This window comes from Gallinula chloropus (genome assembly GCF_964237585.1).
Source record: "Gallinula chloropus genome assembly, chromosome: 12".
NCBI classification, from domain to species: Eukaryota; Metazoa; Chordata; class Aves; order Gruiformes; family Rallidae; genus Gallinula; species Gallinula chloropus.
In genome coordinates this window covers 4,343,559-4,415,647 of record NC_140097.1, presented here as the reverse complement: position 1 = coordinate 4,415,647, position 72,089 = coordinate 4,343,559, and the positions used below count along the sequence as shown (strand labels likewise).

Below are 72,089 nucleotides of genomic sequence, written 5' to 3'. Positions count from 1 at the left end.
CACAGCACTGCAGTACACCACAGTACTTCACTGCCTCTCTCTGCTCTCCCAGCTGTAGAATTTAAGCAGAGGACTTGTCCATCTAGAGCCCTCCTGGCAAAGGAGGTGCCACACGACATCTCCCAACCCTGGAGACTGTGGCATCAGTCTCATTCTTGGTAGGCACTCCACGCAGTAGCCTCTGCTCTCTCCCAAACCACAGGTGCAGGTTTTAAAAGCAAGATCTGGCCTTGTGAGCACCACCTGCATGAGCAGGCAGAGCCAGGCAGGAGTGATGGAAGAAGCCCTGTGCACCTCAGCCGTGGCGCTGCCAGGGCTGCAGCAGCTGCTGGAGCTGCACAGGGGCCTCTGGGGACTGCCCCTGAGAATGAAGGCAATAATAGGACTCATTTATCTTCGGGATGTCACCCTGAGAGCACGCTGCTGGCGCGGCACCGGCACGCGCTGGGTAGCTGCTCTGCTCGCTGACTGCTGGTACCCGATGGGAAAGAGCAGCCAGCACAGGGTCCCTCTGCACGTTTCCCTGTGGATCAGGTGGCTTTTGAAGAGTTATAACTTCACTCAGTTCCAAAACATTGGGACCTTCCCATTAGTTTGTTTTTCATGCCCCCGAGGGGAGAAACAGGCTCCACGCAGCCCTGTTAAGGGGTATGGGCTGCCCCCAGCTCAGCCAGGCATTTCTTCTCACTCAATTTACCTCAGACACGAGGAGTTCACCATTTCCCATGGCATTCAGGATTGCTCTCCCATCACCCACTCAGCTTTCCCTCCCACATCTCCTGACAGTTGTCCCAAATTGTCTGCCCACCTCCACGCTCCCGCAGCCCAACAGAAGCCTCTCCCAGGAACCTGCCGTCCCACAGGTCTCCAGGCCACCAAAAAGTCCATGGCTTTGTCAGGTGTTTGCCCAAACTCTGTCTTTGCTCACAGGAGCTCCCAGCCCACTGCAGCCATGCCTGGGACAAACCTTCTCTGCTCACTCATGATGCTCCTCTCAAGGTTTTGCAGCTGTTAATCAGCTTCACTTTCTCTGCTGGGCCTTGAGGAGCAGTTTGCTTTTGCAGTCTGCCATGTCTCAATTAGCTCTGTACCTCTGGCACAGGAGCATGTCACATGAGGCCATGGGGTCTCACAGCTTGTAGCTTTGGCAGGGGAAGATAAATACCTCCGCAGCACTCAGGGGTGCTTACAGCCACCCCTTCCCTGCAAGGGACCAGCTGAAGGCTCAGGACACAGAGTGGTGGGTGCCACAGAGACCCCCAAGATGAAGGCAGAGACCTCTCCTCATCCCAGCTACCAAAACAGAAAGCAAATGCAGCAGGGACAATGCTCAGATAAGACCTTCCCAGACCACATCTAACAGCAGCTCTTAATTGCAGCCCTGTTAATGAGATGCTGAAGACAGGCGGGTCTAAACCTCACTCTGCCACATATTTTAGTGCTTTCTGCAGAGCTCCCTGACAAAAGAGCCTCTGCCCTACCATTAGCCCCACAGCTGGATGGCCCCACAGCTCTGACCCTAAGGTGAGGGCAGCAAATGGGCAGGGGGAAGCATGCAGTGGCAGCTGTGCCTAGCTGTGGGCTGTGTGCTGCCAGGCAAGCTTGGGGAAGGAGAACAAATTTAGCCCTGACTCATCCAGCATAAAATTGCCATCTTCAGAGTGGGATTTGTTGGGATGCACCTGCTGTTTCTACCTCTGGGTTAACAGAGAGGGTTTGGCTACTGTGCTGACCAGGAGGGAGCATCTGAGCTGGGGCTTTGCCGGTCGCCGGCTTCCAACACGGTACCCAGGGGGTTTGTGACTGTGGCTGTGAGGGTGGGACTAGGCTCCCAGCTAATTACTGTGGCTTGTAATCAGCGAGGGCTGTGGCTAAAGGTTCCCTACCCAGAAAGCTCCCACTCGCTGCCCTGACATTTGGATGCCAATTACTGAGCTGCTGGCGCCAGGAATAGCTGTAATTGATAAGGCAGGTCAGCAGCCATTAATGGAGCTGAAATTTGGAGAAATATGGAAATGCAAGTTTGTGGAAATGTGAATATTTTGTTCCTCTCACTCTAACAGTTGGATACAACTGTGTGCTACTTACAGCTGGTTTTTTCTATTGCGGATGCCGAGGAACAAACGGATTTCCACCCAGAGGTATGTGCTCTGCAGAGAGAGGAATGAACAGGAGTGCTCTGGCTCAGCTTTCCCCACCACCATGGCAGCAGGGCTGCCAAGAAACATGCTGCTGGGTCTCCTCAATGGTTGCTCTTCCACATGCTCCTTGTCTGCTCGCTCTTCAGCAGGGTAGTGCCTACAAATGCTGTAAAGGAAGTGGGTAAAGAGCTCTTCAGAGGGACCTCACCTGAGCCAGGCAGCAGAATTCCTGAAGTATGGATGTAACCTTTTAACTTTTCACCCAGAATTCCCCTTACACAAGAGGAGGACCATTTTTACCCAGCCCTCAGCTGGGTGCCACCTTCAACAAGGACACCAGCACCCCATCACTAATTTGGGGAGAATTTAGTTTCCTGGGTGACAGGACAGACCAACAGGCGCAGGAGCACAGAACACACTCTCTACTAGCAGTTAAGGAGTAAAAGCTATTCTCTTCCTCTGCAGCCTTTCCCTCCCAGCAGTTTTGGCTCAGCCACCTCCTCCTGATGCGTGCCCTCAGCAGCGTGGCTGGCAGAGGGGAGGATGCTCACTCCACAAGCGCATCCCTGACTCCTCAGACATCACAGTGGGAAGAACCCTGGGTCAGGACTGAGCTCTGTTGGCACCAGCACTGGTTTGCTACTAGTCTTTTTTAAAATTATATATTACAAGAGAATTGCCAGAAGGCACCTGAGCTTGAAACGCTGGAAATAGATAACGGAGGTGAACTTGCCCTGCGGTGCTGGCTCAGCTGCACACCCTGGGTAGGGGGGAGGGTGTGCACAGGCCTCACCTGGCACAGGACTTCCATGGGGTGAACCCCCTGCCCACCACCATCTCCCTCTGGGCTTTCAGCAGTGGTTGCTCCCTGTGTCCCAGCTCTGGAGCTGCCGCCAGGACCACAGTGCCCTTTCCCGAGCTGAGCCTCGTTTCACCCACCTTTGATCAGCCTCACTCACCAGGACAGCACAGAGTCAGCCCAGGGCAGGCAGGTTTGGCTTTTCCCAGCCGTGCTGGTGCTCTCACATCTCACAGCTTCCCAGGTTCCAGGCGGGCTTCGGACCTTTATTCTCACAGCTGAGTTTTCCCTCCCCATCTCCCTTTGCCTGCTGCGTGCAGCATTTGGTTCATGACAGCTTAACACAAGGTCTCTGGGCACAGCCATCACACCCCAGCAGCGGCTGGCTTCCCCTGAGGAGTCACAACTGGAGCCACACAATCCCACCGCATCCCAGAGGCTGTAAGGCATTGGGGTCCATCCCATCTCACCCTAAAATCCAAATGCCAAGAACACAAGTGAAGGCAAAAGCACCGCCCTTCCCCACCCCGCACCCCCGCCCAGCAAAAAGTGTGGGGGGGGGTCCACCCTGCCGGCTCCATAGCACTTGACATGGAATGGCTTAGGCATTGCTGGCAGGGCTTTTGGGAATCACATAACAGGCTGTGCAGCTTTCACTGCAGAGCATTTCGGAAGGTGGAGGCTGGGTGGTCCAACATGCTGAGCAGGTCCCACCGGTGGCCACAGGCTTGGCACCATCTCCACCTTGGCAAGCACCCCATGGCTCAGCAGGTTGCGGGGGTGGGAGGCAGCAGGCTGAGCTTGCTTTCTGCACTGTGTCCAGCGGAGGGGATGCTTTTTGCATCCCACATGCTGGCACGGACCAGGCAGGGCAGAACCAAGCGAGTGCTGCAGCCACCCTGAGCCCACACAAACAGGATGGGTTCCATCCCCTCCCATCCCACTCTGAGATGCACAGAGGGAAGACAGCCAGGGTGGCTTTTTCCCCTCCTACAAATCAACTAGAGAGCAGACAGAGGGGAAAATCCCTCTTCTCAATTCCTGCCAGACTAACATTTTACCTGCAAAATTGAGGTAGGAGGCTTTTAAATGACTTGTAGGTGGATCTGGTTCTAGAAACAGTTCTGTTTTACAACAAGCCTCTGCTGTTTGGCGGAGGCGGGTGCAACAGCAAACAAGGAAATGGTTAAACTGCAGCCTGGGGTTTGGGCTGGCTGTGCCCAGGCTGCTGCAATGGAGGGGTGTGGGGTGTGTGGGGGGGGGCACAGCCAAACACTTATCATTAAACACCCGTTTCATCCATTTCAAGGGTGGGTTTTCTTTAAAGCTTTCATCCCGGCAGAGATGTTTGAGGAGCTAAAAATAGGCAGCAAAGTCACGTGAAAACCTCCGGATTTGAGAAATCACATAAAAGATACGAGCGTGAGTCCCTGTTTCCTTGGAAATAATAGTAGTAGTAATTCTTGAACGCAAGGTTGTGATGGGGAGATCTGAAAGGGGCCCGGAGCTCTCTGAAACACCCCCTCTGTGAACAGCCAGGGCAGTGCCTGGAGGATAAACCACCCCTGTGCTCAGCACTTCAGGGTGAGCATCTGGCCGGTCACTGGTCCCATGGGAGGACAGCCCTGCCCCACTGAGCTCCAGAGAATAGCCCAAGCCAGAGGTTCCCATGTGTGCAGGATCAGACCCAGAGATGCTGCATAGAGGGGTGGCACAGAGCTTCCCAAGGTGTCTGGTGCTGGCTGGATGAAATTTTGGTTGGAGGGTTCAGGTTGGAATGAACCCCTCGGTCACTGCACCCCGAAACTTCGGGACTGGATTTAAATTTAGACCTGCAGGTGGTCCTGGGTGGGAGGGCTGGCTCCAATTCTGGGACTTGGACACATCTGGGGATAATTTCAGGTCAGAAGCCAAACCCATGCTACAAGCCATCCATGGGGGGAGTCAGTGGGCTCAAAGGCACCAGTAAAGAGCTCTCACCCACTCACATGGAAATTGCCAACATTTAAATCTTAACATCCTCAGCCTGAGCGATTGAATGCACTGAATACACCTGGCTCCACCCAACCCCCAGGGACCTCGGTGATGCTGAGCATCATTAGGAGAGAGAAACTCAGCGAGTGACCTGCAGGATGAGACTGCCAGTGTCCCACAGCCACCGTGGGCACAGAGCCGTCCTCCAGCCACAGGAGCTGCCATGCAGGGTATGGCAGTGGTACGACAGGTCCTGCACCCATCTGTCCATCGTTCTCCATTTTTCATTACCACATTGCCAGCTTGAGCTGCATACCACCTCCTATAAATCCTCTCTAAATGAGTATCAGCATTTAATTCCTTTAAAAAAAAATCCAACAGCATCCAGATCCTGAAGCCAAATGGTCACCGGTTGGTGACGGCCAGAATGAGGGTTTCATAACCTAACCTGCCAAGTCAAAGCTTTGTGCTAAAAGACAGCGGTGCCATTCAAAATCTGCCATGAGCAGGGGTTTTGCTGGAATAATCATCGTGCCTGACGCTCCAGCAGCCCACCTCGGCCTCTCCATCGCTCCGTTTGCCAGATGCCTGCATGAGGTTTTGTTCTGGATGACCAGAAACCGAATTAGGCTGCATCCAAAGAGACGGCGCAACGTTGCTAGGCAATTACGCCTGGCTGAGAGAAGCTGACAGTCAGAGCAAGTTACTGATCTGCCAGGATGCAGCGATAAGGTTATCTAATTCTGCATATGTGACTTGTGTATTGTTTGTGTTAAACGGGACTCCAGCCTCTCAGGTCAAGGGGACTTTGGCTCAACTCTGAAACTGATGGAGCTGGGGACGGGGGGTGGGATGGGGTTGCCAGTGTGGCCATTGGGCAGTGTCCACAATGAAAAACAAATGGAGGCTCCAAAATCAGGTCCCACTACTAAGATAAATATATATATATATATATATATATAAAGTTTTAAAAAGAACCTCCACCTCTGATGTAAAGTGAATTGCTTTCCTGGCAGGGAAAATGGCTGTTCCTCCCACCAAGGCAGCACCATTTGAACAAAATCTTTGTTCTGCCCACCAGCAGATCCTGCCTGTGACCTGCAACAGTGGATGTGATGCCTTTCCCCAGCCTGCTGGTGGTCCTCGCCTGGCTGTGCCAGCACTGCATCCCACAGCAGCATGGTGGGACAGTCACCTGCCGCTGGCTGGGAGATGCTACAGGTTAATTAGCACTTACTCATTAAGGCTGGTGCCAGGGGCCTTTGCAGGGAGCAGCAGGGAAATGAAAGCAGCTGCAGCTGTCAGGGCTGAAAGCAGGTAAAGCAGGAGGGGACCAAGTTGTGGGTATTCCAGCTGTGATTCAGGGAGATCTCACTTTGAATTTTACCTATCATTAATGAAATTAGACTACCCAAGTAACTGAGCTTGGAGGCTTTGACATCCATGTCTGCTTTGGCCCAGACTGGCTGGGGACTGCACAGAATTTCAGCCTTGAATCCAGTCAGTGCCAGACACAGGAGTGAGGCAGAAGATGCTGCTCAGGGAGGGGACGTTAAAGGACGTTAAAGGAGCGCCTTGGCAAGCTGCGACGCACCGGAGCCCAGAGCACGTGCTCACCTGCAGGCATGCAAGCTGTGCTCCTGGTTCCAGCGGCTGTGCTGATGCTTTCAGGATCCCAGGGGACTGCAGAGATGTTCTTTCAACAAGTTCTTCCAGGGCTGGGGCAGGCGAGTGGCTGTGGCACTGCGGCAACCAGTCTGTGCTCCGGGAGCCGTGGGGAAGGCAACTCGGGTCCTAATTCATTGCCTCTCGTTGTACAGAGCACATCCAGCTTCCTCAGAGGCCCCAGCTGTGAGGACAGGAAAATCTGGATGCACACATAATATACTTTTAAGCAACATACCTCATCTTGTGCCCTTTCTGGGTGAGGAAATTTTGACACTGGTGCCTAGGAGGAGAGGATGCAAAGCGCTGCCTTGACACCGCCTGGAAAGCTGAAGCGTGCTCCTGTGCCAAGACAGCAGAGGAGCGAGCTCTCAAGCATCCCACCAGCAGAACGTGCGTGCCCACACAGCATTCAAGGTTTTGGGGGAGCTGAGCAGCATCTCACTTTCTGCTCCAGACTTCAGGCAGAACGACAGAGGCCCCCAACTGCTGAGGAAGCAGGAATGTGCTGCTCGCTGCCTTGCAGGATCTTGGCTTATAACAGCAATTGGCGCAGAGTCATCCTTATCAGCTAGCACATTAATCTTAATTAACAGATCGACAGCAACAGTTCCTCCCCGCAGCTCCCCTGAGCATTCCCAGCCGTTGCTGCATCGCTCCAGCATCAGCGCAGTTCCCGCCGCGGGGAAGAAGGCCAAAACCTTGCACAGAACTGGAGCGGCTCCGCTGGCTCCAGCCCCTCCAACAGCATTCCCAGGAAACCCAGCAGTACCCAGCTGAGAGCCCAGGAGCCCAGAGCACAGCCATCATAGCTGGGACCAGGGCCAGGAGCATCCCCTCCATCTCAGCATCCCAGGTCTCAGTTTTGGCTGGCACCCACCATGCCTGAGCTGCCTCATCCACTTTGCCCTGGGGCAGACCCCAGAGAGGAAGGGTTCCCCCATGTTTGTGTGTTTCTTGAAAGGAGGTTTTTAAAAAGAAAAATTAAAAAAACACACAAAACCCCAACCCAAACCAGATGATCTATGAAAACGTGGGAAGAGCGCTCTAAATCAAACCCGAACAGCAGGGCCCCTCTCACCTTCTGCTCCCTGCTGCTATCAGGGAAGCTGGAAAACCGGTGCTGGCTGTGATGGATTCACACCATTGTGCCTCAAGCTGATCTGCTCCTCAGGCACGAACAGCACGAAGGGCTGAGACCTCCAGTGAGCAGGGACCCAGGTTTAAGGGGGACCACAAACCCCACGTCCCTGCTGCTAGCTGGAGTCACAGGGATGTGTGGACTCCTGGACTACAGCCACTGAGCAGGACAGGTCCAGCCTGAGTCCAAATGGGCAAAGGCTCTAACTGGGTGCAGTAGAGATGCAATGAAACGACTGAGGCTCTGCTGCAGGTGAGGAAAGTAACAACCCCCACTGCCCTGGTGTGAATGTAGGTCATTCCTGCCAGGTAATTAAAGGGCACAGGGACAGCATCCATCACACCCTGTCCAAGCACTGCCCAGGTCAGATGCAAAGCTCTGCATCTGGGCTGGACCCAGGCACGCCACAGCTAAAGGAAGCGGTGAAGCAGCACATGTGTCCCAGAGCAGCAGGAAAGGTTACCCTGGGGCTGGGCAGCAGTGGATGCTGGTATACGGCTGCAGCAGCAACCCCAGAGGACTGAAATCATGACTGTAGAGATCAGCAGAGCGAGCCTCCTGAATAAACACTGTTAATTACCTAATGAAAGCACCCCCAGATGGTGTGTGGCCTCTCTATAGCCCTCACCCCCCTCCTTTTGGATGTCACCACATCAAACCCTTGTGTGCAGCAGCAGCAGGGATCAGGGATGTGTTGCTTACCAAGGGCAGATGGGGGGTCATTTTGCCTCCTTGCTTCTTGGCACAGGGCTGGAGCCAAGCCTGGAGCATCAGAAAGATGTCCCACACACCCTGCTGGGTTTGCTGGCTACACCAGGGGTAGGCAGGGCCACAGGGACAAGCAGAGAAGGTGGCTTTGTTGGAGGGTAACACAGACTCTGCCACATTGCTTTCAACCACTCATCATTCCCCATTTTCCTCTTGGCAGCCCAAGGCAGGGCTGAGAACTGGAGCCAGATCACACTGGAAGAGTCACGTTACGGGACGTTGCTTTGGCTCAGCAGTCAGGAGGCAGCCAGGAGGTACAACGAGGGGATGAAGGCTCCAGACATGCCATGGGGTCCCTGTGGGGTAGGTGAGGATGACCTGGAGGGGTTAAATTGGAAGCTTAGACCCAAGATTAATGAGCTGGCACAAAGGAGTGGCAGATCAGAAACCCCAGGGGAGTAAGATGCTCCTGCATCCTGGTACCAGGCTGGCAGCACACCCAGACAAGCCTTGCAGCTCAGCTGCACCAACAGCCCTGAATTCCTTCAGCACCCAAGTCCTTGAATAGGGAAAGTGTTTTAGTTCACCTTATGCTGATTGTTTTGGTAAAAGAACCCCACGTGCTCACCCTTTAAGACAATTTGCCACCAAACAAGGATCTCATTTTCTCACAGCACAGTTTCAGGTCCAAATATTTTGAGAATACAAACCTGAAGTTCAACAACTCCACTTGTGCAGACGCCACCTGAAAAGCAGCCTGGCTTTCAGCAGTTCCTGTCAGGGGATGCTCAGCATTTGCAGAAGTTAGACCACCACAGGTCAAAGAGGTTAGCCCCAGGCGCTGACTTCTGAAAGCACTGACCTAAGTGTTTTCCCCAACGTAGGAGGGGGAAAACACACCTCTCAGCTGAAATACCAAGGCTTTAAAAATTAGCTGCTGTTCATGTGCAGTAGCTCTTGTTATTAAAAACTTCATAAAAGTTTTACTGTGCTGACTTAGGGTACACGTAAAGAACCCAGCTTGCCTTGACAGACCATAAAGGAACTTTTATGACCTATTGGGTCAATGATTTGTGAAGGAGGATTTATGCTGCTGCCCAGGGCTGGGATGCACTGCTGCAGGAGGAACACAGCAGAACAGTGTGCAGGCCTGAGAGGTGAACCTGCTGCAGTTTGGCTGGGTACACAACGTGGACATCGACATCCAGCATCGCTATGTGTATCAGCACACCTGCTAGCTTTATAGGTCATGTTAACTCAGATTACAAGCTGAGTGGAGTTAACTGACTGAACTTTATTATTTTGGGGTTGTCAGTGAAGTTTTAAGATAAAAGCTCACCTGTGCATCCGTTCAGTTGTCCTTGAAACCTGGTCTGATTCCCCAGCATCATGATCACTTTAATTTCTGTTGCAAGGTGTCAGTAAAACGTCAGTTCACTGCCCAAGGTTCAGTCTTGGAGTAACTCAAGGAAGAGGAAGACCTGACTCAGTGAATCAAGATCAGCTTGGAGTGATGCTGCCAGATCTGTTCAGGACAGATGAAATGATTCAAAAGCAAGCCCTGCCATGCTGGCAGGCTGGTATCAGCATCAGGGCTTCTTTACCTGTATAAAGCACCAGCATCTGTAGGCACACAGGTGCACAAAGGCAGAGCACCACAGCTGCAAGCAAAGCACTAGTGAAATCCAAACGTGGTGCTCCTCCAGCCTTAGGGACTGGCCAGAGTGGCCCAGGCCCTCCTGTGAGTGACCAAAGCTGCTTGGAAAAGGGATTGAACCCAAGCGCTCCCCTCCTGGGGTGGCACAGGGCCACACAGCCGCTGCTCTTCCTCCCTGGCTTGCACAGCTTGTGGCACCCTGGTCCTCTCTGTGGGTTTTAGCCATCCAAATGCATTGGTAGGGTTGGAGCCACCCCCTGGGACAGTAACCCAGGGGACCAGACCCCGTCCCTGCCGAGGACACGCTGGGCTGGTGCCAGAGATCCCCCCACCCCTGCAGAGGAGGGAGCAGGATGATGCCTGGCAGACGCTGATGCCTGGGGAGCTGCGCTCCAGAGCCCAGTGCCTGTGGGAGGGAGGCAGCAGCCTGGAAAGATCAAATGCTCTGAAGGTTTCTCTCCTGAGTGCTGGTGTGGGCTGAAAGGCAAACTCATCTCTGAAGTGCTGGAGGGCTCTCGCAGCCCTGGCTGCAGGCTGAAGGGTCTCCGAAGGATAAGGATCTCCTCCAGCCTCTGCTCACCCAGGTGGGCATCCTTGTCACCGCAGAGATGCTCGTTAAAGTCAAACATGCAAAGCTGGCTGGGACCCCCCAAGCCTCCTCTGAGGAGCACCACCCAGCCTGCTCCTCCCCTCATGAGCACAGTTATGCTCTACAGCCTCCCCTCCCCAAAACCCTTTCCCTTTGGTCCTCAACATCCAGATGGATTGAGCTGGATTTGCTGCACACGTGGCAACCAAACGAGATGGTTCCTTTGGCAACAACAATGAACACTCCCATCAAAATTTGCTTTCTGTCTCCTGCAGCCTGAGCAGCCCAGGTAACACGGGCTGGGAAGCAGAGGAACTGTGAGCATCTGATTTGAATTACTGCCTCTGATAGGAATCAGACATGCACTCCAGCATGTCTGCTGCACGTTTATTTATTTATTTGGGGGCTGATTGATTTAAAGACTCCCTATTGCCCAGGCAGCAGCATGGCACAATAATTCACTTGATCTCTGATTTATATTTCATGTTCAAGTGAAGCAGGATGCTTCTGCCCAGCACAAGACTAAGCTGTGTATGCCAAAACTGTGCTCTGCAGCTCTGGAGAACCCAAGCATGCAGAGAAGTAAAAGCCAAGGCTGCAGGAGGGAATAAGCACAAGGCAAAGGCCCCATTAAGCATCCAAACCTGCACAGCCAGGTTCACAAACTGAAATGGGGACTCAGGACCCTGATCCCTATTTGTGCCCTCACATCCTCTCCCAGTCCAAAGCTGTGCTTCCCAGGCTGGGTCCATCCCACCTCACCCTCTGCCCAAACAGCTCCCATTGCCCTGCAGAATCACAGAACTTTAGGAGTTGGAAGGGACCTTGAAAGATCACCTAGTCCAACCTCCCTACCAGAGCAGGATCACCCAGACTAAGTCACACAGCAAAGCATCCAGGCAGGTTTGAATGTCTCCAGAGAAGGAGACTCCACAACCTCTCTGGGAAGCCTGTCCCAGGGCTCTGTCATCCTTGCAGTGATAAAGTTCCTCCTCACATTCACATGGAACTTCCTCTGCTCCAGCTGTACCCGCTGCCCCTTGTCCTGTCGCTGCCACCCCTGAGAAGAGCCTGGCTCCACCCTCCTGACTCTCATCCTTTACATATTTATAAACATTATAAACACAGGTCCAACAGCAGCCCAGCAGTCAGCAGTGTCCACCCTTGAGCTCTCCAGTGTTATGCTGGAAAGTTTTGGGCCTTTTGTAGCTAAGGAGCAGAAAGCTCAAGGGCTAAGGCAAACCCCATGAGACCTACAGAGGTTTCCTATGACCCTGGCTGTGGGGGATGAGATAATTGCACCTAATCAAGTCCCTCTGCACTTCTGTCTTCCATATGGGGAAGGGATCAAAGTGCTCCCCACCGTACTGCAAAGGCAGGCAGGTGAGACAAGAGGGATCTCCTAGTCTCCTCCTCCTGGGATGGGGGTGAGGGGGTGTGCATCAACCAGAACCCCAACTTTCCCCCTGCCAACATCAGAGCCCCCTCAGAGACATCCCCAGATACCCACGGCTCCAAGCAGAGAGGCAGGAGCCTGTGAGCTCCGGAGGAGAAAGAGCTGGCAGCATCCCCCAGCTGGTCCCATCACCCACAGGGTGCCAGGGGGCTGCAGGCACCTCCAGGCACTTTGTTACCACGCCGGTGGTATTAAAAATAGACGTGAGCTATTTCAAACGCTTCTCCCTCCTTTTTACAGGAATAGTTACACGGAGCAGAGTTAAGATCTGCTATTCTCTGCTCTGCTTCCCACTTGGAAATACCCTCTAGAATTTAAGGAGGATAAAAATAGGAGCGTTCAGTGAGGAATGGGAGCGAGCTTCTTCAGAAGGCACCGCAATCACACCGAGCCCGAGCCCGTAGCCGCTGTGAACAGCGCTGCCAGCTGATCTCCTTCAAAGTATTGTTGAATGAGGTCTTCGCCTCATAATTTAAAGGGATGAAGTCCTTTCCTAAGGTTGTGAAGATTTGGGCTTTCCAGATCTATTATTTTATATTAACTTCTCCTGAACAGCCTAATTAGACAAGGGGGCAAGGACTGTTCTCTCCTTCCCCCATTATCCGGGGCCCTTTCTCCCCCGTAACAGATCTTTTTGTGTGCTGCAGGAAAGATTTATCAACTGCCTTTATAGCCCTCCCTGCACTAAATCACCCCCCTAATGGATAGCCTGAGGTAAGAGCACCACTGTTTATTTTATTTTATTTTTTTAAAATCCATTTAATAGCACAGTTACAAGCACACGGAGCTGGCAGGCTGAGCCTCCCCCTCCTCCCCGGACATCACAGTTTTAAGACTCCCCAGTGGCATTACTTACACCAGCCAAAAATCACAAATGCAGCTCGTGAAAGCCTCAGCAGGAGCATCTCAAGGTCCAAGTGCTCGTGGCAACACGGAGAGGGGTGGAGTGGGGAGGCAGCTGCCCCTGCTCACCCCCTGCTCTGGGGGTGGGGTGGGGATTCACAGTCACATCGCCAGTTCCCAACTCACTGTCCCTGCAGGAATAGATGCTTTCCATCTTTGCCAACGACTTGGAAATCACCCAAATGCAGAGATTAAGTTTAAAAATCCCCACCATTAACCCCAGCCCAGGTGTTAAGAGTATTGTCCTCAGTGCCAGGTAAAGGCGAGAAAGAGATACTCTCAGATAAATCCTGAGGCATCTGAGACAGGCTCCACCACCCCAGCTTTAGGAGTGCCAACACCCTTTTGGCAAACCCAACTTGTAGGAGAACCTGTTAAGCACCAGAAGAGTCATTAATTCCCTACAAACAAGCTGTAAATCTGCTGTTGGGGAAACAGCTGCTGTCCAAGGGCAAGGTGCAGACCCCCTTCTTGCACCCAGACATAGCTCCTGTGTGTAAAATACAACAGCCAACACATCAGCAAGAATAACTTTGGCAGCTCCTTACAAGCCCCTCCCTGGGAGCAGGGGTAATGGTGGTTTAACATCTCCCAGGTTCAGCCAGGAGACCAGGGATCTAAGGGCTGCATATCCCACTCCTTCCAGCTCCTGCACGCATTTGGGATGGAATGAACCACTGCAGCCCTTCTTCAGACAAAAAACTTTTCTCCACTGGTTACATCTGTCCAGCTAACAGCCAGCACACAGTGAGCCCACTGCTCCCAGCTCAGGGGAATCACCATCTCTACAAGAATGTCCATCAGCTCATCACTGCTCTCATCTCCAATCCCACACGCTGCCCCACCGGTCCTGACCCCCCTGCTTTGGATGGAGCACATCATGTACTGCAGCCCACCCAGCCCCCAGCCACTCCACGGGCAGGGGAATCATGAGTCACCTCCCAGTTGTTTTAACTCATCACCTCTACCTCAGTCTCCTGATTAATGAAGCCTTTTGGCAGACAAAGCTGTGGGATTTATAACTTTGCACAGAAGGAAAATGATAATTGGCATCTCTAATAGGACGTGCAAGAGGATAGATGGGCTTGCAAGGGTCCAAAAGCAAAGCTGGTCCTGCTCGGTACAACAAACTGATGCGGGAAACAAGTGGAAGGGTTGGCAAAGCTGTTGGGCAGGGGTGACCAGCGGGGCCTGTCTCCCCAAGCCTGCTGTCATTGCTGGAGCTGCACTGCAGCACAGAGCCAGTCAATTCAGGCTCTTCTGCTGCTTCGGAAGGCACCAGGCAAAGGCCAAGGGGGATGTCAGACCCTCCCAGAGCGGTGGGAAGGCCAAGGCAGCCACCACAGACCGCAGCTGGTATGCGGTTCCCCAAAGCTGGCACCCCCAGCAGCCTCCCTGCACCCCCCCTTCTCCCACTCGACATCCCCCAAGCTTTCTCCCCCTCAGAGTGTCATCACAATTGGGGAGCGTTTGGAGTGGGGGGAAGTTTCCCATCACTCATTTCCCCCCCCTGCCATTGTACTCCATGGGCTCCCAAGAAGATCACTGTCAGGGGCTGTCACACACCCACCGCGCCCCGCGCCGCAGCAACAATCCAGCCCCTCAGGAATCACCACAGCCTTTTCCCAGGGAGCGTTTCCACAGCTCCAGTCCACGTTTTCCTTCCTTAACTTCACACCAGCAAAACTTGGGTTGAATAAGGAGAACAATAGGAGCAGCTAAATACATTTCCATCCCCTCAGTTTCCTGGTAGCAAGCGCAAATCCGGGGCTTGCAGGGATGCTGGCAGACTTCTTGCAGCCTCTATCAGGTTTGTTAAGGTCTGGATGCAGCCCTGGCCCTCAGCAAAGCTTCAGCCTCTCACAAAGGGTGCAGAGATTGATTTGGAGAGCGCAGGGGATTCTCCTTGCTGGAATGTGCATGCATGAGAAACTTTGAAGATGTGAGTCACTTGCTCCTGAGCGATGCTCTGGGTTTCCTCTGGCTGCAGGGCAGCTTCTCTATCCAGCTCCACAAGGTCCTTCCAATGGCTCAAGGCTAACAGACATCTCTCCAAACCTGGGAAACAATCTGGATGTGCAAATTAATCATCCCTCACAGAGAGGGGCATCAGCCTTGAGCCCTAACCAGGTTCCTCCTGTGCTCCTTAATTTTGTCTTTCTTGGATCAGAAATAAATGAACTCAATAGAAAGCTACATTTTTCCTGCCCTTTCTTCATCTTACTTTTACAAATCCCATTGGGAAGTAACCTGTATGACCAGACACAGACAGCCTACTTGCTGCTGAAGTCAGTTTGCAGAGTAAGAAAGTAAAAACCACCTGAAAGAGGTGGGAGGGATGGCTGGCCCTATTTATATTTGGCTTCTGCTGGCGATTCCTCAAGAGAGTAAGCCCCTGTTAGAGAAAACTTCCTCCAAGTCCTGCTTTTAAACTCCCCTACATCTTTAGCCTGTCATGTGCCATATCTTTACAACTGGAGTATCTCTACAACCTATGTAAAGTCTAACAAAGATACTTATGTATAAGATTATATATTATAGATTATAGATTATTGATTACATGTATGAATTTGTGGGAGAAGGCAGAACTAAAATCTCAGTGGCTCTCCTGCTTCTCTACACCACTCCAAGCATTAATTCCTCCAAAAATACACACACAAACAGGGAAAGCTCCTCCTGCAAACTCCCTGCCAAACCTCCTGGGCAACATGAATCACACAGCCTCGACAGCACAGATGTGGAAGAACAAGACCCAGCTTTATTCATCCCCATTCTTCTTACCTGGGCAACCACGTGCACCTTCTGCAGCACGCCAGCTTCCTCCTGCTGACAGGGATATTTTGTACCCAAATTCAGCTCCCAAACTTGTTTTTTTTTCCCCCCCATGACAGTTGAGAGCAACTTAAAACACTTTCAGACCTCCTTCCTCCAACTCTGGCAGCTCCAGAAGCAGTAGCCAATTAATACTTCCTAAAAAGCTTTTGATGTGCTGTTATCAAACATGTATCCCACTGGGAGTTTCACAGTGCTGAAGTGAATGCTACTGGTGCTACAGGCTTCCAACACCTCTGCCTCACCTGCCTCACCCCAACTTTCTAGTTGTTACTCCGCAGTTTTACATCCTTCCCAGGGAGGCTTTGGAGAAGAGAGCAAAGCAGCATTGATTTCTTGATACCTCATCACCTTTGTGACCTGTCCTAGGGAACTTGCTTTGGCAGGAGAGTTGGACTCAGTGATCTCTGGAGCCCCCTTCCAACCCATGAAAGTCTAACTTGCTCGTGCCTTCCATGTTTCCTGCAGAGCCAGGGCTGCCAGATCATTTACTGCCCAGTGAGGAACAATCCCTCTTTGAGGGGCAACAGGGGACCTCAGCAGAGTACCTCAAGATTAGTGGTACAGCAAGGCCTGGCTGCAGGAAGATGCTATTTTCTAGCATCAATATTAATATTAGTGAAGACCAGAGACAGCCACACAGAGCTCTTCCCTGTCACGAGCTTCCATGCTTTGCCACAGGAGAGTTTTGCAAGTGAGATAATTGCCCCTAGAAACTCCTGTTGCAACTTAAATGAGGTAAAACCACTGCCAGATTCGTGCGATTAAGGGCTGGTGGGTGAGGAACAGGCACAGCCCTGCTACAGGTTTCTGAAGCTCCTTCCAGACTGCAGGGTATTAACATTTCGCTTTAATTGCTCCCAAACTGTGGGGAGGTATGTTCAGTCTGAAATTTATTTAAAAGTTACTTGCCCCCACAGCCTTACAGAAGAGAGGGGTTGTCCCCCCCACCACATTAATGGTGCTGATTTTGATAACACCTTCAAGTCTTATAACAGGTGACTGTTTGGCCCACAAATATGCTTACCAAGCCCTAAGGAGCCACAAACTAAATTTCCCCACCCCTGGCTCCTTCCATACTCCCTATAGGTCCCACACATGTCAATCCTGTACGTACCTTGAAGCAGCTTCAGGTGTCCTTTTACCTGCAACCTTCACCCTCTTGTCCCTGCGGTGGGGCCGACTCGCAGCTCCAGCACTGAACGCAGCTCTCTGCTCACGTGGCTCCAAGGGAAGGGATTTCCAGGAGACCAGTCAGCCAAAATCCAGGTGAAATAGCATGTGGCCAGGCCTGGCAGGGACCAGTGCTGCTGTGGAGGTGGGTACCGGTTCCACTCACAGCTCTGCTCAGTGATGAAGCAGTTGGATGCTGATGAAGATGATGCTGGTCTCCTCTGCTCCCCGCAGCTCTCGCTGCTTTGGCCAGCAGCTGCTGCAGCATCTTCAGCCGGTCACAGGTTGGGGACAGGGACTGAACGCTCTTCAAAGTGAGGAATGTTTCCCTACTCGCTCCTCCAGCATGCCAAGAAAGTGCTTTTTGAGTCTGTAGAACAACCACTACCTTTCCTGTTTCTTCTTATTCTTGGCACAAAGGATTTTGAGTAATTTCCAACTGAGGTTAAAAGCATTTAGGAGTCTGTTTGCACAGCGGTTTGTTTTTTTTCAAGCAACCTCCAGTTGTAACGCACACTTCCCCCAGCATATGCAAAAAATACCCAAATGGCTTTTGGTTCAGTATCTGTCCTCATATTCCAGAGGAAAAAGTCCAGGGGAAGCTTTCCTCCCCTCCCCTTTGTGTTTTACCTGTTGGGTTTTGAGTTTCAGCTTTGTACTGAACAGTTGCACCACACACCTCCCTCCTCGGGTTGGGAGGCAATACAGAAAAGAAAGAGCACAGCAATTCACATCACCTCATTTCCCAGGCAGAGGACCAAAACACTGCTTGCAAAATACCACTATTTTTACGCTACAAAAATACAATTAGGCTCTCGATTAAGTTTCATTAATTTTCCTCCTGGGAGTTTGCTAGCACAAGCCAGCTGAAGGAACTCCCAAGGGCTCTCACCACCTCACCACCCCTGCAGCTACAGAAGGGGAAGAACTATTACTTCTTCCAAGAACCAGAACCCAAATTCTGCAGCCACATCCACCACAAACTTTCCATCCATTGTTCATCCCAGGGAACAAACTGGATTTACTCACTTGCCTGAAGTTTTCTACGGGCGTACCCATGTGCTCGCAGAAGCAGGGTGCTCGTGGGCAAGACGTACGCAGGGTGACAAACTGCTTCAGGCACCAGGACTTCCTGAACGCTGGCTTCTCCCAAAAAACAGAGCTTTCAGATTGTATTAAATTTTACTATTTTATTTGTGAAAAAACTACAAGCAGAATTCATAAATAGACATTTCTATTTAAAGCAGGAAAATGATAAAGTGGCTTCTAATAACAGTCGTGCACATGCCAGTAACAGGAATATATTAACATCTTTTATTTGCTAGACAAAGAGCAGTGTCCAATATAAATTTCCCGAAAACATTTAAGACCTGTGAATTTCTGACCAGTTCACAAAACCACCATTGACACTTTAGCATGAAGATTAAAAACAAACCTAACAGGACTGTCAGCTCTAAAGACTTTACAGAGCGGAAAAACTTTCAGAAGCGTTATACAAGCTGTCTTTCTGGGCAAATGAAAAATATAGCTCGTATAATACATTAACATAAAAATCCACAAGATAAGATTATGTTTTGACATACTTAAACAAGCATTCTATATTTGTCTCCAACAAACAAAGCTAAGGAAATAATGTAACCATCTTTACACAGTAAATTAAGGTTACAAGTCATACACAAGAACAGAACTGCTTGCGCATTAAAAACTGTTCAGCTCCATTGTCATACTCTAAATGTTGGCTCTTAAAACCATTCGGTTACATACAAGCAAAGGTTATTATATAGTCAGCAATTAATAAATTTTCAATAATTTAAGTTTACGGTAGAGCTTAGAAAAAGTAGACTGAGAATGATCTTGGTAAGGCAGGTGAAAACATCTCAGTGGAAAGAAACTCACGGAAGCTGCTGCCAATTTTCGCTCTGTCCAATTTGAAACAAGCAAAGTGTTCCAATGAAAATAAATAGCCTGGTGGTGTAAAACGCTGTCGTTTCCCTTTGCAGGACTATGTCAAACTGAGCAAGTCAGGCAAGCTGTGTTGGGGGGGGGTGTGTGTGTGTCTGTGTGAGAGTTGAGACTTTGCAAACGTTAACACTGTGCTTCACTTACCTGCTTTCTGTGCCACTGAACACCACGAATCTGGTCCTTCCCCTACGCTAGTGTTTTGGTTGGTCTGGTTCTTGAACACACTCTGCACCAACAGTGGGATAACCCACGGATGCAGAGTGGTAACCGAGGGTAGCCCACCAGCAGATGTGTGCTGGGGGGGAATGCCAACTCCAGAAATGAAGTGTGAAAGCAAACACTCTCCTTCAAACTGACAACACAACAGCTACGGATGAGGCAGGGGAGGTTCAACCCTTCGCTGGCAATTTCTACTGAAGGCAGAATTACAGGTCATTTGTTCCAAAGAAATTTTCCCACTTATTCATAGCAAGCTACTTGATATCAAGGAGGCACGCCCGAAGAGCCAGATGTTACCGACTTCACCAGTAGCCATGAGTAGCTGGTTATGGTGTTAAAGCTTTTTCAACTGATCTTACAGGTCCATTTTCACTTGAAAAAGCAGCAATTTCCTGGTAGGCGCAATGCTTTTTTTTTTTTGCCTTTTTTGGGGGTTTTTTTTTGCACAAATTCCCAGATCAAAGGAAGAAGGCGAGCACGTGGTTTGACTTGAAGCACCAGAATTAGCCCCACTGAAGCCAAGAGGGGCTCACCGCTCGCTCGCGCTCTTCGCTGGATCACGGCCGAGATGCACGCAAGCCTAATTGATAATGGATCATTTATAAAGCAGTGCAAAATATACAAGTTCAGGGGCATCTTCAAAAAATCTCTCTTAAAAAATTATTCCAATACATTTCAGTAAAATAAATAAATATGGCTGACCAGTTTACCCTCCCTGAGACCCTTAAAGGAATAGTAAAAACTGGAAAAGGAATGTCTTTGCAATATCCCACTAATGTTAAAATGTGGATTGAGAAATACATAGTATTTAAAACTATGTATAATAAATTGTCTTGATGCTCGTATGAAGCATCTGGTTTCCTTTGGTTCTTTAATAAATTCTTTACAAATGCTTAAAAAGGTAAAGACAGCCTATACTGTGAATATAAGCAGAACTAAGTCGGGGTGCCCACATTAATGTGTTCAGAATAAAACCACTGCTGTCAAGGCACTGCCACCGCACGTAACCTTCGAGCAGGAGCTGCAAGGGATCCCTTACTCACACGTTTCTGTCGCCAGTGTGAAAGGAACCTACGTCTGCTACTCAAAACCACGCTGATTTTTAAATAAATCTTGAAAGTTGCCTCCACAAAGAGAAGTTACTCTTGCTAAGAAAGTAGTTCACAATATAACAAGCTGGCACAAAGTTGTCAAAACGTGGCCCCCTCTCATCACGCCCAAAAAGTTATGTGTTTGATGTCAAATGAAGCCACAGCCTCTGCACCTGAAATTACTGCAAAGCACCCTGGGGCCACGAAATAAAGAGCCAAAAAAAGCCAAAGAGGTTTGGGGTTTGGTTTGTTTTTTTTCCCAAAAAACCAAAAAAAGTTTGTTTCGCCTCTTCAGCCTAGTGTTTTAGCAGGATAATGCATGGAAGGTAAACTGTAAAGCAACACTAACAGGCCAGGAAAAGAAATTACAGTCTGAATAGCTTTAGATCAAGAAAGGAGGAGATGCTGGTCATGAGCAGGAGCCACACATGTCGCCCACCTGCCAGCATGAAAGCTTTTCCCTACTTTTGCTCCCACAGCAGGAGACCCAGAAGCGTCCAAACACTGACAAGCCCAATGTCATCACTGGATGAGATGCTGTCAGAAACCACTCTTAGAATATGGATGGACTTCAAGGAGAAGAGCCACCCCAACAGCACTGACGGGACAGACAGACAACCGACCCACCAGCTGCCAGCCGGCATGAGCACCCGCTGCGATCGCTCCCAGCCCAACAGCTCCCTGCTGCCTTCCAACCCAGAACAAACCCCTCCAGTTCTAAAGTTACCTCGGTCACTGACTCAGGTGGATGAAACTCATCAAGCCTAAGGACACCAAACGTCTGTGGGATTGGCTGTGCACCACACAGCAATGCTCACGTCACCAAAACACACGGATCCACAGCGGGCCAACACCAGTCTGGTTTGGGAACGCTGATGCTCCAGCCAGGCACGAACTTGCACGTTGCCAATCTGAGTTACCCTAATGGAAATACAAACTCCCTGGAGCAAGTTTTTATCATTTCACATCCCAAGCTATAGAAATCAAAACCGTGTGTCCGGTACGTTTAAGCCATTGCTTAGGGAAGAAACGGGGAAGGAGCAATCAAGGGAATGGGTCCCATCCAGGTTCAAACCTCCAGGAACGCTTTTCACCTAAGACCAGTTCCATTTCAGTTTCAGTACTTTCACAGAAGGGGACTGTCCCAGATCTTGAACTGTTCAATTATTATTAATTAATTTTTTTTTCACTTCACAGTGTTTCAAGCACCAGCGTTTCCATGTATTGGTTTCAAATAACCCTTTATATATATTTATTTATATATATATTTATATATAATTTATATCAAAACTGATAGTACACAGTATAACTGGAAGAAGAACTGAACTTAAAAAGGATATGTTGAAAGAGGATGGAGTTTGTGAATGCAATAAATAAAGCCCCCTTCCCTCCCCACCCGCTCCCCTACCCCAAAACAAAAAGTTGTAATGTTCATGGAAAATTGTGCACAGCAGATATTATAAAAAAGTAGATTCAGGAGCACATCCAATTATAAATGATTGTTAGGAAAATCATATAAAACAATGGAATACATAAAAGTGTCAAGAGTAATCGTTAGGGCAAGAAATTCCTTGGTGGCCAGATGCCCACGGCAAGCAGAAATTATCCTGGTTGCATCAGTAAGAGGTCGATGTCCGAGAAAGTGTGTGTGTGTGTTCAAGCACAGAAGAGGATCTCCAGGATTTGAACAGCATGGGCAGGTGGAGTGTTTGAATTTCATACCCTGATTCATAGTTTCCACAACTCCATGTGCAATTTTTCAGAAAGATTCGTCGTTGACTGCCGACATGTCCCCCTTTGGCGTGGAGGAACGGGACGAGCCCTTGTCTGTGCTCTCAGAGCCCGAGCTGCTCTGATTCTGTTGTTCTGAGCCTGCACTGGAGGTCACTGTAGAAGACGACGTGGAAGAGGAGCGAGTCTTTTCTTTAAAGTCTGTGATAATTACCGTGACATTTCCCACTGTGACTGCCAGCTGCTGCGCGGTACTTCTGTCCACATTTTTCAGTCTGGGTCTAAAATAAATGAGAAAACATTTATTAATAGGATGAAAATAAACGAGAAAGGAAAAGTTTATTAGAAAAAGCGTTTGACAACACGCTCGGTGTGACTTGTCCTCCTCTCGCCTGCGCAGATGGCAGCGAGTGGGAGGAGAACCCAGGCAGCAGTAAGTGCTGCACAGAGGAGGACAAAAGTTTGACCTTCTGCTCCCTGTGGCAGCCAGGGCTGCAGCAACATCCTCAGCCCCAGAAGAAAAAAAGACCTGCCTCTCAGAGCTCTGCAAAGGGTGCTCTGCTGTAGGCTTATCCCTAACCCAACTCTGCCAGAAAGGAGGATGCTACAGCAAAGAGCCAAGCGGACAGGAGCCAGAGAGACCCAAGTATCTCCTCCCCAAGGGGCAGATGAAAGAGTTCTCTTATCTAAATTCACCATCTCATCATGTGCTCCGATGTTATGAGACAAGGCTGTGACTCTGCAATACAAAACCACATGAAAGCATTTGACCACGGCTCTTTCATTCCCATATTGGAACTCTGCAGCTGCAAACAACGCAGGCACCGGGACAACTTGGCTTCTCTTTCAACTGCTCTGAGCTTATACAAATCAGATGCCCAAGCAGCCTATGTATAAAATCGCTCAAAATGTTCCCTCTGGAACTGAGGCTATTGTAAATAAAATCCAGAACGTACAACAGTGTTTCTTGCAGCTCATGCTTTTGGTTAGGGGAAAAGGACGGGGGGGAGGGGAGGAAGATAAAGAAAATAATCAAAATCACAAGAAAAGAACACAGTGGTATTTATAGCTCAGGATTATCTCAGTAATTTGCATGCTGTGCTATCATTCAATTAGTAATGTAGCTAATAAGGGTCTAGACTCTAGGAAGCTGACATTTACGCACATTTCAGGGGCTGGTCCAAAGCTCTGATACAACAAACCTTGGACACTCCTCCTGCTACCAGCAAATTCCAAGTCAGCTGCAGCACTGCTGCAATTTACAGCTCTTGCTCCTAATTAAGGGTCAGGCTTAAGCAGCTGAATATTCCCAATAGGGAAATTAAGAAGGAGAGGCTTTATACATCAGTGAAAAGTGGCTTGCTGAGAACTGCCTTGTTCCAAGGGATGGAAGGAAAGTTAGTTTACTTTGGGATCAGACTCCAGCTTTAACTGATCTGCCTTTCCTCCTCCCCGTGCGCAGCCCACTAATGCAGCCAAACCAGAGGAAAAGAAAAAAAGAAAAAAGGAAAAAAAAAGAGGTAATTCAGCCACGGCTTGCAGTGGTAAGTTAACACAGGGAAAGTCCTTTGGTAGTTATCCAAGTGGTCTTCTAGAACTAGATGGAATGGGAAAAAGTATTAAGGACAGGTGTACAGCTTCAAAAATAGAGATACTGTATTTCTGCAAGCTTCCTTACCAAAAATGAAGTTACTGCACCAAAAATAGTATTTTCATATCTAACCTGGCAGGCTGTTTCAATTTTTAAGAAGTATCACAGGAACAGGATTTCTGGTAGAAAATGCAATTAAAATATTGCTGTGCTGGGATAACCAGTCAGTAAAACCTCCTACTTTGAAACAGCCCTGTCATTTACTGACCAGCCTTTTCCAACCCGTAGCCGTGCTTCGTGAATTCCCACAGCAGTCACACATGCCCACGCGTTGCGCATACGCGCTTTCAGGAGTTGGCAAACTCAACACCTAACCACAGGACTAGATTAAACGCTGTTACCTTGTTTGTGGGTAAGAAAGGCCAGCTAGCTCAGCAAGTTTTGGGGTTTCCGTCAGCTTTCAGATAGTGTCTGAGATGCTGGCTGCCCCCAAAGCATCAGCTGCAAACACAGCGCCAAGCGTTCCCGGAAGCGTAGTACGCGTACGTATTTTCCTCCCTAAGCCCTGAGTTCCTCTAGGAAACCCAGTTCTTCCTGTAATTTGCTTGGGTCATTTGTTTTCTCTTGTACTCAGAAACAGAAAAAAAAAACCCCAATGAAAAACGCTGGCCCAGATACCGGAACAGACCTTCCTGCCTCCACCTTGCTATGGGGTTGAACATGCACTCCCTGCTATTGCTAGTCAAAAGCCAGCACTAATAGCACTTTAGAAAGAAACAAACAAAAAACACCCCCAAGAAACCAAAAGCATCCCCAAAAAAACCCGAACCAAGCACAAAACAACAACAAAAGGAGTTCACATGGCCAAAGCTGCATTAAGCTCTGCGCTCCCAGCAGCCTCTGAGGTACACCATGCACCAAGCGAAACTGCCCAAGTTTATACCCATGGAATCTTTTGATGCCATGCAAAGTACCAGGGGGACATGCAGGATTTCTCAGCAGTCCCATTCACAAACACATGCTCAATGTCAGTATTAGAACCGAGCCCCCCAACCATCTCTTTGGGATGTTTTAGGCATCTCCCCTGCACAAAGAGCTGATTAAGCCCTGACTGAAACCTCCACACAATCTTCAGCACATGCATACAGTTTTTGTTTCCTACAGAAGGCAGAAAAGATTGGCCCATCCATGGGGTTTTTTTTGCAATATTAAACACCCCAATACTTCACATTTATAACTGAAAAAACCCTCAAGTTTATGGCTAAATAAGAAACGTGCTTCAAAACAATCCAAAAGTTCACAGGCAGACGTGGAACAATCCAAGACATTTTGTTGTAGACAGGCATACTAATGGAAAGTTCAAGCAGGATTCCTTAAAAGACAATTTACAAAAGCACAGGTAAGAAACCTGGGCTTAAACCTCACACCTGAACAGACAACTGTGACTCTGTAAAACACAGGTCCCTTAAAAAGGTACTTGACAGCAGTGGGTTGCAAGAGAAGCTCCACTAAACACTTAAGGCAGTTTAATAACTGAAGGAGATGATATGTACCTTAAAAATATCCAGCCAGAACCAATACTATTAAGGATTAATTAGGAATGACAAAAGCTTGCCACAAAAGATGGACTAAAAGACTCTGCAGCAGACAGAGTGACTCCTTCGAGGAGTAAAAACAATTATTTGATGTAATCTATCAACTTAATATTATCCCGTTAGTCAAGTGCATCAAGTCTCCTGAATCCTAAGGCGCAAATTAGGAACTGCTTCAAAGAGAACAGGACAAAGAACAACAAAATCACTCCAATAAAGTTCTATTTCTATAATCAAATCAGGAATGGAGACTTAGACCTTTGGGGGGCTGAGAAAGAAAGAATTAACAGCGGTCCCCACAAACAGCTCAAGTTGTCTGGCACAGCAATACTCAGGAAGCCCTCACTATGTTCAAGTGAATTACTGTGCAAACAATATTCACTCTTATTAAATGTTTCCAAGTTATTATTCAAAAAACTTCCAAGACAACAGCTTTCCACAGTCGTCTCACCCATCTTAAGGCTAACAGCAGTGCAAACCATGTTTCTCATGTGCTACACAGCTGTCTGCAGCCAACTAACACTGTTTCAGTACAGGGGGCTTCACTACAAAGATGTTCTGCAATAGGTATTTTAAAGAGAGATGCAATTCTTATGTAGCCCACGTAGGCAGCTTGCCCAGTTGAAATCTGCCTCTTGTAGCTCTAAGTTCCATGATATAAAAACTGTACTTTGATGCTGAATTTTTGATTTAAGAAACAGAGCACAAGGCACCACCTAAAGAAAACAAGCGTGGACTATCAGTACAGACAAGACTAGGAGTAAGCCTCTCTCCACAGACAGCAATTCCTACGAAACCCACAGCATGAAACCAAACGTTCACGCCTTTTCTTGATAGCAAGACTCCAGCAAATATGGTCATGCAGTCTTTTAATTCCCATATACTTGGAAAATTATCTTGACAATTACAGGGACTGAACTACAGATAAGAAAGAAAGAAAGTAACCTTTGTTACTGCTATCAGGTGATGATAAGAATTTGATAAAGTATGGCTGCTGGTTAATTTTCTTCCTCTGCTGTTGTTTGGCTGGGGTTTTTTATGGCCAAACGTGTTACTGCCCAATTGAGAAAATTATTTTAGCAGAGCAACAAAAAAAGCTTAGTGGACAACAGAGCAAATATTTCCAATGCTTGAATTTGTCCTCTCCAGGAAAGCGTCTGAGTGCTTATACACAGAGAAGGCTCCTAACCACTGATGGTCTTGCCGTGCTAACACTGGCAGACCCTATGAGTTAGGAAGTACTCCGTCAATCCATCAAAAAAACCCCTGTGTCTGTTATATAACACAGACACTGAGAACTCAACTTTAGAATAAAGTTACCTTGAAGTGTGATTTGAGTCACTGGTCTTTGTTGTAGTATTGCCAGACTGTATGCTGTTCGCTTCGCTAGGAGGATCTTTCACAATATCTGACTTTGGTCTGTAAGAATTGGAGGGAAGAGGGAGAGGATCATGTTAGATTAACAGCACAATTAATCAATGCACAGGGCTACTGAAATCACTCCACATTTAACGCTGCATCCTTCGAACTTACTTAGTCTTCTTGTTAGCGTTCTTCTTTGTGACACTTGGACTAATTTCCTTCTCTTTGTCAGGTTTTTCTTTGTCTTGTTTTTCCACTTTCTCCTTCTTCTCCTTCTTAGGAGGTGGTGGGGTTGCATATTGCTGGGCAACTTGTTGTGCCACCAACTGGGAGTTTATTCTAGGTTTTCTGTAATGACAATAAAGAGTCTTTGGTCAGTTTTACACAGCAAAAACAACTTCACCAAAAGCAGAATAAAGATTTATTTCAGCAACCAGGGAAGAGCACTCCACTGAAAAACAACCAAATGGATGTCCTTGTTTAAAGTGAAGTTCTACTGCTGCTACCAAACAAGATAGGCATTTTAAAATAAATTCTTCAAACTGCTGTTTCACCAGTTTTTAGCCTCATCTAACATTTGGAAGTATAATGCTCCCTTTCTTCCATCCATGTCATGAAATCACAGCCAATATTGGGGTGGCAGAAGTTGCCAGCCACACACTGTGGCTACACTTCAAGAGAATGAAGAGAGAGCGATAGAAGTAAGTTTCCTGATAAACATCATCTCCTTCCTATCTTTCCATTTAAGTTTTCAAACAAGCTTCTGGATCCCTGAAGCAGCAAGCCTGCACAAATAACAAAGAACAAGAGAAGGTAACTGAGATGACACTGTCCCGAGGCCTGGGACCGAAGCTCACTGGCAGGAGCACAGGAGACAAGCAGGCATTCATGCTTCCACGGGGGAACAGCCGTGCCAGCCTCCGACACACCATCTTCACACAATTGTCTGCAGTGCCCAGTGCTGCTCAGACAAAATACACAAACAAACTGTCTTTCAAAGGCTAGATCCACGTTAAATTATGATTTACACAAAAAAAATAGCTTTGCATGTAACCAATGCTATGGTTACCAGTCCTTACATAGTCCTATGTGTGTACCATGTACCTTTGTCCCTCCTGCATCCCTCATCCACTCATCTCCTCTCACCTCAACAATTCAAAGCCTCTCCCTCCTGAGCTGGCATATCACAAAGCAGTTTATACTCTAAATACTCTGATTATACGTGATCAACTCAACCCCTACAACATACCAGAAAGATCTATGCTCCCTGTGTCACAGCTTGGTGGGGGGAAGGGAGAAAACCAGGTTATCAGCTCAATTAGTCACCTGTTATGAGCTGAATACTAATTGCAACCATTGCTCATGCTTGTCCATAGCTGTTGTATTGGTCATAAATACACAATTCAAATTTTCTGCATCCATCAGCCTACAACAGGTCACCAACAAAAGCAGTATGCAGTTAAGTCTACAACAGGAACACAAGAACGCCAGGGTTTCTGCTGCAGAGCTCTGTACCTGCACCCAGTTTTTACTACAAACATCTAAAGAGACTTTAAAAAGTTAGTGGTTTCATATGATTAAAAAAATATCCATAAATGTACAGACCACTAATTACTCACACGTAATGTGCATTTAGAGATGACACTGACAACGGAACACCCAGAAAAGTTCTGCTCCCTCTTACAGGAAAACCCAAGTATCTAGCAAGCCTCTCACAGCTCTTGTTGTAAGATATCTTACTGAAGCCAGATACATCCAAATATCACTTCACTTTACATATTGCAAAGTCGACATAGCAGATTGCGATCAGGCCCCTCTCCTGTCTCAATACCACTGGCATTTGGATTTTACACCCCAACATGGAAACTGTAATTTTATGCTACAATCTGCATACATTGAGTGAATAAAGATGATCTGGTCTTCAGCCTTAACTAATTATGATGCTGAAACGTTTTGGAGATCAGATCAAGAAGTTACCTGTTCCACGGAACAGTCACGACATTTAGCATCCTTGCATTTAAAATCCCATATACAGCAATTTCTGTCTGTATGACTAAGAATAAACATGTAAGAAGAGTGTCTTGGGTTACATGGAAAAGATTTTCACATTGATGCAACCACACAAAAAGCTGGTAACAGTAGTTTGTGTCAAAAGCAACCTGCTAACCGCCTACTCAAAACAAAAAAGATAACGTATCAAGAGATCTTCAAAGAGAGGGCAGATACCATCTCCCTACTTGATTATACATGATTAACCTCACTGCTTGAAGCTGCCACTTCTGCCCTGAGTTACAGTTCTTTGCTGTTGACACACCAGCCAAGTCAGAAACCCAAGCCATTCATGGGAAATCCCAATCCAAGAATCTGAAAGCACCTTCAGAGTTCGTGTGTTTTGCATTGCTCTGGCTGCTCAGGATGGTATTTCCAAGCTGTACTTTACTCCACTGCTTGAATGAAGATTTAAGTTTTTAAAATTGGAATTTCACCTGAACTCAAATAAAAACAAATACACAAATAAGTCACACTGCATTTCCCTAGAGAAGGCTGGAATCAAAACAAGATAAGCCTTGAAGTGCTCATGAGGAGAGACTTTGCCCCACGCTCTCCTGCTCCTTACCCGTGCCTGCGATGGCACACTGCCTTTATCAGCATTGTCTGGCCAGACACATAACTAGCACAGGTTCTCCCAAACTCTGATTTCCATATTCCTTCTTACACACCCCAAAGGCTCGCTGGTGGTAAGGGCAAAGCCCCAACTGAAAGTGAGGAGAGCAGGCAGCAGGCTGGGAGCCTGCAGGCAGGGGGGGGGCAAGCCCTGCCCATGGAGTTTGCCCTGCCACAAGGGAGGAGCAGAAGGCTGCTGAGACTTTGGCCAACACAGAGTATGTTTCAAGATACTAACAGAACACATTTATTGTAATTTTTAAAAAAAATATTATTCCAGTACATAGCTTTCCAGTTCCTAATTTGTCTGTTTCACTCACACTGGCAGCAAGCTTGGGAAGGTTAGAAACCAGTCACGTTAAGCAACTGGCACACTAATACTACTAATAATAGGAGTAATAAAATCCCTCAAATAAGGCCCACGCTGCTACTACAGCCAGTATACACTGGTTACAAGCCCTTTACAAAGCCAACCAAAGCAAGTTGAGCAGCGCATTTTTAACCACAGCAAACTACAAGCATAACAACCACAATTGAGAAATGTAGCTGCAATATCCAAAACCTGCTCCAAGTTTCCCTGCTTACAAAAACCACCACATTTGATGGGCTAAAGCACATCTAATCTAGCACTGAGCTCCCTCCCCCAAAGACACTGTTCCTGCCCCCACAGACACCCGTGCCATACCCCCATCATGCTGCTTGCCAAAGCGGCCACCCTCCTCAGGAGCACTGCAGATTCTTCCCCAAGCACAGGTTGCTTGCATTGCCTTCCAGAAATAAGGAAAAGCACCAATTCAGTAATACTTTGCAGTGGATACTAGTCATCTTCCCTGTCAGAACTGAACACAGCAGGCAAAAAAATACCCCCAAAACCAAACCACTTCAGTACAGAGAAACAAGCCCCATTCCCACTTGGGCTATGGTGATTTAACACACTCTGGCTTCCACCACAGTCCTAAGAACATAAGGATCCCTTTTTCCATTTTCTAAAACTACCATGTGTCTGAGTCTCCCTGCCCTTAACTTAGTTCCATTCATTTTGTTCTCTTTTCACAACCTCCACAGACAATGTGTAAACCCCAAAATGGATTTTTTTAAACATTATCATTCAAGCTGAATAACCTGAACAGAAACTTGCAACCCCTTCCAAAATTTTTCTAGTACAGCCCAGAAAGTGTTAAGCCATTTTTACTTCAAATCCACTCATAAGCTTACATTCTGTAACATTACAACAATTCATATAAACAAAGGATACATCTAAGTGACAAAAATCAACACCCAACTCAGACTCTTCCCAAGCTTTCTAACCAGCACCCACACATAAGGAACAAGTACCTTATTAGTCGAAACCTTCTGCTCAATAACATTATACACAAACCAGAGCAAACAAGCTCCAGCGTCCAGAAAGGTTACTTGGGGAGATGCAGCAACGAGCATTACACTCGGGTCACAGCCTCTGGATGCTGAGCCATGGTGCTGTGCCCTCCTCTTGCAGGCCACCAGGTCTTACTTGCCCAAGTCCTGCTAGAAGAAACTCCACTTGACTCATGTCACAAATGGAGAAGCCAGCTTTGTGTTTTAAGTAATGACACACACCAATGGATAATGCCAACAGACAAACCACTTTTTCAGCACAACCATCAGAAACAGGCATCCTTCAACCTGAGCAGCAAGGTAGAGTTATGCTTCAACAATTTTCCCCTAATTTAAGCAACAGCCTGGCTAAAGACTCAACCATCAAGATGCAACCCTGGTGTGACAAATGAACAAGGATTATCTTCTCCCTCTCCAAAGCTAAGAGAAATTAAACTAAATTGAACCATGCTTTCCAAGTTATGTTCAGCCAAATAAATTGTTGCCCATTAGTTAAACTGTAGGTTAAATCACTGGAGCAGAAATTTGCACAGCAACTCATGATCTTTGCACAAAAAAGCCAAAATACATTTATCTATTCCAAGCATGGGTTTAGCAGTTAGGTCTTTACCATCAAGTATCGTAAGTGATGCACACAAAGAGTGTTTGTTCCCTTTTAATAACAGACCCACACAGAAATGTTATGACTGCAAATACTATATCCTGAGACTGTCATATTAAGTGGCACTGGGATGTTTGGCTCATGGCATTTGGAATAAAAGCAAGACCTTCCATGAAGGGTTCACTGCCTGTGCTACTGTGCTCCTGAAAACAGAAAATCAGATGTACTTAAAGAACCTTGAAAGGTTTGGGAAAGTATCTCTTGGTACTTCATCACCTGTTTTTCTTCTGTATTTCAAAGCTCCCTGTTAAAACCTGTCCTTGGACAAATCCAAAGCACTGATGCCCAGGAATTTTGCTGCTCCACTCCTAACCTCAGCAGTTGGGCTCAGGAGCAGCGGCGCAAACCACATCGCACACCCAACACATGGTAGTTTTACTCAGGCCAGGATCTCTACAGGGATACAGGAGGATAATTCCTACTGTATTTTTCATGTCACCCTAATTTCTGAATCTGTCTGGGATTTCTTTGGTCTTGCTGCCTTGAGAAAAGGCAAGCCACCTGCCTCCTGCAGACACTGCGGAGCAGAGCCAGTGGCTGGCTTTATACCCACAGAGACCTTGAGGGACTCGGCAATCCCCAGAAACGTGGCTCTAATTACGATTGCTCTTACTTCCCCACAACTATGTTATCAGAAGAATGAAAGTGGCATCAAGTGGGATTTCAGAGTCAAAAGCCTCATGTAACGTGAAGTACCGAGGATTTGGATAATTTCATGCTGTTCTGGCTTTGATGCAAGCAGTGATACTGGCAGACCTCTGCACAGCTCACCGTTTCTTTGAGGGAAAAACCGTGTTTTATATGCTGTGCTGTGTGAAGTGCACGTTACATTAATAATCCTTGTCATGCATGAATATATCTTTGCTCAATGAAAAACAAAAAAACAAGGCTAAAAATAGCTGAGTGTTTATAAAAGTTAGTGCCAGAACAATAACACAATAAGCAATACTGTCAAAGCAAGGTTAGAAACTAACTCGTGAGCACATTACAAAACCCAACATCTCCTTAGACGAATTTCACATCCAGAAGAACCAGAGCTTTGGAGAAATGAAGCCATAAACATGATGTGGTGGTGAGCAGTCAATTCTTGCATGCATATTTGTAATGACCACACAGTCCTTTTTAGCAACAAGAAACAGGATGAATAGACAAATTGTCCTTAGTGTACAACTGCAAAGCAGTGTGGAAGTTGAACACATTTATCTGGTTAAATTCTCCACGTAACAGAATACCACAAGGCAACAATAAAAGGCAACTAGAAGGACATACAGCAAGAAATTGATTGAACAATACTTTGTTGAAAGAACAGAATTTTCCTTAAAAATACAGCATTATCACATTGGTGTTTATTTCAAAGATGTTAAAAAAATGAAGTTTATCTAAGGCACAGCCACTTCTGGGCTGCAAGTTTTGCTTTTTCACAGCACCATCAGCAGGACAGGGGTATCTTTCAGCAGGACAGGGGTATCTTTCAGCTAAAGAGAACAGCTACTAACTTTACACAGAAGGGAACAGCAATGTCTTTGAAAGACCTGAGTATTAAGTCTGAGTATTTTGGAAAAAAAAATCAGGGAGAAAACAACAGCTTCACCTGATTTAAAATATTGCTCACCACAGAATAAACTAAGTACATTGCACAGTGTACAGCCACCTCCAGAAAGCTTCTGACAAAGTGTTCAACATCCTCCTTGCCCATCCAAGCCCACTGTCTCTCATTTCCCTGGAAGAGCCAAGAATAGGCAGCGCAGAGAAAAAGGAGCCTCAGCCTTGAGATAACTATCCTGGACCACGACAAGCCTTCAGCTCTTAGATGTCAGAAGAGTTTTTTAAACTTTATGTCCACCAGAGGTTCAAGCTGTAAATAGTTCAAAATCATGAGCAATAGCTAATATTTAGTCACCTCACAAAGCTGCCAGCTCCCTTGCTTTTTAGGGTTTCTTCAATACCCCCCACTTTCTTTGTTAAATTAAGAATAGAGAAGTTATTAAATTAAATGCAAGCTGCCACCTCCCTTTACCCAATACAACAGGCATTGCTACTTGCTGAAAACCAGCTAGTCACTGACTCCATGCCCTTACAGGGTACCTGAAGCTCTTTAAATGATGCCTGTAAAAAGAATACTCAGTTCTAAGTTGTTACAGGAGCCTCAGCATTGCTTATTTTCAATTATTACAGCATATTTACAAATCAAAGTATGTAAACTTCTACTCCCAGAGCTGCCACTGCACAGATTCTGCAGTTCACATTTCTGATTTTAAGCAAAAATATGCTAAAAATTGCAAAGTACTAAGAGAGTTCCAGAATTGATCTGTGAAACTACTTCAGTACAACTGCTCCACAGCATAGCCTAGCAGGTTTCTCAATACTTCCACAGGGTTGTTTTTTTTTTAAATATGCATTATTTCATACAATCCCATTACAACATAGTCTGAAGTCCGGGGCATAAGAAATTTTTGGAAGCAGTTTGACCAGAATTTTGCCACCTCTAAGCTGAGCAGTCACAGAACTTCTCCAAACACCCATTCTAATATAGTAAGAAATGGAAACTGCAAATATCATTTGTAGGCACTACCACAAATGAAAGCAAATTGGGACCATTCACCCCCTATCATATTACATAAGAAACATCTTAAATAGTGCTCCTTGCACAGCTGGACTTAGGAACTGGTGAGCCACCAGCAAATAAAGGAGCCCAAGGTGGAGCACAGGAGATGCCTTGGAATTTGTTGGAAAGCTATCAGTGGAGAAGCACCATCCTTTGTATTTTTGCAATTACATGGAAATTGAACAAAGCTTCTTTCTTACTTGGTTTTGTTAAGTACCAAGCCTGAGATTGATCATAAGCTTGGGTCTTCTCCACCCAGTCTCACAGACTCTGCTTACCTTACTGCTCTGTGTCTTTGTGCTTCTCTACCACACAACCCTATAAAAATAACTCAGGAAGTGATGCCTAACATTGTATGGTACACATTTGGGGCTACAGGTTTATTCTGATACACCTCTGGGACAGTTCATGACACCAAGTAGTGTAAAACAGCAGTAGCAAACAAAAGCTGCTGTACAGTCTGGAGAACAAAGAGCCATCCCAACAAAGTCTTCTGCAAAACTTCACTCCTAAAGAGCAAGAACTCTCCCATTTTGCAGCTATTTAATTTGCAATCACACGATGGTAAAAGGAAAAGTTAAAACCACAAGTTGTTCTTCAGGCTGCTTTGATACCAAAGCATGGTGATGGTGCATAACAATGCTGAGTATCAGTTACTGAGATTTATGTAACAACTACTTCCATAAAAAATGAACTTACTACATCTGCAGGAAGCAAAACAGAAGTCACACTGAACTTTTGGAAGAAACATCACTCTGCTTCTCCTTTTAGACTAAGAGCCTGCCTGGAAACTCAGGCGACACTGGAGGTCTCATCCATCCTCTCATCTGCAGCACCTAAGCTGCAACAGGAGATAATTTCATTTCTCATCTGCAGCAACTTCCAAGTGCCAGCAAAAGCTGCCCAGCCAATGCTCAGGCTGCTTTCTCTGCCCAGCCTGGATCCCTGGCAGAGACCCACTCAGATGATGGCAACTGCTCCCAGCTGCTCTCTGTCCCTGGAGCTCCAGAGGTGCAGCCCCCTTGCCTGTCCCTGCCGACTATGTGGTGCCAACTGCATGGCTCCCCTCACAACAGAACAGCTTTTAAGGACTAGCATGGAAAAAAGTCTTAGCTTTTTCTGCTTTCATTACTAAGGTTCCTTAGGTAAGCAGATCAACACACTTGTAAATAAATGCAAAATTAGTGAAGAATTAACCAAAATACCAAGTTTACCACATTTGAAGCACGTTTTGTCCTGTCTGATGGGGAAGCAGAACTGTCCAAGTGATCACAGCTTCATTGTGCTTACAAATACTATAAAGCTATGTCTGATTCACGACTATATATAAAACCCAAGGCACAAGTGGAAGGTCAGAATCAGTTTTTTCAGATGTTTTCTTGCTCCATTGTTTTACATGAAAGAATTGTAAGCTTTTTTTAAGAGCACATTTTAAAAGATGGATCAGAAATTAAGATAAAAAGAACACAATACACCTCTACTTAAACCAAAATTTGCAGTATTCAATAGATTGAAATACAATAAATTGCCAATTGCAACATCACCCTAAATTCCAGCTGAACAAGAACAACTTTACCACCTCCCTTCTTGCTCTCCGCTTAAGCCTTTGCTTTCCACCAGTAGCAGGTCCATGGCTAAGCATTCAGAAAAACACGTTGCTTCCTACTCATTTACAGCATTTGTAGGGAAGATGTTCTACAGCAGTAGAAAAAATTCTGCTAATATACACAAAATCCACAAGTGAGAGTTCATGAAATGAGATGCAGCTGTAAATGTGGAGATTGCACCAAGCTGGAACTTGAAGAGATGGCTTTGAGATTAACACTTTTTTACATTGTTTTTTTAAAGATGCAAATGTGTTTGGTCACCAATAATTTTAGACATATGCACAAGCTTCATTTCAAGAAGCTCACTGCAACCATCCCCATCGGTCTATTGACCTGTTCACTGATCCACTCTGAGCTTCAGATTAACCCATCACTGAAAATTCCAATCAGTACTTCATCAGGTTGTAGACCAAAATGGTGCAGTTGGTTGTGCAGCTGCCTTCACCTACAGATACACCTTACTGTGAAATACCAAATGACCCATGATTTACAAGGGTGTACAGAATTGTTAGGGAAAATTCACTGATGTCAGCACAAAATTCCCTTGCCTACCACCACCAGAATGATGCTGAACCTAAGGCCATTTTACTCACTTGTCAAAAATAAGCTGTTCTCACTAGCAAAAATTTGAAAACGATTCATAAAGCTGGCAGCAACCAAGATGTGTATAATGAACTACTCAGATCTACAACAATGCCAATTACTTAAATACTTCTTCCTCTGTGACTACTTATTGAGTTGTGTATAACCCCAAGGAAAGCAAACAGGCTCACAACGTCCTGTTGAGGAACCAAGGTGCAGTTCACAGCATGAGGGTGTACATGAGTCTGATGAAAATTTAACATGTAGATTCCCCAAAGCTATAGTCCTGGCTATAAATTAAAAGAACAAAAGTCTGAGGAAAATAATTGGTTTAGCAACTTTAACTGAAAATAAAACTACAAATACCAGATTTGATGTTATGAGAGTGCTTTACCACTGCTGCTAATACACATATTTTTGTGTTAGATGCTGAAATCTTGAGGAGTAATGGTAATTGTTATGTATACACCATTCTGTAATCTACCTTGACCTGTCCCATCTAGGAGCACCTACCTCCAAGTCTTGGGATACTTAAGACTCCCACTTCGTCAGCTAAATTCTGAAGTTGATCCACTCCCTCAAAGGTTGTACTAAAACTAAAAAGCTAAATACATTTCCAAAAGCATCCTTCTCAAAAGTGTGTTGTTGGGTTAAGTAAAGAAAAACCCATACAACTGCCTTACAGGTAGATGAATTCTAAGAGCATTATCTCTTTTAACATGCTCAAGCATCTCCACATGTGCTTACACATCGACACATGATGCCTAATAACATGGTATCATATGTAAAGTATCATTCCCGAAGACACCTTTAAGAGAAAATTTAGTAAGTTCTAATCGATGTTTTCAAGAATAACCAATATCTAAACATGGACTCTGAAGCACCACCTGTTGTAGAGCTTGAATTGACTGAGCTTTTAAGGTTTTGAAGCTGCACACAAGTATCATTGGTCCAGAATTCGTGTCTGGACAACACATGCCCAACTCAGTAACTTATTAGCAAACAGACAGTAAATTGTAACTTTGAATCAAAGTCAATGTCTATAAACTTAGAGACTGAAATTTTTAAAAGTAGACCTGAAGTTTTAAAATCAGATCTAGTGCAGAGACACAGAGACTAACTTTTCTGTGCAATCGTTGTCACCCTTTCAAATCTTGTAGTAAAATCAGCACTGACAGGACGGAAACAGCCTGCAAGCCCATGAGCAATGGTCACTAGCAAGAGCTACAAAATACAGGGTTTCCAGACACTTGAGCATAATGCTCAAATTACATAATACTCTGAGAAATGATGCAGATAAACTGTGGATGGAGAAGGACCAATAGCTTTCCTTAAAAACCACTAACATTTCTACAGAGTGACTCCTTCAGAATCCCATGGCAATGCAGGGGTGGGCTAGTTACTCAGAGTAAAGTTTCATGTGCTTACATGACACCAGAACACTCTGCACTTCAGGCTTCTCTACCATCTACCAACCAGGCTAAGTTCACAGCACAGCAACACGAGAAACATCCATTTCTACAACAGATGCTGAATAGTCTCAATAGGCCTTAAATCTCTAGGGATGCCACTGGGGAAAAACCCCTCCCCAAACCCATGCCAAAAAACTACATAAGAGAAACTGGTTTTTTCTAGCAACTAAACCTCCTTTGTATTAATTAAATACATAAAACAAATTATATGATTTCCTTTCATATGAAAGGGGCAGTTCAAGAGGCCTTCAACAGCCAGGAATGCAGCTTTGCAGACAAAGCTCCAGCCTGCAGCAGCTCTATGGTTTAAGAGACATTGGGGCTGCTGCGATGTAGAGTGGATGCTGCTCCCTGGGAAGCAACCCAGCACCTAGAAGCAGGATGGGGAGCTGGGACCTGTAAGTGGCACCCCACTTAATCCTTCATATCTCTGTCTTGACACAATTTGAGGTAAAATCGTCACTGCCAATGGTTTCATCAATCAGTTTGCTTTTCTAAACGTAAGAAATAAGAGACACTCTGAAGGATGATGAGGCAGGCAGACATGCATCTTCAAACGCCACTGTGTGCTCAGAGGAGCTCCTTCCCACCCACCGTGCCCTCTGAACACAACTGAAGAGCTTAGCACCGATGTACAAGTGACATTTTAGGGTGTCCTGCTCCATCCAGGCAGCATAACACAGTGATCCCACACACACAGCCTGCTGCCCAGGAAAGCCAGAGATGTCAGGCACTGGGCTGTCATCGATAGCTGCTGTTCAAGCACTGTGGAAACAAGACAGCCTTGAGAGCACAGAAACTTGCTTTCAGAACTGTTACTCCTGGACATGTGGAATTGACCCAGATGGTTTCAGAACTGGCCAGGAAACAATACAACAATACTCAGTGTGGAAGCGCTTCCTCCCATTAACTAGAAAGCCTTAGAAACCTGCTTAGTAAACTGTTGGTTCCTGGCATACCAGGGTGAGTTATCTATGTGGTTAGCATGCTATAGGACAGGGAAACCCAACTGCCTTTGTAAACAAAACTCAAATTGAGCATGATCCTACAGAACAGAAAGCTCTGAATAATTAATTAAAACAACAGAAATTTTTCCAAGTCCTTGGCCAGTCACCTTCTGATCTGCAGATAACAGAGGTAACGACTTGTCCAGACAAAACTATCATTTTTAAAGGAAGTTCTTAGGTAAGGTAATGCTGGACCTCAAATAGCATTTTGTCTCTACTCTTGAGTGTGCTAACACTGCTGTCATCCTGAGGACTGCTATTTTGCAGTTTTGCATATGCTCAAATGGCTTGAGTTTATTTGTGCACACACAGACACACAACCGAAGTCCTGAATGCTATAATCCTGGTACAAGCCCCAAGGAGAGCAAGCAAATTCAGTTAGAAGTGGATTATTCTCCCCACTTCCCCCCTAATTCTTCAAAACAATTCTAGAGCTCCATCCTAAAGAAGCGGTTAGTCTTGCTGAAAACTACCAGTTACACTGTGAACCTGTGCCAGCTGCAAATCACTCCAACCACCCTGGCACCATCATTTAAAGTCATTTTCCATTTAAAGAGTCTCACATCAGCGCCAGCACAGCCTTTCATTACCCATCCCACTTAATACCCACAATCTCTCCACAGCTCACTCGCTCGGTCTCCACTGACCAAGCAGCGCAGGGAGACTGATGTGCGGATTATTGGGATTCCTAATGCCTTTTTCTCCCCGCTGGCTGAGCGCTTGGCAGCCTGCCTGACCTGCAACACGTGTGGGTTTGTCAGCCTAATGCACTATGTCATCTGGAGAGTCTCGGGGAGAAGCAGGACCCAACGGCGTCCACATAGCAACGGCCAACGGCTCCCAAAACTTCCAGCTACTACACTGCGCAGCACTGGTAGAGAAAGGGATACAGGAGCGAGTGTCTGGGTGCTTGCCATAGCTTGCTTTCCAAGAGGCAAATATGAACAGTAAGAGCAACAGCATTCAGCACAATCCTTTAACCAAAGGCTGGAGAGTCAACACAGGGCTTTCCTCCACAAAACATCCGCCGTTGCCTCATCGCTGTCTTACAGTGACTCAAAGCCTGCACATAAAGATACTGGATTTGAGTAACTTCACCACCCCCACACCCACGTAAGCCCAATTTCTGCTAACAACACAACAGTGAAAATTCAGAGAGAGGGGCTCAAAAATTATCTGTGACCAAGTCAGTTGTCACTTACCAATCTGAGGCTGCCCATAAACTACCTACCTATGCCCAACATTTAGTCAGGGCTGAAAGAAATGAGGCTTGGGTATTTTTCTAAGACACAGCGAGAGATTTTCAAGTGTGAAGCAATACATCAACCCTGTAAATCCCACTGTAAATTCTTACAGGATGTAAGAATTTATTCCCTTACAAAAGGGAATACCACACAAGGTGCAAGCATCAGCTAAATGCAAATTTAACGTCACATATAACTAAAAAGCGTAATGAAAGTGAAACTGGTTTGTAAATCAATGAAGTACAGAAGCCAGCAGAGATCTGGCTTGGAAACGAAGGAAAAGAATACGCAAAACATGGTTAAGTTTCACTTCCTCCATACAACCATTTACAAAAGAAAGCTCAGGCACAGCACATGGCATGTCCTCTACGACCTCTTCAGACACCACAGGCTGCCCATACACACAAGAGTTTCTGCTATCAGATCACAGACCGGGGCTTGTGAATTGGCATGTGAGCAGAGACAAGCAAAATATGTAATAAAATATAGGGATTTTTTAGACAACATATTAATAAAACAATTTTGCTGCTAATGAACACAAAGTAATTACTTTATAATAGCAAACAGCAAAAGAAAAACTAAAATAGAGCCTTGAAAAGCACTAGTACGCAGTCCAGATGCATCAGGTTTGTTTCTGGTTCAAGCCCATCATCCAGCTCTCAGCATCCCAATACCTGGCCACCTCAGTCTTGTGTTTATTTTATCAAGACACTATGGGGAAATTGTGACAAAGAGCAACTTGCCTGAGTGACTACAGGAGAAGAAAAGTAATGAAGTTTTTCTGAGCCCCAGGACTGTATTACACTGATGATAAATATTTACCAGGTTAGAGAAATTACTTGCTTCTAGAGATTTGCACAACTGATTCAGTGACATTCTACTACTTTACATTGCTCACCCCTCTAATTGCTTCCTGGATTTGTGCAGCTAATTGCTTATCACCAGAATTTCCAAGTTAAAGCAAGCTAAAAACAGAACCTTGATTTACTCAAACGCATTGCGGGGAAACAGCAGGGACTGAGTTGAGCAACCACTTCCTAAGGAGCTCGCACCCTTGCTCTGCACCAAAACTGGGGAGTGAAAGACCAAAGGCTTACTGGGCTAGGGTAGCTTTGAGCAATTACACTCATACAAGCCATCTAGAGGAAAACACAGAAAATATTTGCTCACCGTAGTCTCTTTTCAGAACCTCTGACATGACTTGCAGCAGCAGCAAGTGCCAGGATTCAAACCATCATCAAACTTCCCCGTCCACGTGTGCTGCCCACATGAGACAGCCCTGCCTGCTCCTGCCACCAGCTCTTCAAACCTTCCTGTTGCCCCTTGCTAGCTCTCGACACAGCCACAAAACCAACCGCAGTCGATACCATGGCACAGCAGCAACCCCAGTGCTCAGAGTGAACAGCAGTGAGGAAGGTCATGAGTACTGGCAGCTTGACCTGAAACTCCAAAACTCAATTCAATACCTTTAAAGACCAAGTGGCAACTGAGAAAAACACGTAGGCTTAAGTTCACTACCTGAAAATAGTCACTTCTACTAGAGAACCTAGGGGTATGCAAGGTAAAAAAGGTTGATGCAACCCCTTTTAATGCTGCAATAACACAACTGCTCACTTTTTGAGTAAGATTCCTCACGAGAAACTGAAAGTAATTAAATGCCACAGAAAAACACATGGAAATTATCACTATGGCACAAAGACAAAAGCAAAAGAGCTTTTATTTTGTGTCTCCTTTTAACAAAAGAAAGCCTGATTTTGAAACAGCTGCTTCACAGACTCAAGCCCACGCCCTGAGGCAGGGGCTAGGTTTGGTTTTGTTGCTGTTTATTCACAGTTTCCCTGTTTATTCAGCTTCTTTCCTCTCCCAGTGGCAGCCAGGGCAGTGTGGGGCAAGCAGCTTCATCCAAAACCAACAAGCAGTCCTCGCCCCTGACAGCCGCTCCCCGCTGCTCTTCAAAACACAGGTATCTACATCCTTCTGAACTTGGAAGGAGCTTCGGTTCTTTTCCAAAGGAAAAGTTAAGAAGTAACCTCAGATCTCACTTGAAATAAAAATAAAATAAAATTTAAAACTGCCACATGAAGCTGAAAGGAGGTAGTGAAGCTGAAGAGGGAAAAGCCAACGAGTTACACAGCCTAAACTCAATGTACTTTAAGTGCTATTTGAACACTGTTAGAAAACCACCGGCACAGCAAGTTGGAAGAGAAGTCTGCTCCTTCCCTGGAGGCTGCAGACATTTCCAGGAGATGCTGGTCCAACTTAGGAAGTGTCAGCCCTTTCTGCTTATGGTCAAATGCACTTCAGCAGTGTGTCCAATGACCCACCCTACTCTGAAGTTCAGTCTCAGTGATACCCATTCCACCAACTTCACGTTGAATCACTTCTACCTAACACAAGCAAAAGACTGACTTACTGAGGATGTAACATGAAGCTCTTAAAAACATGCTTGTGGCAGGAAACCTGGATACCCAACCTCCTTTGCAAACAAGTATGCTCATTTTGACATCAACAGGAGAGCTCTTCCACAGTTTTTTCATGGAAAGCCAGTGCTTTCCCAGAGCACACAGTCTTGCTCTACTTCCTTTGGGTATGGTGTGCTTGCATTAAGGTGCAAATCTGGGTCTATCATTCTCCTAACCTCAGGTACACCTACCCACCAAAAAAAGGGGATGTGAGTGCAGTGTACATGGAACTGGGTGGTACCTGTAATACTGTAACATGGCTAATGGCAGCAGTGCTGGGATTTAACACACCTCACATCAGGACAGGACTTCACAGTGTGAGCATGTGTTCCCACTGATGCTAGTTGTTGTGGCCACAGCGGTCACACTGGTGGGCTGAGCAGACCTGACACTCTCAGAAGACTGTATCCACGTTCATGGTTGTGTTTTATACTGGAAAATGAGGATCAAGGGTAAAAACCAGCAGGGACTCGATGGTTTGGGACACAGAAACAGGGACTGAGACAGGAATCACACTAGCAGGACATTCAGATCCTGCACCACTCTGCCTTCAGCATCATCAGGAATTTTTCTACAGCCATGCATGCATTCACTGTGTGGATACACCTTCAGCCTGAACTGTAGTGCACCAACAGTCCCCCACACCCCGCTCCCTGCTCCATTCCTCTTGAGTAAAGGTCTTCACAGAAAGAGCTAAAACAAATTTTACCAAAACCAACATGTCTGAAGTATTTGACAAAAGAAGTCACGAAAAGGTGTTTAAGAAAAAAGTTGATTTCTAACTTTAAAAAATGTTGGTTTAAAGGCTATTTCCATGACTGACAAGTAGTGACATAAAATACCCAATAAGCTTATAAAAAGAACCTTGAATCAAGTCTAATGAAGCTGGCCCATTAACAAGCTGACAAAGCATGCCCACGCAGAGTGCCCCCTGCAAAACCAGGACCCAGGCCTTCCACAAATTAGCTCTTCACTGCTTCAAGCACAAATAAAACCACCACAGCAGCTCCACAGGCACGCTCATCCACCACTTTTCTAAGACAGGTTCCATCAACAAAATGCTCTTCCATATTTCTTTGGCTTTTTTTAATAGCAGCAAGACCTTCAGGTAATTTATTCCCCTTCTGCTCTATTCAGAGGAGAAAAATCATTCTCACAGCAGAGTCCAAGGTTTTTTTCAGAATTCTACACACCAGCAAAGTTCTCTGTGCAGTTAAACTATTTTAATCCCATATGCACACACCCTGCACAATGTGTAACAGGCACACAAACAACTTACCTAGGTTACAGGTGCTCAGTGATGAGTAAGCCTTTTGGGTGCTGCAATAGCAGTAACTGTGTTTTACAGAAAGCTGCAGCAACAGTAGCACTAGGGTCATGATGGTCTGCTGTTTTAAGTTCAGCAACTTCTATACAAACATAAGCTTAGTCTAAACCATTTTTTAAAAAAAATAGACCCTGAGATTTGCAAGCCTGCATCAGGGCAAGCATGCAAAGCTAGCCCAGTTATTCTAAATACTTCACACGTTATTGCCATCACAGCATCTCTCAAATTCTTTCAAACTGGCTGAGATACTTTTACATCAGCTGGACTGATTTTCATACTTGTGTAAACTTCCCCCCTTATCACAACTTTCTAGAGCAGCCTGCCCATTACACAGGTCTGAGTGCATAAGGATCATCCCAATGCTGGCAGCAGCCGGAGGCTGGTAGGTAAAACACTTCCAGAAAAGCAAGAGACAGCACAAGAGCCTGTAAATAACCTGCCTACCCAATGAAGTAGGCTAATTACAGAGAGTAATTGAATGACTGCTTTCCTTACTTAGAGAGGTGCAGATAAGACGTACAGGTCTTCTCATACCTCGAACGTGAGTTTAAAACACTCTCAGCCAGCAGCAACGCATGGGAAAAGTCATCAGCTGTGACAGCTAACAGCTTCATTTCAAGTTTCTTTTGTTCAAGTGAGTAACTCTTCTACTCAGGTATGAAACAACCCTTTCTCAACCAAACAGATTTATTCAAGGCATGCAGCTAAAGCCTGAATGTACAACCTGTAAGGGTCCTGATGCTGGGAAGCAACTACGCTTATTTTAACACTGTGGAGTCCAAGTCTCACCAGTGCTGCCTGCACACGTAGAACATATGAAGAGGGGGAAAGTTTCAGCATCCTACAACCCCAGCAATACTCTGCTGTATCAACTCCTGCATTTTTAAAGCCAGATTCTCAGGGAAGCTTAAAAACAAGACCATGCACCAGCCTGCTGAAGAAAAGGGAGAATTAGTTTCTTGCAGGACATGCACAGACATGTGAAAAAGGACCTAGAATTTAATGTAAGCATGAAATTCTTAAATAAGACATTGTAAAATAAGGTATAGATAGATTTCATGTAAGATGTTTACTAGAAATACTCCAGTTAAAACGTATTTCAATTCAATAGAGCTATGTTGATTTTATCCACAAGGCCGTCTGTCCACTCAGTCACCAATTCTCAGATTAGGATGCATGGTGGGAATTGAATTTCTTTGTGGAAACAGGTGTGAATGTTTGTTGGAGCTGTGTTCAGCCCTGCAATACTTCTGTTCTAAACAAAAGGCGACCTTCATTAAAACCTCCCTCCATTAAAACATTTCAGCTGTGGGGGTTTGTTTTGTGCCACTTGCTGGACGAATTCGTAAAAAATAAAACACACCTTTTTCTAGAATACACTTTACACAGAAACTGCTTGCATAATAAGTATTATGCAATTTCCCAAATAAATAATACCCTTGTAGGGGGAAAGATTACAAAGTCCTGAAGATTTTTCAAGGCTGCAGATTTGGCTTCAAAAGCAAGGAGTCTGTAAAATCTGTGTGCCATCCCAAATCTTCCTGATAATTACTGACATCGCATCAGTGCCCAAAGATCCCATCAGGAACAGTGTCTCACTGCACATTAACAAGACAAACTGGCAAAACACACAACTTACCACTGCAGTACTGTCTCTCAAGAAGCTAAAATAACAAAGAAACAAAAAAACCCACCCAAAAAACCCCCCCCAAAAAAATCAACTACCCACCAAAAAACCCAACACAGAACAGTATGGATGCAGTCACACCTACAAAGCTGGGCTTTGGTTTGGATCACTTACAGCCCTAAGCTATACAAATTTATGCATATATATGTGATATAAACAAATATATCTACATATATACACACAGAGTAGGATAGCATCTCATGTGCAAAACATACCCTAAGAGAAAAGCCCACCAGAATACCACACAACTGAGCTATCATCATGGAGGAGATGTTTCAAAAACAGCACTCACACTGCAAACAAGCACATACTTTTAGTAACTCAGAGAGACCAAACACAGAAGAAAGGAAGGAAATACAAGTGGCAGCAAAGGGAATAGTAAGAGAGCAAGAGATCTGGGAAACAGACCTCAGTGTCCACCAGTCCCTTACCTTCAAATTCTGACAAATGAGTTTTACAGGCCTGAAAAATTTTGTTCCTTTTTTTTTCCTGACTGAGCCTTTCCTCCTCACTGGTGCTTCACTAATCTCCACTCAGGTCCCACAGTGCTGGTGGTCCTGGCATGCTCCAGCTCTTGACAGCCAACACTGACCCTGCTCTTGGAGAGGAAGGTCCTCATGCACCAACCCCTGCTACAGCCACCACACTAGTTGGGATCCTCAACCCCCATCTCCTCCTGGTGCACAACTGCAGCCTTGTATTTGCACTGGAAATAGGCTGAAAGTGAAGAAGTGATTCAGTAAGTAAAAGATGCCTGTAACAGTTGTAACTCATTTTCACTGAAAATTGTAAAGGTCCACTGCAAATTTCAGAGCTCAAAGTCCTGGGAGATTGTCACCAACTGGGTATCTCAAAGCACAGATGAGGGACCCAGAGTTTGCAAAGGCAGCATCCATCCTGCCAGGAACTCCAGACATGAAATTACACTTTCACAACCAAGCTAATCAGCCACGTTCCACACATAAGCTGCATTTATCTCCTCGGAACAGCAGACTTTTTTCTTAATTATCCAAGGTCAATGGCAATGAATATTGAGCAAACTGACTCTCAGGGAAGCAATGTAGATAGAAAACTGGAGGGCAGACCATCTTAAATTTGCTTAGCAGCAGTATCACATTTTAATATAAAGTAGCTCTTTTCAGACATGAGAATTACTAATTAATCACCAATCAATATGCTTGATAAAGTACTTTTTCAGAAACAGAAATACCAAGTCATATACCAGGATAACTCTCCTTTTTTCAACTAAGAGAAAGAAACATTTCTCCATGTTGGAGTAGGGTGTAAGGGTTTAGGATAACTGGAGCATCCAGTCAATCAAGGAACCAACAATTAACCTTTTAATAAACCCATCCAGAATTACAGCAACAGCCCAGAATTCTGAACACTATTTCTGTGGGTTGACAGAAGTCAACACAAACAACTTGAAAGCATCACACCCCCAGTTTGATCCCTCTAAGATGGAAGGTCTCAGGCAGAGCCTCCTCTGCTGCCTTGCTGAAATACACAACTTTTCCAGGCAGGTTTGAGCTTGTCACAGAACAGCAGCTACTTTGGAAATTTCACTAACTACTTCGCCTTCTCTAAAGGCACACATGGTAAAGGGCTGGCAGAGGTTTAGCTTTCTGTTATACAGCACTAGTATTGCACAATTTTCTCAAAATTTTTGTTCAGAGACCCCAGAACAAAAATGCATGTTATTCTCAAAGGCTGAAGGGTTGTTTTATGCAGTATTCGTAATTACACAGCAAGTGAAGATTTCTGCAATCACAGAAGCAAAGAATAACTCCAACAAGCCCAAAGTGAGCAGGGTTCCTTGTTTGACCCTGTCCTAATGGTAAAGATAGAGAAAAAGACAGGGAAGGGTGCACAAGGTGCTTCCACACATCTTGTGATGGACCTGACACAGCAGCAACAAACCTGCCCTGACCACAACATTCCCAGGAAGAAGCACATCATCCTTTAAACGCATGGCAGTCTTCAGGCCACACAGGGATTGCATGGGGCTGTATTTCTTTCCAAGTTACATTTTAGTTTCCTAAGCTTGTTGATGACATTATATAACTATTAATTACACTGCTGTTCAGCGTGCGTTTAACTGCAATGATTCAAACTGCTTCCAGTAGCTCACTAATCCAAAGTACAATCCTCTTGACAGCAACTGACAGATTCAGAGTATTCAGTCCTAGCCAAGAGGAAGAAAAATCAAACCCCTCATCTGTCTGCTGAAAAAACAGCCAATATTCCTGCTGACCAGGCTCAGAGCTCAGTCAGAGGCTGGGATGCACTGCCCATGGGATGCCAAGCCTTGTGTTAATGCACTAAAGTAGCACTCTCAGCCCAAGGAACAGCAGACAAGGAGCAGTGCAGATATAGAGCAGCAGAACACTGAGTGTGGGTGAATTACAGAGAAGCCAAGAGCAGCAGGGCAGGTGGGGCAGCGAGCCTCTGGAATCAGCACCCCGATGAGGTGCCATCTCAGGGTTTTCCAGCATTCCAGCAGCACAGTTGGATGCCACGGGGTGCCTGCTCCACCACTCCAAAAGGTGACTCCCCCACGGGCTGGCTGTGCTCACACCCCAATGCCCAACACCCACCTTCCAGCCGGGCAGCCCCGAGAAGCACCTGGAGTCAAGCTGTGCTAACACAGCCAAGGAAGATTCCTTTCCCAAGGCCCTCTTTAAACCCTAAGAAAAGAGAACATTTGGTCTCTCTTGCATCTTCATCACCACTGGCACCGAAAGGGTTCAGTCAGCAGCTACCCGACCCAGCAGACCCCCTCCTCTCCTCCTCAGACGCATGCTCTGCCTGCGCCCTTCCCATCCACTTTGCCAGCATGAATCTTCCCTTGCAAGCTCCAACACAATTCTACATGCATTATTTATCCCTCTTGCTAAGTCATGCAGTGGGATAATTACTTAACTATTGTAATGATATTTTGCAATGGCTGTACTCTATTATTCTAATTGATTTTCATGGGGTTGCTTCTGCTGCATGCTTTGAGCACAAGAGCATATTTTCCTGGAGTATAAAAAGCTAGGTTTTACCTTAATTTTAGCCTAAGAGCTGGATGTCAAAAGTGATTTTTAGGAGAGTATCAACATAGATTTAATTAAAACAATGCTCCTGAATTACTCAAAATTTTGCTATCTCTTCTAACAACCACTAAGGAAGTGTTTTTTTCATAGATCTAATGAAATATAAAAATAGTTATTAGCTATCCATAAACATTAATCACAAAGTTTTTCCCTTCCAATAGGATGTTGTTTCCCTTGTAAAGATTCTGCTCCATGAGGTTTCAGTCAGCATAATTACCAAACATTGGAGAGGTGAGAGATCTGCAACTTTTTTCTTCACAAACTAACAGCTTAAGTCAAAACACATTTGCACGTCTTGCTTAACACCACAATAAATTTTACTAAGATAAACACTCAGCTTAAGACTTGGAGAACAGCTACAGTAAAACACTAAATAAAATCAGTCCTTTCCATACACTCAACATGATAAAACTACACAGTAGAACAGCCCAACTAAATTATTTGTCTCCCTACCCCCAGATTATTCTTCAGGCTATGCATGATTCAAGATCTACTCGTAGAAGTTTCATAAAGCAATGAATAGGGTTTCAAAAAAGCACAATAGTCCCAGTAGTTCAAAACTGGTAAGAAAACTCTTTTCTGCCTCCAGTCACAAATTCTTCCAAGAGGAGCCTTACTTTAAAACCTGCTAACAATAACTCTCTGACCCAGAGCAGGGAAAAAAAGCAGCATGGCACTGATAACCGACCCATCTCACCAACTAATAATCTGCTGGCTACAGGAGCAAAGGCATGGATACAACTCCACAGGAAAGCAATGCAATTTTTGTGATCCAAGTGAGCACATAGGTATACAAGGACTAGCATATTCATACACTAACAAACCCAAGAATTTTATACAGTTGGCAGTAGAAACAATAAACTTTAGACTGATGAGACATCAAGAACTACAGTTCCACAAAATCTGCTGAATATATAGAACTTTCTGGGTATGTTGTTTCTTACTGCTTTAAAACAATGTTTTGTCACCATCTATGTCACTTTAAAAAAAAATCCCAAAAACCAGATCCAAAGCTTTATCAGTCTCAGCCCCTGTTCAAACTTCAGAGGCTCCAGGATGACAGAGAGCGAGCAATCTGAGGAGTGCTCTGCTTACACAGGCCAAGTTCTCCCCTGGAGTCTTATTTAGGGCTTTAGACAATACAACTCATTTCTCAATTCTTTATCTATTAAAAAAATCTCCCTGGAAAAAAAAATAGTCTTGGAACAAAGCAAGATCACCAAAGATAACAGTGTTAAGTTTCATGTCAACTTACTCCTTTTCTTCTCAATGCATCAGTCAAGGTGGCCTGATCCAGCCCTCACAGCTGACAGCAAAGTGCTGCACCAACCTCTGCAGCCTCTGGACACAATTCAGAAAAATCAATGCACTGAGCAAAAGGTCACATTCTCCACAAGCATCAATGACCTGTTGAACCATGCCAGATTTGCAACAGCTAGCACACTTAGTAATAAAGTGACCAACTTATTAAACTGATTTCCTAGCACGGAGCCCATATCCCCACCCCTGTGACTGAGTAAACTTGTTCCTTACCCTAAATGCCTCTGCCTTAAAAGAAAATACCACTCATGCTTGTGACAGGCTTTTAAAAACAAGTAAGTGTAGTACACGGCTGTACAATTCCTTAGCTTTGAATTCAGAGTGCCAGTGGGAAAGTCTGTCTGGCTTACAACACGCACACACACAGAGAAATAAAGGGCAAATGGGGAAAAGAAAAATCCTGTAGAAATGGAAGTAAGCCCCAACTGCTGGTAGGTGTTATCCCTCACACTCTCCACACATTAGGAAAAAACCCTGAGAACTGGCACAGAACTGTAACAGGTACCTTATTACAGACATTCTCCCATGACTTGCTTGATGTGCCTGGTTGTTGGCAGAAGAAATGGCTCTTCCAAGCACAAGCTGTGAGACTGTCCTCAGGTTTTACATCTTTATAAATGTATACACTGAGCATTAAGGTGTGATCTCCCATGCATTTATAGAGCAGGTATGCAGCATACAGGCACAATGTGCTACTGCCCTGTTTGCTGTTGATTTTTCTATCCATTGGTTAATTTGTAATTGTAAAAATGTCATCCTCTTTCTAACAAGCAGAAATGTCCCTGTTTGTATGAAGTTTCACTATCACTTCTTTGAATGCTGGTTAAATTGCAGCACAGCATCATAAATACCCAGCACACTCTTGTACATTGCCAGCTGATGGAACACAGGAGTCTAAGCAAACCCTTCCTAGGTCTCAACTTCTGAATGCCAAGGCACGGTCCCAGCTCGTAGAGGTGCTGTGAAACTGTCACTGCCACTAACTCATTTAATGGACCTCAAAATCTCACAGTTTGAGCTCTGGTATTACAAAATGTCCCTGTGGATAGCCCTGCAGTCCCATGGATGCACTCATCTCAAACGTATTAGATCTTTTTGACCTCAGAGGTTAAGCAACTTAAAACTAACTTGAGTCACATCCGGCAATAACTACTTCTAATTAATGACTCTTAATTGCTGCCAGAGTACTGTATTCTCAACACCCATGATTAAGCATGTTCCTTACTCTAACCCACATGTAGAACTGTGCAACTAACAGTCCCCTTTAGCACTCACAGAGCACACAGCTGTGCCACCCCTCCTGTGCTTTAGGAGCAAAGACATCCCTGTACAGGACCATGAAACGAAGTGTACAGCCTGCCCACCAAGCTGTTCCTTGCAGCTTTCTTGCTGCACTTGCTTTTCCCTGTACAGCTCAGAGAAAGGAAGATTGCTTTTTAGATCTGACTTCATGTGCAGTTTTTGAGAACATTTCAGGGTTTCAAAGCTTTCTCCAGAAGTTAACTTTACCTCCTGTAAGCTGTACGTGGCTGGCACTTCTACTACATTTGCTTTACAGGCAGGTAAAGCTACACACGTGAGTTACCCGAGTGTCCAGAGTCCCTGCAAGTTAGAACAAGGGGGCAGGGGGGGCAAGGCCTCACAACAAGCAGTGCCCTGCTGTCACCTCCCTGCTCACTGAGCTGGTGAGCACACAGCTCATGCCAGCCAGAGTAACACTTTTATGCCAACGATTATAATGTCATTGTGTTCCACATGGGAATTCACCATTTCCTGACACCTAGGTGCTACTCATACAAGGTTTGCAGTCCTGTGTCCCATGACTGGAGCATTCCTGCTCACCCTGGGCAAAGCCTGTGCTCGGTATGGATGGGACTACCACTACACCACCTCCCCCGTGGGGCAGGAGCCCCAAAAGGAGCAAAGCACCCATGGAGGAACTGTCACTGGCAGTTTTAACTTATCCTCCCTGAGCAAAGCTAGAGGATGCCCACCACCTGGAGCACAACAAGCTACCTTTAAGCTAACTCATTACTGCACAACAGTACACCACCCAGCTGTCCCTCAGCCAACCCACCAGCCATCACATGCTTCATCTTCCACTTCAACAGGAACCCTGCAACCATCAGACACTATTAGAGTAACCTGCAACCCACTGGCTTCACTTCCAACACTTCCCCTCTGATTAAGAAACACTGTCCTTCAAATCCCACACTGGCACCAGGCAGCTGCATCTTTCCTACACAAGTCAAGCTACTTGTCTGTAAAACCAGTAACACACATAATTCCCCCAAAACAAGCCACCGTTTTTCTGAGAAGCCGTTTTACGTGATACAGGTTTACAGTTGCTAATACCATGCTGAACTGGGAACGTTTCCTAGAGCTTATTTAATATTTTTTGTTAAATTGATCCACACCCTTGCCTGTTACAGATAACAAACGAAAACGGTTTTGTTTCTCCGTAAGGCACCTGTAATAACTGAGCAACAGCAGCAAACAGGCACCAGCCAGAGCTTCCTCGCCCTATTAGCATTACAGAGGAAAGCCTCCCCTTCTGCTACTAATGATGTGATCTACCCTGTATCCCCAGGAGACAAATGACTGCACTGCCTGATTGACTCCATCACGGGGCCATCGTCCATCAATGTATTGCCTCTCTTATTGAAATCTCATCTCGGGAAGAGAAAGTGCTCAGTACCACTTCTGAAAAAAACCAGTGAAAGCACTTTCAGAATAAGAGCTCCAAGATATATAATTAAAGCCAAATGTTTCAGGAGTAACACACATTTCCACCAACCTGAACATATATGCATGCCTCGCCCAACCTGGACAAATAAGACTTATGTCCTTCTGCTCACCTAGATCATTGTTTATTATTTTAAACAAAGGAATGAAACACCTACCATAGACACAAATGTCTCCCTCAAATTAAAACACAGACAGCAAATTCAACCATACAGACTGAAGAATAGCAGCTCCAGGATATTTAGCTTGCTGATTTGCTAAAGGGTGAATGCCAGCCTGCTTTACTCAAGCTCCAATCACAGTAACATCATCCTATCCCCACTGACGTCTGCAAATGGAAGTGAAAATACTAATAAATACTGCCATGCATTTCTTTAATACAATTTTTAAAAAGGAGAATTCCTGTTCAGTTAAGAAATGCCCCTGTAATTCCCAAAACACTGCACATTTGGGAGAGCAGGTCCAGGGCACAGGGGTAACACACACTCGATGCTCATGAGGCAACATTCTGATCAACTTCACATCACTGAAGCTCCCAAGCCCTGGGACTTGTACATCCACTGTCCAGCTCTCCAACCTGACCACGTTAAGTTGCAGGTGAATGACCCAGATGTAGTTCTACCTGCACAAAAATAATCCAGTTCAAGAAAAATACTCCTGATGATAATCAGCCTCGTATCTGTCTACTCAACAATATAAATACGAAGGCAGCTTTATCTTAGGCAAGATATTTTGTCTCACTTAGCACCTCTGCATGTTACAGGCAATCCATCATAACTCAAGTCCCAGAGAACAATCTGCTCGAGAAAACACGTCTAAACATTTATCCCTTGTTTACCCCTAACAGAATCCAAAACTGACTTGTTTTGCTTCCGTTTTATTTAAAGACAACCAATCTGATGAGATAGTCAAACTAAAGTTTCTAGAACTCCTGAACATATTCCCATGTAGATTGTAAATATAGTTTCTGGAAGTTTGCACCTCCATATAGCAACTGACATGAAGCATACACTCTGCTTGTTTAAATATGGAACGTTTCAGCTCTCAGCAAAGCACCATAAAATGTATGCTTCAAAATGGTTATCAGTCAGAAGGTTAAAATCAGTAAGTTACAAGACTTCTGCTCTAAAGAACATAATTATCAATTTTTAGTATTTTAATCCTTGTAGCACAGGGGGTTACTCCACTATCCCAGGCCAGCACCTTGAGTAAGACCACACACTGTTCAAGAATCAGGTCTCCTGGTTTTGCAATCAATACTTCAGAGCCATTTAACCCCTTTTCTCACACATGTCCAGTACCCCTTATTAAACACACTTCCACAGCTAATCTCCTCTTAACTACCAGAAACACAGGCAGCACCTTCAGTAATGAAATACCAAAATACTAAAACGATGCCCAGTTTGTTTTTCCAAAGGAGGAGCTGAGTTTCACCTGACTCTAAAGATAACTAATTGCCTTATCAAGCAAACAAAACTCACCAGGCCAGCAAGGAAAAGTGATGCTTTCCCCTTCCCATTTATATTTGAACTAGTCAGAATTAACATCTTTCCAAATGTTTAACAGGCAGTGAATTTGCTGGTGTACCAATTAGCACTCTACTACAAAGAACATATTCCTAATTAATAGCTGGCTTATGGGAAGAGCGATGTTAAGGATTTGGTTGTACCTCCAGACGTACCAAAGAAGTGTGAAAGGAGCTCTGGCTGACATGAAGAAAATCTGTCTGCACAAAGAGACAATGTATTTAGCATGTGTCAACTGCAAAAGGAACTTATCTAAGTGTAATGGAGGTATTTCCACATTACCTCTGTTGTATCGGGTAATCCTGGACATCTGCTCAGGTCAGGCCAGGTCACACAGTATTTGTAGCTGCTTTTTTGTTGTGTCCTTCATAAACATGTCGTGGTAATAACAGTAATTCACCCTTACCTGCCTGAAACACACACTTTCAATGAAGTCACAAACCTCCTGTAAGACCCCTTCCCTCTGAAAATGCCCCCATCCCTCCTTTTACCTTGTGAAGGAGGCAGCCAGTGCAAAGAGAGATGTAAAGAACAGCTGCAAGACACAGCCACAGAGAGAACGTGTATGTATTTTATTTCAGGTCAGAGCTGTGTGTTATGAAACTCCAGCGCACCTTGGGAGTGACCTACATTGTGGGACTGGAACCCACTAACCTACAGAACCACCTGAAATCCCACAAAATAGGTCAGTGGGTTTCCTCGTAAGGAGAATTACGCAGACAAGGAGAGATACACATAATCAAGGACAAGCAGAGCACATCTTTCACTTGACACAGGAGTGTGCTGAAACTGTTCCTCTCACCCTGCTGCCATATTCCTGCACACAGGCAGGACCTTCCACAAGTGCTGTGAACTGTGGTGTTTCTCACCAAGGGACCCTGGAAGAGCCTGCTCGTTCAAGCTTGATGGAGCAGGAAGGAGCAGCACCATGGCAAGGAACCCTGAGCTTCCCACCAGCAAAGCTGGTTAATTCACACTGCAAAGCGAGCCTCTCAGCAGCCAGGGTACCAGTGACATCTGATTCATGACCAGCAGCGAATGAGCCCAGAGTTACAGCAGGGGGGTCCGTGCTGCAGCACAAAAGCTGTATGCAGCCAGCCAAAACAACCCACCTAGACCACAGCACATCTCTTCACTCATCTCATCCCTCACACATCTTGGGTCCCATGCATTTTGAGGTTTTTTTAGGGGGGACCTAAGTTCAGCCCCACAGCCTCGTGAGCTGCTGAAGAACGAAACATGCAGCACCAGACTGAGCCAAGACCCAGTGGGAGCCAAGTGTGGCTATATCTACCTCCTCCCTCCTCTCAGCTCCTGCTCCAGGCCACACTGCACGCTTATTTCCCATCCAAGCGATGCCCACTTACTAGATGAACACACACCAGGGTGCAAATGCACATGCCAATCGTGCCAACACAGCAGCCCCTCCACAGCCAGCTGATGGGCACATGAAACAATCAGGGCAATTAAGAAAGGCACACAGAGAAAGTTGCCCAGCATTCCTCTGCCTACCAGTTCCCCAGCAGGACCTGCTGAGAGCCAGGGCCAGTATCCCAGTGGACGAAATGTCTCTCCAGCAGAGAAAGTTGCATGCCCTCTCCTCCTACACACACACACACACACACTTTGATTCAGATTCCTGTCTCCCAGAAATACAGTTTATGGAAGAAGGGTAAAATGAGTAATATGAGTAATAAATAGTGTGGATATGATCAGTGATAGATTAACACACTCAGTGCCAGCTTATCAGTTACATCTTTACAGAGTTTCCAACAGAGAGAGATCTTTAAAGCAATCCTTCAGCCCAAATGGATAATCCACATGAACACTGTAACACATCAGAGCCACACCAAACACGCTACTATGTTATTTGGCATAAAGCCTTTTTTCCACCCTAATAAAACAAGCACCCCAACAAGGACAGCTGTTAGTCTGTTTTAATGGGTATTCAAGCAGTGGAAGAAAAGTACCTGCGCTGTCTGTCACTGACAGCATCTCAGGCATCCAAAATTGGCAACCGTAGTGAAGGGGTACTGCCATGGTGCTGCACGTCAACACAGCAGGATTCTCCCTGCTGACAATGATTTCCCAGAGGTGCTGAGACCCAAGAGGACTCCTGGGGTGATGGTAATGAGATCATTAATGCTGGAGCCAAACATGAGCAAAGAGCAAATCAGGACACAACTCATTTCCTTCACACAGCCGAGGTACAAGACACGGATTTTATGCCAGTGTTATGCTTGGACCAGGATGACAGATAATGCCTGACCTGAAGCTGAACAGCTTCATCTGCTCAGATGAAGCCTCACACACTAACTCCATGCTAGTTATGAAACACAAGCATAGCATGAACCTGTACCAGTAGTCAGATTATAATGGACCAGTACTTCCAAGCCCCATGGCTGAGGCACCTGCGGTCCAGCAGTATGAGCCATGAAGTCAAACTTACTGCATCATCACACCACAGCCCCAGAATTCGGTGTTTGCTGTGAACCACCAGCATCATCTGCTTGTAAAGTGCTAGGCTTGCAAACCTCCTGTCCTTAGCTCCATGTGCTAGTGGGTTTGCCAGACCAAGCCAAAGTACTCCTTATCTACACATTAAGATAGCAGCTGCTAATTACTCTTAGACAGTGCTGGTAAAGAAGGCATGAGACAACAGAGGTCTCAAGAGCTCCTTGCATGTAGACCAACATTTTGCAAACAGGCACCTGTGCATGCCAGCTCCTAGAACTACCTAGGCAGAATTACACTGCTCCCACCCACTGCCAACAAAGCAGTCCCAAAGGGGCACATCGCCAGGAACTGGATGGCCCCACAGCCGCTGGCACGACTCCAGGCTGGTGCAGACCACGCTCCACTCCACCTGATCCAACTGCTATTTAACTCAGCAATCAACAGCAAAAATAGGGATGATTTAGCTGTAGATCTAAATGGCCTATTAACGGAACAAATATTCCAGAGAAAAGGCACCAACAGCCCTTCCACAACAGCTTTTTCCAGACAAGTCACATACTCCCATTTTAATAGAAAATAACCCACTCAAAGGCTAGCTATGATACCAAATTAAACCCACCTAAATGCAGGCAAAAGATACTTAACTGGAAAGAACTGAATGAAACCACTTTGCTTCCAACCTATACCACAGCTGCACACTAAAGCAAGCGTTTTTAGAACAGTCCTGCAAATCCCTGGCAAATAAGCCAGCATATATTAGTTGTAGGGAGATCAGGACCACGAGCCTGACTCCTCGTTCCAGGAATAGCAGGACTATCTGGTGTCTATTCTGGTCAGCCCAGCCTGGATGCAAAACACAAGAATACTTTTCAATGGTGACACTGTCACTAGTTTATGTCCTTCAAGGTGCTAGCTTAGATCCTGCCATCATGCAAAGGAATTTTCTGGAGCACTGATAGGGCAGAAAGGCCAGAGTGTATCTGAGAAACCTGACTTAGACACCTTGAGCCCTCCACAATGAGAGGTCCATCCAAATCACTTGATGCAAACTTCAGACTACACACTTAGCATACACAGATATTAGCAACAGATACACCAGAAATGGTCACTAAGTGCATGCCTTGTACAAGACTTGCATAAGACAAATTGATAATTTTGGACTAAACAGTCCCATTGGTTTGTTAATTTGCATGTCAGGCATCCCCTTGTTGCTCTTGCAACTTCCACTGACTTGTTTTTCGTATGTTTCTCTGTAATCAAGGCACATTCATGACAGAGGGAGTGAAGTTCATTCAAGCAAAGCACTCATCCTAAAGTTAGAGAAAAATGAACATCAGAGAAGCTCCATCACCTCACCCTGTATGCCGATTCATCCAGAAGGAAAGATTCCCAAAATAGTAACTACCTCTGTGAAATCAAGAGGGCAGAGAATATTCTCCCTCACAGTGATGTCTGAAAGCAAATCTCACACAAAAACACTCTGAGCTGCCGTGACTGGGAGGAGAGAGGAAGCTACAAGAGGAGATGTACAGGAGCACAACATACGGAAACCATCAGAGATCCAAAGGGGGAGAAGAGCAAGGATACCATTAAGAAAAGCAAGTGGAAGCAGGAAGCCATCGTCTACCCTCAAAGAGAAACACACAGCTCCCCATAACAGCAAATACAAGGCCAAGTTCTGCCCTCACATTCCTAGGAAATCCAAAGTAAACTTTCCTTCCACCTTTGAAGTAGTAATGGATATTGGAAGGAAACGTGTGTCTGTGGACCAAACTTCCCAGCAGAAGTTTTCAAGTCTTCTCCTGTGTGCAGGAGCTGGTGGGGCTACACCAGAAGGAGCTACCAGAAGTCACAGGACACAAGTGGGAGTGATGGCCTGCACCACTTCACCAATACAGAACCCTCAGGGAAAGAACATAAAACATATTACCATTGCTCACTCCCAAGCTAGCCAGTTAAATAGTCACCTCACCCAACTGAACGCTGTGTTATAACACTGCTTATATCTTTGCAGTGATCTGCAAAGTGATCTTTTCAGAAGGAAAACCATAGAAAAACTCAAAATACTTGCCTAAAAAGAGCATAATCAAGTTTAACCATAAAATAGCAAGAATAAAGTTGAGGAAAGGGAGTTAGAGACATACTGTAACAAATCCAGTATTCAATAAGTACCACAGATTTAATGTAATCTTTGCATGACAACTCCCAATTCTCCTGAGATGGATTTGACCTCATTTTTATTTAAAAGTGCAACTGAAATATTTATAAGCAGCCCCTTGCAAAGGTGTTCAGGTGCAATTCAACTGTTTAGCATCTACAGCGATTTCGACTTGGCAGGTCAACTCTCAAGCTGTGTTTGAAGCTCGTTTTATGAGATCCTAGGGAAAGGGGATAGTTGGATCTGAGAAAGTAAAACTTCTGAGTGCTGCCAGCCATCCCTCCCACACACCGACGGATTACACCGAGTCTGAAAAAAATATACACACAGTGAGACTTTGCTAATGTCCAAGCTAGTTCTCAAATCAGAGAATTTTTATCAGGCAAAGTAAATTCCACAGCAAACAACTAGGGGGGAGGGAGAATAGGTCATACTAGACCCTAATAAGAACACCTGGGCATCCTGTAATTGCACCCAGTAGTCTGATGAAAGCCAGCTGCCTCACCATGCCCATGATGTCTGTCTTTCACTACTTCATGGAGTTTATCAAGAAGTGGGTTTGATAAGTTTCCGGGGAGTGTTAGTGAAGTAAGCCTTAATGAAGCAAGGCAACTTTCACTGTGGAAAAAGTGTCATCAACTTGTCAAACTGCAACTTAAAAGTCAAGCTCATCAGACACCTTATATTTCAAGTAATAAATTATCAATGATAACTTGTTAAGTATCTGTAGATCAGTCATTTATTTAAAAAAATTTTGAAGAATTTCCCTGGCATCAACTCGTACGTCACATACTGTAATGCTCAAAGCAATACCACAACAAAGAGCTCTGACCTCCCAGGTCTTCTCAACACACAACACTCACTCACGACATCCAATCACTCCTGCTTTCGCTTATATTTATTCATAAAAGATATAAGTATGCAAGAAGACATGATGGTCCATTGAATATTTTAAATACTTTCTCAAATTCTACAAACAAAAGCAAATTAAAAGCCAGCAGTAATGAATAGAAAGCTGATGAATTAAATGAATTAAAATTAGAAGCCATTCATAAGGGTCCATTAAAAGCTAAATAGAAGTACAGTGTTCTAGACCCGAGGATCACATCTGCAAGTAAGGCTGGTAACAGCTCTTAACCTGAAATCATCAACTGCTACCCCTCTTAAGGGTCCTTTGCAAGACACAACACCTTACTCCCTTAACAAACAGTTTGAAAATTATTATTAAGGGAAAAAAAAAAAGGAAGTAAGGGCATGCAAGAGAAAGCTACTGCTCTCAAAATGAACATCAGCGTGGTGGCCAAATGAAAATGATCGAGCCTGATACAAGATACAACCCATATGGGCTCCTACATCTCATTAAGGCTCTCCTCCTACAAACACCCATGCATATGCTCGACGTGACGCTGTGAGAACTCCCGGTGACTGCAAGGCTACGCGCTGTAGTAGCACAGTTAAATACCAGGCAACTGCAGGATCAACGTGTTTCACCTGAGCCAACGGGGAAGCCAAGGCAACAGAAAACCACAGAAATCAAGCGTGCTGTGAAGGTTCAGTCGCGTGACAAAACCAGACTGAACAAAGCAAGTGAAGAATCAGCTGTAGGTGCGTACAGAAAACCCCCAAAAGCCCGACCTCATTCAACACCAGAACTGTGCTACTGAAAACTGCTTCAGCACCTCCGTGTATTTTGTAAAAAGCACGGGGATACTTGTGACCAACGTGGATCATAAAACACAGGGTGAAGTGCTACAGCACTCTGTTGCTGTAACTCAGAGTTTCAATGGCTCAAAAGCATGCTCCCCATTAAAAACGTAGGCACTTCACATTGTCTACAGCCCAGTGCAAACAATAACCGACCGAACACGCTTTCGCCTCCTTTGTCAATCAAGTCAAGACAGCCAAGTCATGCAAACAGCCTGCTGATGAGAGCATCTCAATACGCTGCTTCACTCAAAGGAAGAAAACGATGCCTTTCACAATGGCAATCTTACAGACTGCTTCCTTGGCAGAGCTGAGCAATGGGAACTCACATTTGGAAGGTACAACATGAACAAAATTGGAACTCAACGTGGTAGAATGAATCAGAAGAAGAAAGAGCAGAGCATCGCATGCCTGTTTGAGCACCAACTGGTTTCCAAGAACAAACTTTCTGAAGCCATTAACTGGGAGAGTGCAAGCTTTTGGGGTTTTTTTTGACTAAATAAACTACTGTATGTCAGCTTCACCATCTCATAAAGACTTACAGTTACTCAGAGCAAGGCAATCAGAGAGACCTGACAGCTAAAGCTTTCAGAAACCCGCACCATTCCCACACCGAGCACAAAGCCGATTCCTTTCAGATGACAACAGACACCAAGAGATCAACATCTCAGGAAGGGAGTAGTTGTTCTCATGGCATCTTCAGTTTCAGCCGTTTCCCTTCTTGCTCCCTAACCCTCAATCATTTCTACTCCAGTAGAAAAATACAGGTAAATGTCCACCCTGAGAAAACCATCCGCCCCAAGCCACGGTCAGAATGTTTCTGGTTGCCTGCACATCTCTGAGGGGTCCTCTGTACATCAGTGACAAAAAAACCACAGAACAAGAAGAAGATTCAGGTCGCAGCTACATCCACGAAACCCATCTTCCAGCTCCAATTAAACACTTGAAAGAGAATTTTTAAAATCCACAAGGTTTTGCACAGGGCCAGAAGGCACTGCATTGGGAAGGGGGGGGAGAGGGGTGCAACCAGACGATATCCAAGCAACAGAGGGGGAAAATAAATAAATCAACAAGTCGGCAGAGCCCCGGCAGAGAGCAAAAGCCACCTCGAAAGGTGCAGCCGTACCTTGTGGAAGTGCCTTTCCTGACATCGCAGATGCTGCATTTGAAGGCTTCGGCGCTGTTCCTGAAGGTGCACACGCTACAATCCCAAAAGCCTTCGTCGGCTGCAGGTTTGGCTTGCCTTTTCGGCCTTGAGGAGGGGGAGGGAGAGGGGAAGCGTGTATGTGTGTGTGTGTTTGGGAAGGAGGAGAGAGGCGGAGGGAGGAGGAGAGAAAGAAAACACACATTGAGAAACCATGTTACGGAGCCCCCAAGCCCAGCGCCTGCTCTCACCGCCGCTCTTCCCCCCCGCGCCCGGGAACAGCCGACAAACACCTACCGGGGCCGGCGCCCGGAGAGGTGCGGTGCGGCGCCGCGCTCCGCCCCCGGCCCCGCGCCGCGGGAGGGCCCAGCCGGGCCGGGCCGAGCCCAGCCGGGCCGGGCCGGCCGCCTCCCCCGGCGTCCCCCGCACCGCGGCAGGGGCCGCCCCCCTCCCTCGGAGGGCGGGTGGGAGGGAGAGTGGGAGAGTTTGAAGGCTGGGAGGCGCGTTCCCTCCTCCACCTTGTTAAACCTCCCTTTGTCTGGGAGCAGCGAGTGCGCGGAGCGGGAGTGCGAGCGAGCGGAGCCGCCATGGCTGCTCTCGCACCACACCAGCCCTGGCACCGGCGGCAGGCAGGGAGACACCGGCACTCCTCCTCCTCCTGCCCTTCCACGCTCCCTCCATCTTAGGAGCCTGCCTCCCTCCCTTTCTCCCTCCCCGCCCGCAGCACACCCCCCCCCCCCCCCCGCAGCTCCCCCCCGCCCCGGCCCCCCGCGTACCTGGCGGGGCGGCGCGGGCACGCCGCCCCCCTCCCGCGCACTCCCTCCATCTTAGGAGCCCCTCGCCACCGCGCCCCCCCCCCGCGCCGCTTCCCCCGCGGCGGAGCACACGCACGCAACTACCAGCCAGGGGCCTACCCACCGCCATCCCCTCCCGCCGCGCCAGCGCCGAGCCGGGCCCGCCGCCGCCGGCGGGGCAGGGGCGGGCAGGGGCGGCCCCCGCGGCGCTCCCTCCATCTTAGGTGCCTCTCCCCGTGCCCCCCCGCCGCCCCCCCCTTTCCGCGCCCCCGCTCACCTGGTCGGGCTCTTCTTGTCGCCCATGACCATGGATCGGGGCCGCCCCTGCCCTGCGCACAAAGAAAAAGGCGAGGGGGAGGGGAGGGGGCTGCCTCCGTCCAGCAGGCTCCGGCTGCTCCTCACCCCCGCGCCGCCGCTCCTGCCGCTGCCAGGCTCCGCTCCAGACTAGCAGCGCAGCGCAGCGCAGCCCGGCGCCCTCCCTCCTCCACCTCCTCCTCCCTCCCCGCGCCGCTCCGGCGGGCGGAGCTCGCCGCCGCGCCGCGGCCAATGGGGGCGGCCCCGCCGCCGGCCCTGGCGGGGAGGAGAGCGGGGAGCGCCCCCCGCGCCGCCCTCCCCGACCGGTCCCACCTCCGCCGCGGCCCCCCCCCTCACTCTCCCGCCCCCGGCCGGGAGCCCTTTCGGGCCGCCTCCCTCCCGCCCACCCCTTAGCGCCGCCGGGTGCTGCTCGCCCCCCACCCTGCTCCTGCCCCTCCTCTTGCACCGGGACCCCGCGGCGGCAGGGCGGGCTCCTCTCAGGCGGCGGCGGCGGGTGGCCCCTTCCTTTCCCGTCCCTTCCCTCTCGGAGGGCTCGTCGCCTGCCCGTCCTCGAGGCAGCGGGGCTGAGGCCGGCGGTGCCCTCGCCTTGGCCTGCTGCGGGCGGGAGCCCGTGAGGGGAGAGCGCGGCCCCTTCCTGCCCGGGCGGCGGGAGGGGCAGCAGGTACCGGCGGCAGGAGGACGGGGGAGCGTAGGCCCGCTCCCCGAGGGGCAGGGCGGCCAGACCCTGCCTCGCCCCGCCGTGCGGCGGCTGCGCTGGAAGTTACGGCGTGGGGCCAGGCAGCCGGCAGCCAACTCCTGCTCCGTGCCCTGCCTGGGGCACGGGCTGCCTGGGCGCTTTCAGCCGCGGGTCAGGGCACCAGCTCGGACGGTAGCGAAGGTGCTTCGACAGCGCTGCCGCAGCCTCCCAGAGACGCTCCCCTCAGCTCCAGCGAGAGGCTGGGGTTCTGCAAAACTCCCCGAGGCAGCGAAAAAGTGGCGTTCCCCCAAAAGCAGCAGGGCCCTGCTCCCCCCCTCAGCCCGTGGCGTGGCAGGCTGGACGGCGGGGTGCCGAGGACCGGCCCTTGCCGCCTTTGCTGAGCCGCTGACCCGGTGGCAGCTGCAGGAGGAGATGGGAGCAACGACCAGGGCTGGAAAGACGAGGGTGACGAGCGATAAATGAAGATAAAAGTTGGTTCGACCCCTCCTAGCCGCGTGAAAGCGAGCCTCCCAGGGCAGGCTTCTCTTCGCCCCGCTTTCCCCATCTCCCAGAGGCAGCTAAGCCGAGCTAACAGCTCCTGCCAGCCAAGGGCAAACTTCATCCCCAGGCAAGAAACAGCCAAGGCAGGAGGGATGTTCGTGGGCTGTACCCGAGGAGCAGGGCTGCAGGGCGAGAGAGAAGGCGCTCTGAGTGAAGTTAACCTATGGCAAGAAAAAAAAAAAAGATAACGAAGAAAACAGCTACTTAAAAAGCAAAGCAATGCAAGTGGCTTCAGGGAGGGTAGGCTCCTACTTACAGGAGGAAAGCATAGCCGTGTCCCGTGCTTTAAGGCTCTAGTGATCCGGACAAATTCACAAACCACAGAGGTTTTTTCCTCTCCACTGATGCCCATTTCAACAGTCCAACCGTGCAGACAGTCACCTCTCGTATTTAATAGCTGTGTGAGGTCCACTCACCCTACCCAGCCACGCACAGATAATTTAACCATTGCTGGCACCTCCACCAGCCACTTCAACTGTGATTGGTACATACAAAGACTTCCAATGACTTTCCTTTGCTACACAAGTTCCCAAACAATACAGCACACTCCAAAGCAGACATACTCCAAGGGCAGAGTTAAGGTTGTGCAATTATCACATGTAGGAAGTGTCATTTTCCCATTGCATCTGCTGTTTTCCAAACATTTTTGCTCTTTTAGATTACAGCAGTGACGATTGCTTTGGGAACAGTAAGTCTACAGTGCTCTTGGGGTCTGGTAAGCACAGAGTCCTAATGGACATTCACTACCAGGCCTTCATGGCAGTGATGCTTTTGGGAGAAGAACACTGTATTTGGGGAAAGGGTCAGCAGATCAGCACAGAAAGGCCAAAAGTGCTGAAATTTTGCCTTGGGAGGAGATCTAGGCATGGCCTGACTGGTGTTTTCTGCCACAGCTGCTTCCTGTAGCTCCCCATTGCCACATTAAGCAAAGCGAAAGCCACCACAAGCATAGAATAAGTTATTGTGGAAACAACCAAGGAGCTACGGCCCATTTTTAGAAAGCAGCTTATCTCCTGAAAAAAAGTTCCAGGCTTGCTGTTTTCTTTTCATAGCAAAAGTTGTTTTCTTTCCAAAAACCTACTACATCCTTTATTATCAATTCCCCCAGAAACCTTCCTTCCTCAGCAAAGAACGCTTTCCATACCACATGTTAAAAGCTTGGCAACCCAAGCATAGCATGACTTCATTCAATCACGTACATGCAGTTGGAGATGATCATTCCCAGTTAAACACTCCTCAAGCCACAGGTGGGTGTCTCTGCCTTCACCTAGAAGAGCACCGTGCCCACCCATGAGCTCACACATCCAGCCAGCCAGAGCTTTAAGGATGTAGGCAACACCTTCCTGTTGCCCCCTTCAGACACCCATGTATCAAGACAGGAACCAATGGCAGAAATCAGGGCTAAAGGTACAGACAAACTAAGTGACAGCTGCCTCGGCAGGGTATTTCTTTCACACCACAATGTTAGTACAGTGAGTTATCCTACCAGCCTCAAAATTCACTGGCAGGGCATGGGCAGTGCACCCCACTGAGTATTTGGGGATTTTTAGTGGAGCTTGGGCTCTTGTGTGCTCACCAGGCAGCCTTGGGCAAGTCATTTAGCCCTTTTTCCTCATTAACTCCAGCACCCTGGAATTGAAAAGCAAAAGGACTAAATTTCTAGGCTTGCACATGAATCTATGGCACATTTGCCAACCCAACTCATTCCAGGTAAATGGGACTGTGGAGTTGGTGGTAAATCCACCTGAGGAAGTTCCCACCCTTGCCTCTAGAAGATCCCACTTTCTCAGTAGTGCCAACTGTGTCACTCCTTGCTTGAGAGCACTGTCAAGCAGGAGAGGATCCTGCTAACCACCTTCTTTCCCCCACCACAAGTACTTTCATGACAAAAACCTCATAAGGAGGTGGTTCCAGGGCATGGCAAGGGAGACAGCACTGGAGAGGGCACACCAACAGCTGCTGGGAACACCTCTGGCCAACCTGGCTGCCACAGCCTATGCTGGGAACTCATGTACATATAGCTGTGCCCAGCAAAACTTTCTCTGTGCATCAGTACATCCATCATGGCAGGTATAGAGATGTTGGGATGAGAGAGATGGAGCATGGTTACCCCTCTGCAGTAGCTCAGCATCCCCATCTCCCTTGCCCCAATCATCATCACCCCGGCACTACCACAGCTGCTCCTGCTTCATCGCTTCAACCTCAAAAGCGACCAACTGTCTGTACCCTCCACAGAGCTGCTGAGCAGAGATACTTGGAGGCACAACCCCACGCTGAGCACCCTGGTAACAGCCTCTTCAGTACAAGGAGGCTCCAAAACCTGGGGTGCTGAGAGCACAGGGATAAATCCCTGCACCTGGACCGTCAGTAGAAACGGATTTAAAAATAAACTGGGACGCTATGCATGCAGCCAAAGTCAGTATTTGTGCATAGGGTCCAATGCCAAATATAAATATTAACTTGAGCTGCTCAGCCCCGTTGGTCACCGTGGTAAATATGCATTTTTGTAATTTTGCATCAGATGTGCATAACTTCTCAGAAGTGACTGCTGTCTCCAACAGCCCGAAGTCTAACCACTGGCAAATGACTCTTCTGTGGATTTAATAAGGAATTTGTTACACAGGAGTTGGAATCAGGCTCAGGACACAGGTCTCTCTATTAGTTTAGCCGGAGCTAAAAGGATCAGAGGGGATGCTGCTGCTCTCTGGGGCTGGGAAGTTGCGTATCACCACACGATTAGCACCTTTTACCAGAAGTGAGTGGAGAGGGAAATTAGCAATTGAGGGTAGAAACTGGGAACCAGCTACACTAGAGCACCTTAACAGCCAGCATTCATTTCCCTGCGTCCTGCTGAAGGGGATTAAATGTGTTTGGCCTCCTTAGGTTTCCAGGATGAGAAGACATCAAGAGGCAGAAGAAGAAAAAAAAGAGGCTGTGTGAAAGCCAGCGGACTTCACATCAAGTAGTATAATGTTTGCCGTACCGTGAGAGCATCCTTGGCAAGGGAAGCAGGAGTCTACGCTCAGAAGCCTGGAAGTCTTCACCACAAAACAAAATACCAAACCAGAAAGCATGCGTTGGCTGGGGACACTGATGGCCAACTCACCACACCCTCCCCTGCTTTCAAAGCCCGGCATTCACCGCCATCCGCCTCAGGTGCTGACGCCAGCCAGAAGCCAGGAGGAAACTACTCTTGGAAGTCTCACTTAGCGCTTGACAGCATCTTTAAAAACGTGGCCCGGGCTGAGTTTGGAAGCTTTTGGGGAAAAGCCTTGTGCTAGGGATTGTGTAAACACAGAACTCGCTGATGGATGGCCCCTGTGTGCCGCAGAGGTTTATGCAAGCTCCAGCAAAGCATTCCGAATTAACAAGCGTCTCCGATTAAGACAGGGACAATAAGAGGCTTCACTGATAACTGTGGGAGAGAAAGAGATGATAAGGAAGAGTTACCACACAACATGCCATTTTCCAGACTTCAGTAAAGGCTCGGATGCGCCTTCAGATGGGATATTTTTAGCTGAACTGGGAGCACACGCATAGCAAAGCAGGCAAGGGATGAGGCAAGGAGAACCACGGGGCTGGAGCAACATCACCAGTACAGCTCCTCAAAAACACTGCCCTGGGATGAACATTACTTGGTGTTTTCCTTAGTGACCCCATTAGGAAAAGGGGAGATTGTGCTAATAAGCTGAAGATGGGAAGCAGAGTGTTACATTGGAAGAAGAGAATAGCTTTGAGAGGGTGCAAAACAGAAATGGGATGAAACATAGTGTTGCCAACTTAAGCAGCTGGGAGATCATAATAAATCTTTCTTAGTGCAGAAAGAAGCTCGTTGGTTTGGCATGCAGGAGGGAGATGACCTGTCTCAGGTGTTTGTGTGGCACTGTTGTGAATTCCTCTCAGAATTACCATTCCCTAACCAATTCTGCAGTTGAAGGAAAAAAATGCATTCAAGCTGGAGCAAGAGTGGAGAAGAGTTTCTGGGATGGTCAGAGGAATGGAAAGCCTGTTTTATCAGAGAACTCTCTACAAACCTGCTCAGCCTAGGGAAACAAAGTCTGGGAGGGGATACGGCCACTCTAAAAAAATACACTGGGAAAGGAAGGAGACAGCACGTTGCAGCAATGAAAGAGCTTGCAGACAAGAAAGAAGAGCACAACTGATCTATGCTGGACATGTAGGCTGGAAACTAGACATCTGTTTCTAACCTTCAGAGGAGCAAGGAACAGAAAGCCTTGCGATGGGAGGAGCAAAGGCACTCAATGTAAAGATGGACCTTGATCACTTACAGAAGGAATCACAGAGCAGAGCAGCTCACACGGTCCCTCCTGCCCCTGTGATCCCGCTGAGGTCAGACCCTGCTGCTGTCATCAGAGGCCTGTCTCTCCCTCCTCACCCACCCACACCAAATAAGCTTCTCTGACTTGTTTCCAGCCGACAGATCTGAGTAGATGCTTCCTCAAGGGAAAAGGAGAAGTATGGGGAGAAGGGAACTCTTCACCCAGCTTTTGTGCCTACAAAGGGATTTCTCAAACTCCCAGGAATTTCCAGTTTGTTTCTACATTTGATACATGTGGGTTTTTCCTCCTGGAAAACTGAAAACTTCCTGTATTCAGTTTGTACTAAAGTAAGGATATTTAAGTTTCCTTTTTAATATAACCTATTTATAAATAGTCTTTCATGAGTGTTTTGGAAAATAGTTGTAGAACTGAGTTAGCAAGTGATCAAATGCCGACTATCAGGAACTTCAAAGACCAAGCCAAAAACTTTCTATCAGAAACAGCCCGCTGAAGAACAACGTGGTAGAAAAAGGATCTGAAAGATGAGGAGCAATATGCAAAGCAACAGCCAGTGCCAAGAATCTCCAAGGTCTACAAACCCTTAAAGTGCCAGACAGAGGGGAGTAGAAAACAGCCTGGAAAGGTAGAGAGGCACAAAACCCTCTGCGTCCAACAGCGTTAAATGTAAACCTTGGCTGAGTAGAAAAGAAAGCCAACAAAAACTAGAGGCTCTGGCTAAGCATCCTGCGTGCTGTGTTCTACAGATAGCAAAGGCTGTGCAGTTTAAATCTCTAATCCCTTCCCAGGCAAAAAGGCTTTTGCAAGAGTGGAATCTGGATGTCACCAGCATATGAATAGGCACCTTGGGACTGCTCTGGAGAGCAGAGGTCAAAGTTTAGTGATGTATGTACTTGTCTCCCTAATGGGTCTTATTGATTATTACCCATAGAAACAAGCAACGTCTCCAAATCTGCCTCCCCTTCTGTATTAGATGCTGGCAACCACCTTGATCTTCCAGCTCCACGTCGTTTGTAGAACAGCAAAGCCCTGTGATGAGTAAAGACATGAAGTTGCTGAGTAGATTAATGAAACACGGCAAGAGGAAGACAATAAACATGTCTGTAACATCTGCATAGCGATGATACATGGGAACAGCGTCACAAAATAAGAGGTAATAAAAACAATTAGGACACCATGGCAGGGTGGGGGTGGAGTGAAGAGGAAGGGAAACCACCAAGTCAACATTGCAATTCGATCAGTTAAATTATGTGACAGGGAAGTGGCTGAAAAGCCCTAATACAGATAGAGCCAAGTTCATACTTGTCCAACTGCAGGTATCCCAGCGAGGTGCCTTACATACTGCAGTGAAATCGTCATACCTGTGACCCAAACTGGTGCTAAAAAGTTGGTACCTTCATGGCACAGGCACAGTTCTGCAGTGGAAAATTCAATGGGAAACCATTAATAGAAAAAAACACCAGAAGGACTGGACCCAAAGTACTGATGCTACTTGTTCCCTGTCCTGGCAAACCATCGGAACAGTCCTGTGATCAGAGCCACCTCAGGTAGGGCACTGGCAATCCCTGTGGTAGGGGGAAAATGAAGCAGTTAATAAGCAAGGGTAATTATCAGGTCTCTTCAAGCTCCCCAAGTTTGTAAGATGGAGCCAGAGAAAGCACACTCACTCTTGACAGTTTGGTACTTCTTCTGGCTGCTTCTAGAAACTGGAAGTGGAAAAAACCCACCCAAACCCCAAATGCAATCCTGCTTCCAATATGTCAGAATCTCAGAAGAAATCCCGTTTGGGTTTAGGATTAGGAACAATCTCAGGTTGCAGGAAGGTCCTAGTTGTCTCTGGACATGAATGGAGGCACAAGACCATCAGAGCAAGACCCTACTGGCACACTGCCTGAGATCTGGCTGTCTGCTCTCTCCATCCTCATCCTCTCCCATCTCTCGGCTGAGAAGAGGCAGAGGAGGTGGCAGTGCCACTGGGGTTCCCCTGGGCAATCTCTATTTCCCACCAGTGCCAGTTTCCAGCTACTTGCACACAGAAACAGGGGATGTGGAAGAGCCTCCCCACAGGAGCAGCATGCACACACTCCTGCTGCATCATAGCGAGTCCTCCATGCAGGACAGAGATGAAGCAAAGCTTTCTGCCCTTCAGAGGGCCATGTAGGTGACTCCTGCTCCTGGCTCTGAGAGACATGAAGCACCTAAGCACAGATCATACAAAGCCAGTTATGTACCCACATGTCCTCACATTGAAAAAGGCAGGTCTGCACACCTGAGAAAGAAGAAAAGCACCTGAGTGTGAGGCAAAGTGTAGACTGGGTCATCGATACCGGGGCCATGGTACAAACCAGATCAGCAGTAACTGCATTTACACCAGCAGGACTGTAACCAAGTGACCCCAGACCTGCTGGGGATGTCGTTATTTGATACACAGCTAAGGCACAGAACAACAAGCCTGGCACACACTCTTTTTTCTTACAAGTACAGCAAATTCAGCTTGCTCCAGGGCGTGTGAAGGGGCCAGCTCCAGGCAATCAGAGATGCTGTGCTCTGTGCAGCTGACATTAGGATCACCAGCATCTGGTGGGAGCACAGCTATAGGGGACTCACCACAACAACAACAAAAAAGCCCCTTCTGTAGAGGACAGCTGAATTCCCTTCCTCCTGCTCCCTTAACAGATGTCAGAAAAAGTATGAATGGCTGCAGCACTGTGCTTGACTCACAGCTTTCATGCTAGCTGCAGAGCTGGCCTCCTGTTTCTGAGCCCAGTTCTGGAAGATGTTCCTTTTGAAAAGAAAATAAGACCAAAAAAACCCCAAACAAAACCCACCCACCCCACACAAACCCACCTGAAAACCAACTCTTAAACACTTAGTAGTAAACTCATCTAAAAGAAAACTTGCTGCAAACCAGAGAACATTTGCCAGGTTTCAACTAAATGTGAATTTTCACAATCCCACAATAAGCACCTCAGCACAGGGGGTTCAAGACGAGAAAGCTGAGACAACTTTGCTCCAAGGGTATATATAAACTTTGCTTGTAAAGAAAAATCAAACCACCCCAAGGAGACATTTTATGGTGCTTCAGTTATATATAGAGATAAAAAAAATATAAAAATGAAAAGCCATGGATTCATCTGTTGCCCATCAATTCCATTTGTGCAGGAGGATGTAGGCAGGAGCAGGACTCTCACTCCAGAACCAGATCAAAGGTCTGGCTGCTCTTGCAGCAGATTCACCTGGGAGCACTATGGGAAGGAAGCATTTCCAGGAAAGATGAGTGGTCTGCCACAGAAATGCTCTTCCAGAACCTACCTGGCCATTTTATCTTCTCTAGACTCCTGCCAGGGATCCCATGTGCTGTACAACACACAGTGCTGGTTTCTCAGCCCAACACCTCTTTCCCCAAGCGGTACCTGCCACAGCTTCAGGTGTCGGAGTGGCTCCAGCAGCCAACAGTGATGGCATGAGCCATCAAACATTCCTTGGACTCGAAGGGTCTTCATTCTTGCCTGCCTGCATGCTGAATGGCTTTCCTTGTGCTTAGGGAGGTGCTGAAGGTGGGATCCTGAGAAAGCAGAGCTCTGAGCATGAAGCAAGAGCACACTGATCTCTCAGGGCCAGGTCTGGCTACCTGCTTCACAGACAGCTGCTGTTTTGTTTTGGCACATACAAAAATGCCCTTAAATCCAGTTTGGGCAGTAAAGGAAACAAACCCATGAGCTGTATGGCAGCTTTGCAGCCCCAAAGGCTCCTGAGGGGACAGCAGTACTGCCAGCACTGGTCCCAGACTAACACCGTGGTGCTGCCAGCTACAGCATCCCTACAGAAACAAGCCATGGGACTCTGCTGCCAGGGGAACCCATAGCCTTTGGCTGGCTGTAATATGGTCCAGCTCCCTCATCCCATCACACATAGGGCAGATCAGGAAGTCCACCACAAGAGAATAACCTGCATTTCTGCAGGGGAAGAGCCCATGCTTGGGACCACAGCTACAAGTTACCTAAACTTGTCCAGA

The 72,089-nt window shown here is 46.8% G+C and overlaps 1 protein-coding gene across 1 annotated transcript; it reads right to left on the bottom strand.

Annotated features, from left to right (window-relative positions):
• Window positions 1-22,069: 22,069 nt before the first annotated feature.
• RYBP (RING1 and YY1 binding protein) lies at window positions 22,070-62,533 on the bottom strand (the record flags this gene model as incomplete). The annotated part of the gene is made up of 5 exons (XM_084269715.1): window positions 22,070-22,322; window positions 26,545-26,643; window positions 26,758-26,934; window positions 61,413-61,538; window positions 62,502-62,533. 5 exons carry the CDS (start codon window positions 62,531-62,533, stop codon window positions 22,070-22,072), a joined length of 687 nt encoding a protein of 228 aa, XP_084125841.1.
• Window positions 62,534-72,089: the final 9,556 nt, after the last annotated feature.